The 72,089-nt window shown below is 35.4% G+C and overlaps 1 protein-coding gene across 1 annotated transcript; it reads left to right on the plus strand.

Annotated features, from left to right (window-relative positions):
* Positions 1–4,291: 4,291 nt before the first annotated feature.
* On the plus strand, positions 4,292–57,675 carry LOC143234166 (substance-P receptor-like). Its single transcript, XM_076471297.1, has 4 exons — positions 4,292–5,262; positions 37,434–37,534; positions 54,958–55,048; positions 56,837–57,675. The coding sequence occupies exons 1-4, from the start codon at positions 4,471–4,473 to the stop codon at positions 56,948–56,950; spliced, it is 1,098 nt and encodes a 365-aa protein (XP_076327412.1). The 5' UTR covers positions 4,292–4,470; the 3' UTR covers positions 56,951–57,675.
* The last annotated feature ends 14,414 nt before the right edge of the window (positions 57,676–72,089 follow it).

A 72,089-nucleotide genomic window follows, 5' to 3' on the forward strand; every position in this document is an offset into this window, starting at 1 on the left:
ATTGTACTAAGAAAATTAATTTCAAAGTTTATTTACACAGTAAAGTAGTTTCGGGACATAATTACTTATTGTGTGTATCTTATAAACGTATTTTTCTAAAGCAATTAGTTTAATATGAATCAGTTAGTTTTATTTTCATCTGCATAGTTTGGAATATTATACTGTTTATTTTAAATTTAAAACCACACAATGGGCTATCCACGCTGTGCCCACCGCAAGTATCAAACCCAAGTAATTCTTGATAACAACAAACCCATTTGCAGTAAAAATGTATTCTCTATATGGCTGGTATGGGTATTAGAACTTTTATTAAAATAAAGTCCAGAACAACGTTTCGACATGTTTAGGTCATCTCCAGGTTAACAAAGAGTTAAGATGAAACTAAGAAGGTTGAAACGTTGTTTTGCACTTTATTTTAATGAAAGTTCTAATACCTATACTAGCCATCTTGAGAATACATTTTTTATATCGAGCTCGAAGTTTTAAGAGTTATAAGCTGTCAAGCTCACTGCTGAGCCACAGTAGGTGGATGATTTCAAATTTTAAACCAAAAGCTAATAGTTGAACAAAAATATATCCTTCATTGAAACATTCCTCAAGTCTATCTTGTATTTTCCTATCTTATTTTTTATTGTTAAGCACAATGTTACACAAACGGCTGTCGGCTATCTGCTAATTACAGGGACCAAAACCCTGTTTCTAGCGTTATATGTTCGTAAATTTGCCGCTGTGTCAATGAGAGGCATCTTTCAATCTGAGATTTTCAAATGTATTGGTGACGTAGCTTTTCTATGCACAAGGAGCACATAGGAACCCTAAAGATAACATGAAACCAGATCCGCATGCCAACTTTCTATATTACTTAGAAGACCCTAAGGGAACAATCCAGGTTGGGTGAAAATCAGTCTCGCGATTCGCAAAATATAACCATAGACATATATAGGTAGTGATCAAATAGCGATTTAGATTATTACAATTTACTGATTTCATGAAATTGGAGTTTTTGTATTTATTTTAGACATTACAATATTGGTAAACGTGTTTTTTTTTCTATTAATAGCCTGCTTTAAATTTGTTTTTAATATTTTTGTTTTGACGCCATTTTTTGTATTTCTGATGGTTTATATTTTCTTAATTTACTTAAGAAGATTGATTTTTTTAATTTTACAATAATTTTAGTATTCAAGTTGGTTATTTAAAACTATCGTTTCAAGGAAACCTGTTACTTATTTGCTTATATGTAAAATTCCCAGACTTACTTTTAGGTGTGTGTGTTTTTATTATAATAAAACAGCATCGAGCTACCTGCTGAGTCCACCGAGGGGAAACGAACCCTTTAGTTAGCTTTGTAAATCCGTAGACTTATCGCTGTACCAGCAGGGGATAACTTTTAGAGGGCTGAGTGGTAAGTCTAAATACTTAAAACGACAAAATTTGGGTTTCGATACACGCGGTGGGCAGAACACAAATAATCCATTGATGTAGCTTTGTACTCGAGAACAAACAAAAAGAAGAGACAAGAACAAAAATATCAATTCAGTTTTTATCCATTTCTAGGCCAATGAATTAATTAGCCCTAACTTTCCAATTTCAATACACTAACACTTTCACATTTATTGGCCTGGCATGGCCAGGTGGCTAAGTCACACGACTCGTAATCTGAGGGTCACGAGTTCAAATTCCCATCACACCAAACATGCTCGCCCTTTCGGCAGCGGGGGCGTTATAACGTTACGGTCAATTCCACTATTCTTTGGTAAAAGAATAGCCCAAAAGTTGGCAGTGGGCAGTGATGACTAACTGCCTTCCCTCTGGTCTTACACTGCAAAATTAGGAACGGATAGCGCAGATAGCCCTCGAGTAGCTTTGCGCGATATTCAAAACAAACCAATTCACACTTATTAACTATTTCTGACTACTTAAAATTAAATACAAGGCTTAGTTTAGAACTGAAGCTAGTAGAGTGCAATCGAGATGTGTTCGAAAAATCATAAGAAGCAGTTTTGAGATCATACGTGATTATACAAGTAAATCACGGGATTTACTGGAACTTCACGGTAAACAGTTAATCAGTTTCAGCCCATGATGTATTCAACTGAAACCAAATTTCACACAAAAAAGGCGGCGCCAATATCGATCTCGGTTACTGTCATCAGAAAATCTTTGGCGACAAATCCTTTAGCTGATCCATTGCAGTATCTCATCTGAGATCTTTTCGACCTTGGTACACGTTCGAGTGGAAGTAAGACAATAGAATAACTCTGGCGTTTCGACTTTTTTTTAAGCTACATATACTTCATCTTATTTGAGAATTCGTTTTTTTTTCACCAACTTTCCCCCTCCCATTGTATCGGTTTCATAACTTCTAAAACGTAATTACTAAACAATCACTTATTCTTGGCCCGTAATTTGAGGGTCGCGGGTTCGAATCCCCGTCATACCAAACATGCTAGCCCTTTCAGCCGTGGGGGTATTATGAATCACGGTCAATGTCACTATTCGTTATTAAAAAAGTAGCCCAAGAATTGGCGATGGGTGGTGATGATTAGTTACCTTCCTTCTAGTCTTACCCTACTAAATTAGGGACGACTAGTGCAGATAGCCCTCGTGTAGCTTTGCGCAAAATCCAAAAAAGCAACAAGCAAACATTCATATTTTTAGGTGTTTCTATATTTATACTACTTTTATATAAATTCAGTTATTCTTCTTTCCAAAGCAATATTTTATGGCTTGAAACATCATGTTTCTAAAATGAGATACACTACAAGGGCAAAAGTATGTGGACACCCGATCATCACACCCATATGTGCTTGTTGAACATCTCATTCTAAAATCATGAACATTAATACGGAGTTGTCTCTTTCTTGGTGCTATAACAGCCTACACTCCTCTCGAAAGACTTTTCACTAGATTTTAGAACATGGCTGTAGAGATTCTCTCCTGTTCAGCCACAAGAGCATTGTTGATTTTGTTCTGAGTTTTAATTATTATTAATAAATGTGTCTGTTGCCAATACGCTTTGTTTCAAATTTTTCGCCACTATCTAATAACAGCAGATTGCTTAAATGTCCATTGTATCGGAAACTCATTACGAAAATACAATACTTTTGACGAGATAGTACGCGTATATTTCAAAACGTCTTTGTAAACAAGTAAGAAATAGAGCAACTTCTTACATAAACGGGTTAAGGTGTTCGACTCGTACTCTAAGGGTTGCTGGTTAGAATTTCTGTCGCCCCAAACAAGCTCGCCTCTTCAGCCGTGGGAGCGTTATAATGTTACGGTCAATCCCACTATTTGTTGGTAAAAGAGTAGCCCAAGAATTATCGGTGAGTGGTGATGACTAGTCTTACACTACTAAATTAGGGACGGTTAGCGCAGATAGCCCTTGTGTAGCTATGCGCGAAATTCAAAACAAACCAAACTTACATAAATTTACAATAATATAAGAGTAAAATTGTATTGTTGCTGGCGTACAAATAATAATGCAAGAACAAATTAGTGTGAAAATAATATTATCTTACACATTATTAATATTTTAAAAAATATACTTTTTATAAACAGCTAGCTCGAACAGTTTTTCGTCTCGGCACTACTATACAAAACATTAATACATACACGGTCAATACTTTTGTTTGTGTGTTACGCCTACTTCTAATTTATCTCTTATTGGAGTATCTACTTGTTAAATTTCATATAGTAACCTTATTTTAAAGACATGTAACCAGAATGGTTACTGCAATAAAGTCTTTTAACGAAGAAAAAATTGGACATTTAAATTAAAACCTTCAGACTGTGTATGATAACATGGTTTTAAATACTGTGTTGAGAAATTTATTATTCAGTCTTCCTGTGAATCAGATGATCATATGTTTTCTGCACCCGACTGCTTGACTTTAAGTTAATGCTAAGTATATCCTGATAATGATTTCTCACGATACAAGGCTTGAATGATAAGTCGTAATGCGGTATGTTCGATACTTTTATGTTCATCCAATAACTATTCAATATTTCTAATCGAGATAGCTATTCATTGGCGTATTTTTCAATTTGGAGATTGTAATTAAGCCGGATTTTTATTTACGAGCACCCCAATGCTTCTTACGCTGTTCGCCATAAACAGTTTCTCTATCGTACGCATGAACTTCGTATGCTTGTAGCTATAAAAAAATTGTTTATGGTTGCTGTAGATGGTGGAGTTTCTTTTCATGGTGACGTCAAGCTTCCATTGCCCCAACGCTGGTGCGCATTTGACTGTCTTTGTCAATACGGTGGTATACGTGGACCGCTGTTAACGGTACATTCGCGCATCCCCTCAGTCAGGCTTGACACAGCTGGTTACATCGTGCTTGCTAACGCCACAACGCTCTGTTGAAACGAAATTAAACCCATTCTTACGTCTTTGTAATCTCGAAGACTTTAGAACAGTTATCCAGGCCAAAGCATTATTCGACGTTTACGAAAATTAAGATGGAGAGGGGAATTTATTCAGAAGAACCTCAAGAGGACGAATTACTGAATGAAATGAGCAACAGAAGTGTTAGAAGGATTTCTGGAAACCTTACCCACCAGGAGGACAACTTGTATGAAGTTCCGGTTGGTATAATTGTACTTTTGTCTATATGCTACGGAACAATTTCTCTTGTAGCCATTGTGGGTAACGTCTGTGTTCTTTGGATCGTCGCTATGAGCCGAAGAATGCAAACAGTAACGAACTTTTTCATTGCCAATTTAGCCTGTGCTGACATCATCATTGGACTTTTCTCTATTCCTTTCCAGTTCCAAGCTGCCCTGCTCCAGCGATGGGTATTGCCCTACTTTATGTGCGCCTTTTGCCCATTCGTCCAGGTCCTGTCGGTTAACGTAAGCATCTTCACCCTTACTGCTATTGCCCTCGACCGCTACCGAGCAGTGATGTTCCCGTTACGAGCGCGAACCTCCAACCTTCGGGCAAAGCTAGTCGTGACGGGAATTTGGTGTTTTTCTGCAGGGCTTGGTATCCCCAATGCTGTAGCTCTCCGAGTGATTTTCAAATACGAACCTGCCACTGGGAACAATACAAAACCCTTCTGTCAAAATTCTGAAATCCCACAGTTGGCCTGGAGAACATACAATCATATTCTGGTATCACTTCAATACTTTGTTCCCTTATTTGTAATTAGCTACGCTTACATTCGAATGGGTATACGACTGAGACAAAATCAGACTCCAGGAAACGCCCAGGGACAGAGAGACGAAAATATTCTAAGAAATAAGAAAAAGGTAATTCATTTTCTCTATTGGTAAGTAAAATAGCTAAAAAAACATCATTTCATTTTACTAGAACAGTAAAATTAGGAGGTATGAGTTTATTCAACACTAAATAGTGAACCAAGTGATATGATTGTTCCTGAGCATTTATTTAAACAACTAGATCAAACATGATCAAAAAATGGGTTATTTTGTATATTAGGTCAAATTGTTTATATTTATTTTCATTTATCTGTTCGTATTTGATTATTGCTTTCTATTTAAACACAGAACTTTCGCTTTAGTTTGGTTACTGTATTTTATTCCATACAGAAAAACTTAAAACTCATCTGCATAAGTACTAACTGCTTGTCCTGTAAAAAACAAAACAAAATGTGAACAACGATAAAAGTTGTAAGAGATATTTCATGAAACTATAATATATACATTTTATATTTTGGTTTACTTTATTGACCATAATGTTGTAGCCTTTGTGTTAATGGTACATCGCTTGCCAACTTAAAATCCATGAAGTGCTTTAGGAAACAGTAGTAGAATTTGATTCTCATCCACGTGTACTTTACTTTCTACATCAATATTTAACAAAATTTATTACCACAATAAAGTTAAGTAGTTCAATACCAAGGAATGTACCTTACTTCGTGTGACTTTTGTAATTAACGCTTTTAAATTACAATTTTTTACAAAAGTTAAGAACTGATAATAACTCATACATCGAACATAATATCAAGACGAGAAAACAACATAAAATTAACCAATGATTGTAACTAATATGTGTATGGTTTCTTAGTGACTATAGCTAAAAAAAAATAGAAAAAAAACATTTTTATTTTGTCACTATTGATTTCACAATCTGAACATTTCCAACCGACAACAGCGTTTCTTTTTCCTATGAGAACACCGTTGCTTCATTTTCAGAAGGTAATGTAATATTCGCCTTTTATTTCTCTCTCGATCTTCAAGTAAGTACCTGTCTTCATTAGTGAAGCTGCTCACGTGGATCTGGGCTTTAAATGTTGAACTATCTAAAGGTTTAATACAGTTTCACTCAACATTGGAATTTTATTGGACAAAAAAAAAGTATAAAATATTTAATTGAAGTCAAATTACAGTCTTGTTTGTTTCTTGTTGCTGTAAAGACAAGTAATACATATCCGTCGATAAATTATTACGTTACAGAAGTGTCTTATATCAATAAACTCACTTATCAACTCCCTTGACTGTATTTATCTTCTTTATACCGTATAATTGTGTACCCAGTTATTTCCAAATATTATTTGATCGGTTAACTGTTAGTGTTTGTACGAAACTTCCTATGTCTCTTTGGAGTAGGTGTTTATAGAAAGCGATATCGGACAGCTAAATTAATTAAATTACTTTAATAATTTTGTAATTGACTATATGATAGGAATATTTATATCACAGTAGACCATAGGTGTAAATAAACCAGTTTTTTCTTAACACTAAAGGGAGATTCGACCACAGTTTAATGTTATTTATATTACAGCAGATCATGGGCCTAAATAAATCGGTTCTTGCTTAATATAAAAGAAATATTCAACCACATTTAATGTTATTTTAACACAAAAGGAAGATTCAACCACAGTTTAATGTTAAAGTGTGGTAGAAGGTCACGAATTTTGCTTATCGTTGTAATATGTTCACCTTAGTATAATCTTATTTGCGACAAGAGATAAAGCCCGGTTGATAATCGTCTTACGTTAAGCATCTGGCTTGATTACTTTCCTTGCTAACGCGCTCACTGTAATTTTCCGATCATGTTAAAATGGTTTAGACCGAAAATCTGTTGTCAAAATAATGACATTTGAGAATCAATGTGACCTCTGTACCCGTCAATAATCATTTCTTTCATTTAACAAAATACGGCTTAACTGTTAATTAAAAATGTACTTTAAGTTATTGAAATTATATAGGCATGGTGGCTGCCAAAATTATGGAAACAAAACTCTAATTTCAAATGACTACACAAAGATATTTTATTTGAATGATATATGGTGCATTGATGCTTTGTAGATTAAAATAAAATCGCACTCTCTTCTCTTCTACGTAGCTGAAGACTATTCTATTCACCGAAGCATACTGACACTTATACCATTATTATTACCCATGTCCTATAAACTAATACTCATACCATTATATTACCTTTGTTCTTTGTCTCTCTTTCTATATGTATATTTGTTCATTGTATGCCCAATACATTCTTTTGAGTGTAAAAAAAAAAAAAAATCTGCAAAAGATGGCAGGGTCAGTCTTAGGTCAAATTCTCCACAGATGCGATATCCTCACTATATAGGCCCGGCATGGCCAAGCGTGTTAAGGCGGGCGACTCGTAATCTAAGGGTCACGGGTTCGCATCCCCGTCGCGCCAAACATGCTCGCCCTTTCAGCCGTGGGAGCGTTATAATGTGACGGTCAATCCTACTATTCGTTGGTAAAAGAGTAGCCCAAGAGTTGGCAGTGGGTGGTGATGACTAACTGCCTTCCCTCTAATCTTACACTGCTAAATTAGGGACGGCTAGCACAGATAGCCCTCGAGTAGCTTTGTGCGAAATTCCAAAACAAACAAACCTCACTATATGCGAACGGTGGCGTCCCAGCTGACGTTTGAGTAGAATGGAAACACAAAAGTCTATTGGATATACACTGTTAAGAAATAAATATTATTATAGCTTCAGATTTTTTTGACCATCTCTTTCATGAAAACAGCTTTTCATTTAGAGGTTTAGTTGGAAGCTTATGAATCTCTGCCAACTATAAATATATTTTTATTATTTTGTTTAACGACACGATGAGTTAGGTATAGATTAAGGGCAATATTTATTTTTTTTTTTGGGGGGTTGAAAAGTTCTACTTCGTAACCTTAGCTTTCAGTTATTTTTCTCCAAATTGAGTTTGGGTGTGGTTCTGAACAAAACTACTGGCACAGGCTTTTAGCTCTGAGTTTTTCTCTTACTTGAAAATAATGAAGATCATTTATTCGAAATATTGTGTTATTTGACTTTGCATCCCATAATATTCCAACTGTATGAATATTCGGAAAGGTTATTAATGCGCCGCAGCCCTCAATTCAGCTGCGTGATATTGCGCTACTAAATAGTTGGAGAATTCGTCGCGAACCAGACATGTGTTCTAACTACATCGCGCTTGGCGTCATAGTTCGCTTGCGCGTCGATAGTTTCCCGATATAGTATTTAAAACAAAATAATTAACATTTCTTTTTGTATATTAATACGTTCAGATATAGAAACGACGCACAGTTTTAAGCCTTTTATTTATTTTTTCCCAAGATACAAATCATTCCCATCGCCATAAATTATAATATACATTCTTACAAGTTTTAGTAATTATGTGCCATATATTTACATATTTCATTATACTTACGTCCACACCTACAAATACATACATACATTAAGCTTGCAAGATGTGTGATCTGGGTATGCCTATTCCGATGTACAGATAGCCTGTGTTATTAGTAATTCAAAATTCCCTCGTGAATCAAAGATAAATTACTGTAGTTACAATGTTGAAATCTGGAGATTGATTTTCACGTGCGTGGACAAAGCTCACATACATAATCTGTTACGAAGTTTTGTGCCAAACAATGAACAGAGATTCAACACACCATGACTTTCAGCCTAATCTCTAATTCTACTATATTTGCTAATAGTGATTAACGATCCAAAACTATGAAATTTTCTTTTATATATTAACTATGTTTCCCTTTTTCCAGGTTTATGATTATTATCAGCTTAAAAATACTTTTTGAGACATTTCTTGATTTTAAGTTTAATATTTTTCCTTTCTTTAATATGCCGTTGATCCCATCGTTTACAGGAAAAACACTGATTGCTTGGACCTTACGGAAATCAGTCATAACATTACATTTAAATTTCATACGGCGCGGCATGGCCCAAATGGATAAGGCCCTTGACTCGTAATGTGAGGGTCGCAGGTTCGAATCCCTGTCATATCAAACGTGCTCGCCCTTTCACCCCTGCGGGCATTATAATGTGACGGTCAAGCCCACCATTCGCTGGTAAAAAAGTAGCCCAAGAGTTTTGCACTGCAAAAATATGTACGACTACCGCAGATAACCCTCGTGTGGCTTTGCGCGAAATTCAAAACAAACCAAACTAATCGCGAATCCGAATAGGATTAACAATTCAATTTTTTCAGTTTTCAAATATGTAATAAATAATACTGTTCTTCATACCTCGTCTTAATTTCTAAGTTTCAAAGTGACTTTTTCATCTTGTGTTTTATGTTAAACAGTGTCTTGAAACCGTACGTTTTTGCATGTCTCAAACAAAGCTATCACTAGACTAAAAATAAACGTTATCGGCATCTAAAACGATCTTTTAAATCATGTAAAGCTGTTTCAGAATACGTGAACTTACTATTGATGACATACAAGATAGGTTTTTTTTCATACACCATCTAATGCAGTGTTGTAGTTATTGTAGTTGGAATACGGTAAACGCAGTTTTATCGTTCGTTATGCGAAGACATTCTCCAATCTTTTAAAGCTATTTATTTGATTTTGCATGTTTCAGACATAACTTTACAGTAATACTTTGAACTTGACTATAGAATCCGTTTTAAATTTATAAACGATATAAAAAATTACCTTTCTCTCAACACAAAAATAAGCGACACTGATTTTTCTCTGGCCTGGCACGACCATGTGGTTTAAGCGCTCGACTCCTAATCCGAAAGTCGCAGGTTCGAATCCCTGCCGCACCAAACATGCTCGCCCTTTCAGGCGTGAGGGCGTGAAAATGTGACTGTCAATCACACTATTCGTTGGTAAAAGAGTAGCCCAAGAGTTATCGGTGAGTGGTGATGACAAGTCTTACACCGCTAAATTACGGGCGATTAGGGCAGATAGCCCTTGTGTAGCTTTGTGCGAAATTCAAAACAAACAAACACTGATTTTTACGCCTAGCCGATTAAGTAAGTAAAAAGAACAAGAAAAAAGTACATTTCACGCTTCCGAAACTGAGGATAAAAATGAATATTAGGCCGGTAATGTCAAGGGTATAGTTAGGATTTAGGCCCTTGATTCCAAGGGTAAAGATGGGATTACCAAAGTTAATATTTTAAACTGACAGACGTTGTATGAATGATCGATAAGCGTAAATAAATACATTTTAACTTAAATGTACTTTATACATTCCTTATTAACAGCTTATAAATAGTTGTATACAAACTTTTATTGAAACTATTTCGGCCTAAAAATATATCTCAGAACGGCTGGTATGGGTATTATCACTTTCACTAATGAAACAGAGAACAACGTTTTGGCCTTCCTAGGTCATCTTCAGGTTACAAGAATTTTGGCCTAAACATTTATTTAAGTTTTTGTCGTCAAGTATAATAAAAATAAAAAAGGATCATAGGAAATAGAGTATATTTCGCGTTATTTATTTAAAAAAGTAATTGTATTAACAACAGTTCACTGTATCATAATAAGCTTTTATAATTTAGTGTCTTCAGCGTTAACATATGTAACTACTGGAATTTGTATGAATATTTTTACCTAATTGTGGTTTTCGCGATTTTTTTTTTTGACTACACACTGAATATTTTTTATAGTTCTTTTAACGTTCACTTCATAAATTATTTTCCATTGCTATGCACTATATTTTGTAAGTAAAGAGATAAAAGAGAAACTTTTGTTATATATTCAACTTAAAATTTAACCGTTTTGGAGTTAATGGACACTTCGCGCTTTTGTTTACTTTTTCGTGGTTCACGAACACGATGTGGCGGGTAAGCGATTGATTAATGGCTTCGTGATTGGTACGCCACATGGTGTTGAATGTGAAAACTATCTAACGATGACTCGATTTTCTAGTAAGGAAATTTTTGATATTACCACGTGACCTGAATAAATTATTCAAGTTTAAAGATGAACGAAACACATCTCAAGTAAACAATTTAACATGTTCAAAGCTAAAAATGGTTTTTCTCTTTTCCACTCTCTAAACTATAAAGTTTATCGAGACGACCTTAACGTTTCTGAAGAATGGCGCTGAACGATCTTAAATACCCATATTATCATTATCAATTATAACTTGTATTTTTTCTCAAAGCTTAAAAGGATAGACATATCAAAAGTACTAATGTCATGCCTTTTACATACATTGATTCTCAACAAGCTTAATATAATAGCCATATAATCATCACTAATGTCATCTTGTGTTTGTTCTTTAAAAGCTTGATGTAATAACCATATTATAAACACTAATGTTAGCCTAAGGTGGTTCTTAGTGAACTAAAACGACTGACCACATTCCTAGCTGATTGCTATAAGTTGTTTCATTGGTTATGGCTTTGCTGGATATTGTATATATTTATAGAGACAGTAAGAATCTGCTAAAATCAATCATGCAATTACATTATTAATAAGGTACACGTCACACTTACAGTATATTTTTACTGATTTTATAGCATGTACTTACTTAAGTTTACAATATGCACACAGACCTTTCTGGTGCACGTCTATGACACTCACAGTAAGCACGTATGGTTCACCAACCGTTCTTGTTTAACCTAGCGTTAAATATATATGAATAATTCAATATTAGTACCTTTTATCCTGAAAACGCTATTTAAGTCTCTAGTGTTATTTCAAGCACAGTGTATGGCTTATATATGTTTCTTATCTGTGCTCTGGCCGTCGCATGTGTCGAAATCTGATGCGTAGAAAATAAATCAGCTCTGAATTACCTGCTCAGCTATCAGAGTGGGGGGATGCAAGATATGATGGCTTACTTTTAGGCTTAACTCTTCACTGCTTGATCATCTATTAGTTTAACACAAACTGAGGCTTAAAATCTACACAGCAACACATACGCATATAAATAAGTAACGTTTTTATCTAACGTTTGACGTACTTTTCTCCTGTTGTATAAAGTATAGTTAATATTTAAATTTCACTACTAGATCAAACAAGAGTACCTTCGAAGATAGCCATGCAACATTTCTGCCTGAAATTCCGAAACAAATGAAACAAATACATCTTTAATACAAACAAACTCATATAGAAGTAGAAGAACAGCTTGGTTATCTCAAGTCTTACATCAACACTGCTTTGGGTCGTTTATAAAGGATTACAAGAGCGTATATTAATATAAGTAGTATGATTGCTTTAAATATACCCCCCTCCCAGTAGTCTGTGGTCGTAAAATGCTAGAAAAGTGGTTTCGATACCGCTTAATTACCCTCAACAAACTTTAAATATGATAGTTTCAGTAAAAATGGAACTGTGTGATTTATGTCTCATAAAGAAGGTAAGTTATTCTGTTATTTTAATAAATTTACATTAAACTATTTATAACATCGTCCTTAAACAAGGAATAGTTATCTTCTTTAGGATAAATTTACAATGGTAATTTTTCTCCTAGGTATTCTTTCTCCTTCTTGTATTCGAGGTTTTGTTTGTTTTGAATTTTGCACAAAGCTACTCGAGGGCTATCTGCGCTAGCCGTCCCTAATTTAGCAGTGTAAGACTAGAGAGAAGGAAGCTAGTCATCACCACCCATCGCCAACTCTTGTGCTACTCTTTTACCAACGAATAGTGGGATTGACCGTCACATTATAACGCCCCCACGGCTGAAAGGGTGAACATTGATAACTTCTAAGAAACTCTGTGTTCTTTGGTCAGGCGTTTTCACCAGTTTCAATGTGTGAATATCTTTCTTTGGGAAGAGAGTTCACATAACCCTCCAGGCTTTGATCAAGTTTTATAAGTATTATTGACGCCTTATGTATGTAGTTTGCTTTTACACGCGAAACAGATGCTTGTTCGTTGTATAATACTCTAGTTCTAGAACTCGCAAGAGAACGGTTTGTTTGTTTTTCAATTACGCGCAAAGCTACACGAGGGCTATCTGCGCTAGCTGTCCCTAATTTAGTAATGTAAGAATAAAGGGAAGGCAGGTAGTCATCATCACCCACCGCTAACTCTTTGGCTACTCTTTTACAAATGAATAGTGAGATTGGCTATCACATTATAACGCCCCACGTCTAAAAGGGATTCGAACCCGCGTCACTTAGATCGCGAGTCGAGCACACTAACGCAAAGAAATGACACCTAATTTACTTGTGTTTCCATAAATGATCCCATTTTGATAACTAAAGGTGGATTTTTGTAAATTTCGAATACATCTAGATTAATTTTAATAAAATAGTTTATCAACTATATGCTGTTTCTTATAGAAAATAAATATTTAATGAATTATACTTTGGTACATATTTATTTATTAGTTTTAAAATTACTTGGTTGAATGTGGTAAAAAAAGTTATGTGAATCTCAAAACAATGCAAAATGACATTTGAACATTACAATATCATCTCTTATGCATCCTAACTTTTCTATCTATAGTAATTCTAATATATGGTGGTGCGCATTTAGAATATTTAAATGCGATAGGTGGCAGCATAGTAGCGACTACTTTGTTGGAATTTCTTACAAAACATTTTGAATGTTACATCCTTTCGAACAGATTTCTATCGTGTATGAATGTGGGTTAAGCTGGTTTCCAATGCCACAGTTTGAACCTTGTAGCATGTGTGTGTGTGTGTATAAGTTATTTGTTAGTTAATGGGTATGGACAACTGATTAGTGTACTGGATTGCGAATCCGAAGATCTATGTTTCACATCCTTTTGCCCTGCCCTTTGGGATCATTAACAGATTATAAAAGTGACATTCGAAGACCACTATTCGGTTATTGTCGCCTAATGTTGATGATGGTTTAAAATTAGGAATGGCTGGCACAGATTGTTCTTGTATGACTTTGTTGAAATTACTGAAACATGTTATTTGGAAACAACCCATACACTGTACAGGAATTCGCAGTTGCAGTGACACGGGTGTATAAATCTTCCTGAGGCCTAAATTACGGTCCCACACGTAAAATGATCATACGAAAGTTATATTTGTTACGTATTATAATTTATCCCACTCGAGTCTCCGATTAATTTTCACGATTTGTTTGTATGTTTAGAATTAAGCACAAAGCTACACAAGAGGTTATCTGTATTCTACCCGCTATGGGGTATGTGTTTGCAGACATACCGTTATGCCACTGGTGGGATAATTCTCACGGAATACGATTTGAAATGGCCTGAAATTTGAACTTGAATATACAAGTAAATTGAATGTTGATATGTTTTATATTAATTATATTCACCTACAACATCGATACACATAATTTTCCTTCTTAACACAGATATATTTTAATATACAAACAACAATACAGTTTATAATAACGGCTCTTATAAATAGTTATTACCAATAACAATTTATATGCGAGAGTTTTACAAACTTACAAATAATATTGAGTCTTCTCTCTGGTATGAAGCTCAATATTTTATCGTCGGGGCTCGGCATGGCCATGTGGATTAAGGCGTTCGACTCGTAATCTGAAGGTCGCAGGTTCGAATCCCAGTCGCACCAAACATGCTCGCCCTTTCAGCCGTGGGGGCGTTATAATGTAACGGTCAATCCCACTATTCGTTGGTAAAAGCGTAGCCCAAGAGGTAAAGGTAGGTGGTGATGACTAGCTGCTTTCCCTCTAGTCTTACATTGCTAAATTAGGGACGGCTAGCACAGATAATCCTCGAGTAGCTTTGTGTGAAATTCAAAACAAACAGACAATCAAACAAACAATTTTATCGACGGCTCACGAGGAGCTAATTGATTTCAAGTTGATATCGGTACAGTTCACTTAATTGGTAATTCTATTCTTGGATAGCCTCTCGTCGTTTACAAGATGATTTTTCATTGACAATATTATCCAATGTCCTCGTAGAAATACCAATATCCGAAGTTATTTCAGTGACGTTAAACAGTTTGTAATGTTCGATTGGTTTGTTTGTTTTGAATTTCGCGCAAAGCTACTCGAGGACTATCTGCGCTAGTCGTCCCTAATTTAGCAGTGTAAGACTAGAGAAAAGACAGCTATCATCACCACCCACCGCCAACTCTAGGGCTACTTTTTTACCAACGAACAGTACGATTGACCGTCACATTATAACGCCCCCACGGCTGAAAGGGTGAGCATGTTTGATGTGACGGGGATTCGAGCCCGCGAACCTCGGATTATGAGTCGAGTACCTTAACCACCTGGTCATGTCGGGCCTGTAATGTTCGACATTTTTAACGTTCTTGGTCAAGAATCTGTGGTGTCCTGTTTGATAAGCGTTAATAACTGTTATAGCTTCCGTGTCTTATAGTATAATAACTGTAGCAAACCAACAATAATATTAAACTGTTTCTTGGCGTGTCGATATGTAAACTTTTAAGGTGAGGTTCTCGAAAGTTAAGTTGTCAACAATATTCGAAGACACGTTAGCGTTTTCGTAAAACATATTGTTGAATCTTACACTCGAGAATGTTCAACAAATTTAGAAAATAAGCGGAACTTTCGCAATACACATTTAACAATATAAGTTAACACATTTCTGAATATATATTCAACTAAAATAAACATCAATATGAAAATATGTATCAGTGAATCCGTTACATATTGAATACGTGATTCACAATCAGTTGTTTCTTCCAACTATGTGTAGTGCACTGTTATAAGGTTTCGTGCTATTCGCTTCTCAAGAGAAAATTGAAACACAAAATTATTCTATAGTTACAAAATTTAAGTAATTATGATATATTGAATTTACTTAAATTAAACCATGTACTACGATAACTGCTTTTAAAGGTCCGGCATTGCCAGATGGGTAAGGCACTCGAATGGTAATCCGAGGGTCGCGGTTTCGAATCCATGTCCCACCAAACATGCTTGCCTTTCAAGCCGTGGGGGCATTATAATGTGATGGACAATCCCACTATTTGTTGGTAGAAGAGTAGCCCAAGAGCTGGTGGTAGATGGTGATGACTAGTTGCTTTTCCTTTAGTGTTACACTACTAAATTAGAAACGGCTAGCGCAGATAGCCCTCGTGTAACTTTGAGAGAAATTCAAAAACAAACGCACAAACTACCGTATTTGTCAATGTATAAGACACATCCCTGTTTTCAAGGCTATCTTCAGTGGAAAAATATTTTACACAGTTATTATTTATTCAACATCAGAATAATATTTTATTATTTCTCTTTAAAATACTACAAAACTAGAGTCCATAATAAAATAAAATATGGTTGCTTTATACATTTACATCAAAACATTGTTCATTCATTATGAAAACTTTCAAAATCTTCTTTTGCATCACTGAAAACAACTTCCGAAAGTTCACTCTCACTTGTCCTCAAACAATATCATCTTTGGTGTCATTAAGGCAATTGCTCGCATCATATTTTTTAACTACCTTTATTGTAGTTTCCACATTTTGGGGAAGAAAAAAAAAGGTTTGGTACTTTTAAACATCAAGGAAACAAAACTGCTTACTCGCCATAAACCCCTTCAAGGTACGGTATGCCCAGGGAGTCATAAAATATTTGACCTTCGGTATATAGGATGCAAGGGGTTTTGAGACCCCTTTTCTCGAAAAAAAAGTGCGGCTTAAACTACGAAAAATACAGTACTTTTGAGCTTAGATTATAGTTCAGCGCAGAAGATAAATAAACATTGACGTAACTGGAGAATAGAGTGATTAAAACTCATTTCATGAGGCCCAGTATGGCCAGGTAGTTAAGGCACTCGACCGATAATCTGAGGGTTGTGAGGGCAAATCGCCATCAAACCAAACATGGTCGTCCCCTCAGCCGTGAGGGCGTTATAATGTTTCGGTCAATCCCATTAGCCGTTGGTAAAAGAGTAGCCCAAGAATTGGCTGTGGATGGTGATCACTAGCTGCCTTCCCTCTAGTCTTACACTGCTAAATTATGGACGGCTAGAGCAGATAGCCCTCATGTAGCTTTGCGCTAAATTCAAAACAATTGTTTGTTGTTTTTGAATTTCGCACAAAGCTACTCGAGGGCTATCTGTGCTAGCCGTCCCTAATTTAGCAGTGTAAGACTAGAGGGAAGGCAGCTAGTCATCACCACCCACCGCCATCTCTTGGGCTACTCTTTTACCAACGAATAGTGGGATTGACCGTACCATTATAACGCCCCCACGGCTGGGAGGGCGAGAATGTTTGGCGCGACCCTCGGATTACGAGTCGTACGCCTTACGCGCTTGGCCATGCCAGGCCAAATTCAAAACAAACAAATAAAGAAACTCATTTCGTGTACGAATACCAAGAAAAACCAGATGGTTCCTCTCTGTATTAAACTTGAAAGTTTTACCTCAGATTATCAAAGTTCTGTAACAAAATCGAAATAATATTTAGATAGTTATTTCTGGTAATATCTATTGTTCAGCTGTTATAAGAACAACTTTAAGAGCTAGTTTTTTATTCTTTAAAATATGTTAATTTATTGTGAAAAACAATACGTGGAATATTTTGGTAATCAGCAACTGTTCCAGTTATAAGAAGAAAACGGCATTGAACATGTTAATGACACTCTCTTGTGCATAAAGCAAAATTGTACAAGTACAGTGTTCTCAGCCGAACAAGTTGTTTGGTGTGTAAATACACTACTTTGTATAATGTTAGCAAAATACTGTAACTCTAAAAATGTCTTCACTTTTCAGTTGCAATGCCAAAATCATTTGGATATAGTTAACTTTCAAGCTTCGACGCCTACAATATAATTCAAGCTCAAAAGTAGTTATATTGTCCAAGCAGAGTCAACTGTTTATGTATTATCAACATCTTGCACCGATGCTTACAAATTATGTTCGCTGTAAACATTTGCTCATGAATGTTTTTAAGAGTTTCTAGCTTTAAAATCACTTCTTAAGCAGAAAACATGAGAGGATGGTTAGACAACACCATCCACAGTTAACTCTAGAACCACTCTTCACTTACAAATGGTTAGATTGAGTGGACATTATAAAGCCCCCACGGCTGAAAGGATGAGCTATTTTAGTGACAGATTTAAATCCAGCAATCCGCAAATTGCGTATTAAGCATCCGGGACCACCAAATCACACTAAGTCAACTTACCCATGTCAAACATAAATATTCATCGTAGCAACAATATATAAATATGGTTAAGGACTAAAGTTACTGTTGAGGACCCTTTGTTTGATTTAGTCCTTAAGATAATGCTTGTACATGCCTATGCCATTACAAGTGTACTTCAAACTTTAGATTGTTTGTTCTGTTTATTTACAGTATAACGTATGCAGATGCCATAACAACGCTGGCTGTTTCATTCGCTTGGTGAATGAGATAGTTACAATAACATGTAGCTTCATGAGTAATAATAATAAATTTAGAACTCACATTAGAAGTATGATATCTTTATTAAGTTAAATATACATTCCATATCCTAGAAAGTAATTTTGGTCCCAAATCATATCCAAGTTTGCGATCGAACGAACAAGTGGTGTTCAGAAACTGCAATTTTTCTTCCCTCAACATGTTAAGAATGCATTATTTTGTTCATAAACTTACTTAACTGTCTAAGAAATATGCAGTCATTAATGACAACTTCAGAGTAAGTCAAAGTAGTGTGTAATAACATTTCAGTCATACTATGTCAACCAATTTATTTGGGCCGTTATGTTTTAAACATGATTTAGACTTCGGTTATTGATATTAATTAACACTAAACAATGTTCACTGTTGGAAAACTTTTGGTTAAAAATGTTTTTCAAAGAATTTGTGTAACTTAAAAATCACTACTGAATTAAAAAAAAACATTTTTGAGATAAAGGACAGAATTTATAAATTCGAACATTTTGTCGATATATTTGTTCTCGATGTGAACAATGTAATGTTGGAAGGTTGATTGTTTGTTTTAATTATGCGCAAGAGTACACCAGGGCTATCTGCGCTAGCCATCTGGACTTTAGCAATGAGAGGAAGACTCTAGTGAGACTAGAGGAAAAGCAGCTCATCGTCATCACTTACCTAGAGCCCTTGGACTACTCTTTTACCAACAAATAGTAGGATTGACTGTAACGCTATAACACCCCCTACGACTGAAAGGGTGATCATGTTTTGTTGTGACGGGGATTCGAACCTGTGACTCTCAGTTTACGAGTCAAGTGCCTTAACCACCTAGCCATGCCGGGCCACCATGTGGGATGAACCACGCGTTATTTACAGCGACGTATAAGATAGCACCTGAAGCCTATTTTTGGTAATTCTTCAGAGACACTTAGATCATGAAAGAGATAGAACTGTAAATGAAAACGGCTTTGAAATAATAGGTATTTTAAACATTGAACAAGATGTAACAATGGAGGAAGCGATAGAAATCGAAACCAAAATTGGTTACCACGGTTGGCATGGAATAGCTTAAGTTATCTGCTATTTGATATAAATGTTGGTTGTCGATTCGTTGGCTGTAAAACGGAACTTAAGCAAGTACAGTTATAACACGGCTACGATAGCGCATTTTAGTATTCGAACGTTTCTATATACACACATCCCATCACTTGCAATCTGTAACACATCAAAGATGTTACCACTTCATACATTGTTTTGTTTAGACACATAAACATGTCGAGTTTATATTTCGTTCACGTAATAAAATATAATATTTCAACAGATACAAGTAGCAGCTTAGCGCTTTACTCTCTATTGTATTTCTATCACCACAACTTACTATTAAACCTTACTGTTTCATTTAAAAATGTGTAAACAAGTATGAAACAAACTACTGTAATGTGAACTTTTATATTCAGTTCATCATCATAAGTCATCATTAACCAAGACAGGAAATCCTAATGTAAATAGCAATTTGGTTATGCGAAGCTTTTTAACGTATCTCGAAAATGTGAGTTATAAATAGAGATCCGAGTCGCGAAGAAGTTATGTTTATTGAACTGAAAACTTTTAAACCTTTGAATGCATTAAGGAAAATTACGTATAAAGTTTAAGAAATAACCGTATTAATATAAACGTGTTGAAGTATATGACGACAATTTTAACGAGTTCTGAGTACCTCAACAACGATTGATTACTTTAATTAGATTGATCTAGTTAAACTCTTAAAATAATATATTCTATATGTATAATACATTCGTTGTTCTAGCAAAAAACATTGCCTGACACGGATATAATGTTCAACGATACACTTAAAAGTAAACACTACATATTCGGTCCGTGTAAGCTATCAATCAACACAGAATCAGCGTCCATGATTGCCACGCCCATTTCCTCAGTCCAGGATTTCCATGTGCTCCAAAAACCTGTTATCCTAGTCATTGTGGAGAGAAATCCGCCATTTAAGTTATGAAAACGATTATCATTAAAATATTAACATGCGCGGTACCCTTCAACTCGAAGAACAATGAGGTTATCCCTCTTAACCGTTGTTTAATCCGGAACGAGTCCAAAGCCTTTGTTTATAATGTGATGTATTAAAAGTGTTTAATCTATTCAAAAATATACATAGGCATTTCTGTATTCGAAAAATATGTAATATCTTGTATTCGGTCATTCTTTCTGTTTCTGTATGAATTAGGGCAGTATTACTTCATCCTTCTCAGTTGGTTGGAACAGTTACCGTATATTTAGATGCGAAAATTTTTTAATGTCAATTTATCTTCACACAATTGGAACACATGCACCAGTTGCATACGTCTGAAAAGTAATTCTGAGGCTACAGACTTAATGCTGGGCACTAGTTAAGCAATATTTCAGTATCACCTATGCCAATGTGAAGGGTGGGGCACTTCTTTTAATTTTAGCCCTCGTACTAATGTCTAAGGAAGATGGTGTTGTAGCGAAATTACAAATCCTCCTGACCTGGCGAGTCACGGTAAGAACCTGTACCTTTATTAATATGTTCTGTAATTATTTCATGGTTTTCTTTTTCTTTTGGATTACCCCCCCCCCTCAGTAGCACAGCGGTATGGTCTGCGGACTTAAAAACCGGGTTTCGATACCAATGGTGGGCAGATCACAGATAGCCCACTGAGTAACCTTGTGCTTAATTGCAAACAAACAAACTTTTTGGTTTTCTCAAATGAAGCTGTGTATACAGTTCCCTTTCATGTGTTTGTTTTAAAGATTCTGTTACTTTATAAAGTTCATTCACTATTTCACTCATTTTACACCAAACTACTGTTTTTATTTCTTGAAGTATTACGTTTACGTGATTTAATGATTATAATAAACACACGTTTCTGTTTGGAAGTTCGGTTTCAGCTTCACAATTTGCCTCTTTAAACTTTCATTTTTTCCCCCCAATTTTCCCAACTAGTTCCACTGTTCTTCTCAGTGTTAATCTATATCACCATATGCATACAAGTGTCCAAACACTTAAATGGATAGAGAACTCCCAGCAGTCACAGAGTAAACGACTTAGCTACGTGCAAGCTGTCGTAGGATCGTTACGTTCTTAATGACTATCATATATAGTTATAAATTATGGCGTTTTATATACAATACATACAACGAACAGAATATTCAAACTTGTACACGAGAAACTTGTTTGTGTGTTTGTTTTTGAATTTCGCGCAAAGCTACACGAGGGCTATCTGCGCTAGCCTTTCCTAATTTAGCAGTGTAAGACTAGAGAGAAGGCAGCTAGTCATCACCCATCGTCAACTCTTGGCCTAGTTTTTTATCAACGAATAGTGGGATTAAGTGTCACATTATAACGCCCCCACGGGTGAAAGGGCGAGCATGTGTGGTGCGACGGGGATCGAATCCGCGCCTCAGAACCCTCAGATTACGAGTTGAATGCCTTAACCCACCTGGCCGTACCGGGCCAAGAAACATGTAAATATCACATTAATATTACAAAATAGACTGTATAAAGCTTCAGATTATTAATTTGCATGAAGCTTTAAGTTTTATTTGTTGTTCTTGTTTGTTTGTTTTTTAATTTCACGCAAAACTACACGAGGGTTATGTTCAATGTTTTTAGAATAGTTAACTGTTGACATAATTGGCCTGAACAGCTAATGTATTATATCTAGACTGTGCTAAGTAATTGCTCAGTTTTGACAACATAACAAAGAATATGTCAATGCATTCTCAAAGGTTATCAACGTATCCATTTTTCTTTATTTATAGGCTAGTGCTTTATCGTCCTTTCATAAAGTCTTCACATGATTGTAAAAAGAAAAAAAAATTGTGTTTATCCAGACTGAATGGATATTCAATACGCTGCTTAACAACTTGTGACAAGTAGGGAATTACCTGTTCTCCGTCACATGTCGTTACTATGTAGGACTTTGCACGCTGAAGCAAAACGGTTTTAGTTTCATTCTAAATGGCAAAGGTCAAAAAAGCAGAAACCTGAAAATAGAAATCCAAATCTTAATTTTCTCCTCATAATAATGTGGGCCTAGTACCACTGATTACAAATTTAGTGATCTCCGCAGAACGTGGCTTCGATTTTCCGAATTCTCCCTAGATCTAACATGTAACAAAGTAAATCGCGCAAAGATCGCCTTATGATGTACATAATAAATAGATACAATATCTAACCAGTTAGTAGTGAAATAAACATGGAATTGCAATTATATCTTTAGCAATTTTAATGTTCCTTGCTAAGTTTATTTGAAATGAATAATTCTACAATGAGAAGTTTTATTTCTAAACCTTGAAACCTGTGTGTGTCTTCTTATATAAGCGACATTGGGCTATCTACCGAGTCCACCAAAGGAAATCGAGCCCCTGATTTTAGTGTTGTAAATCCGTAGACTAGCGGGAGACCCTTGAAACGTACTCTTTCTTTAATTATTTATGGTGATACAAAAATGTTATAAGACAGGTTATAGGATTTATGAAATTTGGATTAATAGGTTATAAGAATTAGCATTGGTATTAAATCAGTTGTATTCATGTTTTGAGAACGCAATGATAATCACATTGAAGGGAAGTGATTCCAGGAATTACGTTTCATGTTCATTACAAACGTAATTTAATGTATTTTGTTATTTTCATTTATTTTAAACATAATTGTATACTAAAATAAGAGTGTAGTGTTCTAAAGCAAACTGCAGATATTTCAATCTTAAACAGACCTCGAAAGAACAAAGTTAGCACGAGACATTGTATTCACGTGGAAATTCACAAATTAATTTATTATTTAAATAATCGATTTAACCTAAACCCAATATTAATCAGACCTATAGTGGTGATTCAGAGTACGTAACAATATAATTCTGTAAAGTTTTATAAAAATTATACTGAATACGAAAGGACCCTTTCTACTTGAGTGCGTTTCAACACACTTTGCCCTTTTCTTTTCAGGTAGCCAAGTACAACAGTAAAATCCAGGTTTCGATTCTTTTCGGTGGAAAAAAGCAGGTTGCCAAATATGGATCTGCTCTAAAATAAACAAGCCTTTGACAAGTATTTTCCATTTTCTACCCAAATTTCAGTTTTTTTTTTCTTTTCTCTGCTATTTTCTGCTTTAAAGCTCAGAATACGCATTCAGAATACTATGTAAACATGAGAAGACGATTCTCTGTTTCCTAAAACTTGCAAATATAAGGTTTTCGAAGTTTCTGCCGATGTGAATGAAGCAACAATAAGAAACCTATTCAAAGAAAGTTACGAACTAATAAAAAAGGCCAAAGAGAATTTTCAAATAATATAAAGGAAACTAGAAGTGAAAGGAAGAGAACTTTTTAGAAACTACTATCTTTTGTCGTCTTGAAGCTTAAAAATAGTTGTTTAGGTGATGATGAAGCTTTTCTTAACAGTCATCCATTCTTCCCTTTGTCAATACATTTGTAAGTGTCATGTCGTGCACTTTATCAGTTTTTATATCTTGAGTTATTTTTTTGCCCTGAAGTTTGCAGTCATGTTTGCAGTGAAAATAGTAATGGATGCTGCTCGAAACAGGTAATTTTAGACAAATGGAACGAAGTTCAAAAAAAGCAGAAACCTGAAAATAGAAATCCAAATCTTAATTTTCTCCTCATAATAATGTGGGCCTAGTACCACTGATTACAAATTTAGTGATCTCCGCAGAACGTGGCTTCGATTTTCCGAATTCTCCCTAGATCTAACATGTAACAAAGTAAATCGCGCAAAGATCGCCTTATGATGTACATAATAAATAGATACAATATCTAACCAGTTAGTAGTGAAATAAACATGGAATTGCAATTATATCTTTAGCAATTTTAATGTTCCTTGCTAAGTTTATTTGAAATGAATAATTCTACAATGAGAAGTTTTATTTCTAAACCTTGAAACCTGTGTGTGTCTTCTTATATAAGCGACATTGGGCTATCTACCGAGTCCACCAAAGGAAATCGAGCCCCTGATTTTAGTGTTGTAAATCCGTAGACTAGCGGGAGACCCTTGAAACGTACTCTTTCTTTAATTATTTATGGTGATACAAAAATGTTATAAGACAGGTTATAGGATTTATGAAATTTGGATTAATAGGTTATAAGAATTAGCATTGGTATTAAATCAGTTGTATTCATGTCTTGAGAACGCAATGATAATCACATTGAAGGGAAGTGATTCTAGAAATTACGTTTCATGTTCATTACAAACGTAATTTAATGTATTTTGTTATTTTCATTTATTTTAAACATAATTGTATACCAAAATAAGAGTGTAGTGTTCTAAAGCAAACTGCAGATATTTCAATCTTAAACAGACCTCGAAAGAATAAAGTTAGCACGAGACATTGTATTCACGTGGAAATTCACAAATTAATTTATTATTTAAATAATCGATTTAACCTAAACCCAATATTAATCAGACCTATAGTGGTGATTAATTCAGAGTACGTAACAATATAATTCTGTAAAGTTTTATAAAAATTATACTGAAAACGAAAGGACCCTTTCTACTTGAGTGCGTTTCAACACACTTTGCCCTTTTCTTTTCAGGTAGCCAAGTACAACAGTAAAATCCGGGTTTCGATTCTTTTCGGTGGAAAAAAGCAGGTTGCCAAATATGGTTCTGCTCTAAAATAAACAAGCCTTTGACAAGTATTTTCCATTTTCTACCCAAATTTCAGTTTTTTTTCCTTTTCTCTGCTATTCTCTGCTTTAAAGCTCAGAATACGCATTCAGAATACTATGTAAACATGAGAAGACGATTCTCTGTTTCCTAAAACTTGCAAATATAAGGTTTTCCAAGTTTCTGCCGATGTGAATGAAGCAACAATAAGAAACCTATTCAAAGAAAGTTACGAACTAATAAAAAAGGCCAAAGAGAATTTTCAAATAATATAAAGGAAACTAGAAGTGAAAGGAAGAGAACTTTTTAGAAACTACTATCTTTTGTCGTCTTGAAGCTTAAAAATAGTTGTTTAGGTGATGATGAGGCTCTTCTTAACAGCCATCCATTCTTCCCTTCGTCAATACATTTGTAAGTGTCATGTCGTGCACTTTATCAGTTTCTATATCTTGAGTTATTTTTTTGCGCTGAAGTTTGCGGTCATGTTTGCAGTAAAAATAGTAATGGATGCTGCTCGAAACAGGTAATTTTAGACAAATGGAACGAAGTTGTGTCAAAATTGTTTCTATTTTATGCCGGTTTTGAGCTCTGTGGGTGGTGATGATTAGCTAGCTGCCTTACTTCTAGTTTTACACTGCTAAATTAGGGACGGCCAGCGCAGATAGCTCTCGTGTAGCTTGGCGCGAAATTCAAAAACCAAACCAAAATTAGAATATAAAAATACATTAGACTTATAATAGATTACGCATGTCCAGCCTGGATAAACATAACACAAAAACTACAAAAAATACAAAATTCAATCTTAACTTCAGCCTGTAAAGTGTAGAACTTCATGCACATTAATCCACAAACATAGAAACAATATCTGAAAGGCACATGCATAATGCACTAAACTATTATAATAAAAATTGGCATAAAAATGATTTATAGTGTGATCTCGACAGACACTACGTACATAATAAACAGTCCTAAATACCTCTCTCCTATGAATATACAGGGTGTTCGGAAAGTCACTGTGCACTTATATATTTATTAACAGACATGTTTCAATATAGAATACAGGAGGTAAATATGAATGACAATTATAAACAATGTTGAAAGTGACCCCCGTTGGCATCAATACAGGCTTAGATCCTGCTTATTTTATTTCTAAACACCGTTATCAGTTGCTGGCTTGAAACAGACTGAATGAATGCTGTTATCGCTGCTTTCAAAACTGCACAGTGACTTTCTGAACACCCTGTACATTTAAGAAATATAAATCAAACTGGCCACCATGCACTATATTCATACTTTTTTTGTATTACTATTATTAAAGTTTGCTTGTTTTTTTTTCATTCTTCTTTTCCGTTATATATATATACACACATATATATACAAATTTTTAAAAATAAAAGTAATAATGGAAAAAAAAAACCATAAATATAAAAGGGTAAATCAAGATAATACATGGACATTGCCCTGAAATAGGCCGGTTTGTTTTGTTTGTTTTTTATTTAATTTCGCTCAAAGCTACTCGAGGGCTATCTGCGCTAACCGTCCCTAATTTAGCAATGTAAGACTAGAGAGAAGGCAGCTAGTCATCATCACCCACCGCCAACTCTTGGGCTACTCTTTTACCAACGAATAGTAGGATTGACCGTTACATAATAACGCCCCCACGGCTGAAAGGGCGAGCATGTTTGGTGCGATCGGGATTCGAACCCGCGACCCTCGGAAAAGGGCCGGAGTACTGTGGGTTACTCTGGCCCAAAAGTACTACAACAATAACATAATGGTTGCTGACATGAAAGTTAGGGATGGAGGAAGAGGTCTTGTGCACCTGACCCTTCTGGGTATTTAAAAATTTAACATACCCAAATACCCACAAAGAAAAAGCGAGGAAAAAGAAATTAACTTTCTACATTTTACAGCCAAGTCTAAATGCCATGATAATGAAAAGAGAAGTTTGGTTTTGGAGTTAAACACAAAGCTATACAATGGGTTATCCACCACGGGTTCCGAAAACCGGTTTATAGCAATGCGAGTCCCCTAGAGGATGTCGAAAAATTTAAAAATCATTAGTTCTGTGTCTAATAACATGAATATTTGTCAGCACATTTTTAGAAATTTTGACGTGATGAAGTTCATGTGTAATTCAGGGATAAAAATCAATCTATGTATGAAAATATGCTTTATCCACATGGTCTAGGTTATTTTATCTCAAGATCAAATATTCTACTGTATATTGGCACAAGGATATAATTAACCAATTAAATTTATAAGGAATATTATTATTAATTGTTACAAGTGCCAAAGAAGAAATTAATCTTCTGAGATAAGTGATTACAGCTGCTATGGAATAATCTCAAGATTCGATAAATATGTGTACATTCTGCTATTAATATTATTATTTTATATAATATTCATATGTATACATATCTTTAAAATTAATATCAACACAACTTCTTTGTTAAAATCCGCTTTTCTCTCAAAGTCTAAACACAATTCTATACAAACGTCAAGTCTGGAACAAGTGACATAAACGGTTAGGGTAGATAATTTAACGTTAAAGAGTAAACATCTTTTGATTTAGATCTACTTAGCAAAGAGATCATCCGCCGTCTTAACCGAACGGTAGAACTATCAGTTATATAATTCCATTACGACGTGAAGTGTGAGGCATCTTTATTGGTTTTATTTGTATGTTTTGAACTTTGCGCAAACCTATTGTTGTTTGGAATTAAGCACAAAGCTACACAATGGGCTATCTGTGCTCTGCCCACCACGGGTATCGAAACCTGGATTTTAGCGTTTTAAGTCCGCAGACATACCGCTGAGCCACTGGGGGGCGCGCAAACCTACACGAGTGCTATCTGCGCTAGTTGTCCTTAATTTAGCAGTTTAAGACCAGAGGAAAGGCAGCAAGTTATCATCACCCATCGCCAACTCTTGGGCTACTCTTTTACCAATGACTAGTGGGATTTACCGTTACATTATAACGCCCCCACGGCTGAAAGGGCGAGCACGTTTTGTCCTGTTAGCTATTTTCTTCTCCGCTGATGTGTAATTAAGCGTGTCTCTACGCTAATGAACAACAATAACGGAAGTTCAGTCCACGTTCACGTAGGTACCGTTGAGGTAGAAAAACAAAATCCAACTTCTGCTTAATCATAAAATATGGTTTAATACACATTTCGCAATCTGTTAGTCGTGTAAAGTTTACATTTCTTGAAATTTTTAGTGGGTGCGTAAAAATAGACAAAATTACGATTTTTGAAGTTCAGAGCGTAGAAAATTCTGGAGGACGCCGATTTCCTAAACAACACATAGAACACTAATCTAAATAGCATAACGGAAATCTTAACCTAGTGTTTGTTTATTGCAAAACACAAAGCTGCACAATGGACTACAGCGGAGATCGACCGCGAGTTTTATCTGAGTTGTTGGAAGGGAGGGCATTGTGAAGTACTGACATTGTGTTTAAAACAGTAATGGCCAATTTTCAACATAGAATTGTAAACAGTATAATAATATAATGTAATAACAGTGGTTATTAAGTAATATTACTTAGCTCTTTTGATGTAGAATATAGTTTTAATTTTCATTACAAACTAAACATGCGAAAAGTTTTAAATACCTCGGTATGCCTTCTTTGATCGCTTGAAATATTTCAGCATACGTAAAACTAGCTTATTTACAAAAAATGCCTCGTCAATAAAATATTACAACTATTTCTTGAAAGTTTCAATGATCAAGTTGACTCTGAAATATTCATTATAATGAATGTCTTCCTATATACTGGACGAAGAAAACACATACCTAAGCACTTAAAGATAACACTATGTAACACAAATTTTGTTCCTGGATAGTATGTGTTATTTCTTAATTACTTATGTTGAAAGTACAGAAAATGGCCATTATTCCCTTCAAACATTGCATCTGTGACCCGGATAATGAAATTTAGAAATTAGCATATTTTCTATGTAAAAACGGGCAAATTTGCACATCTTCATTTCCATAAGGTCTGAATAGAACAATATATGAATCAATATTTACATGTATTTATAGGAATGTTATACAAAAATGTTTAGAAGTGAGTAATTTCTCGAGATTTGCGACTGTAATGCAAATCACCGTGGGTGCGTTATAATGTTGCGGTCAATCCCACTATTCGTTGGTAAAAGAGTAGCCCAAGAGTTGGCGGTGGGTGGTGATGACTAGCTGCCTTCCCTCTAGTCTTACACTGCTAAATTAGGGACTTTGCGCGAAATTCAAAAAATACCAATTGACAGGTTAAGATACAGAGGAATTATTAATGCAAATTAAGTGACTGGAATTAATAAAAGAAGTAAACAGACTACACAGTGACAAAGTGACAACAATTTTTATTCTACTAAAGGACAGAACATACTAGACTCAGGAATTGCTTAACCAGCTTTCTTCCTTCAATGTGTCTTCCTGCGAGCCAAATCATCTAAGATCCTGTGCAGTACTGTTTTAATCTAGTGTTTATTAATTGACGTGAAACGTCAGATTTACCCATAACAACTAGAGACACTGGTCTTTCTCATTTAACTTAGAGAAAGTCATAACCTTTGGGCTTCATCTGTCCTACCGGTGAAGGTCACTGCTGTTTTGCACAGTACGCAGCGTTGAAAATTTTCTTGGGGGGTCTGAAAAGGTATTATTTCTAGAGAGCAAAAAAAAACAAAGGCAGCTGAGACTAAGTCTACGGTTTTCTGAAATGCATGTTATGTCAAAATTGCACACATTTAGAATATAAAAGAATTGACAATTTCTACATTAAAACAAGGAGGAAGAAAACTCATGTTTTCATATCACAGTACTAACACTGTTATTTAATATCTGTATAATATTTATTCTTTGCTTCATGGTGAGCTGTGACTTCATGGCTAGTGTACTCGGATTGTGGGGCTTACGGTTCGCAGCTCGTTAATATTAAAATGTATTTCGCATGTTGCCACTATTAACTGTTCAGTCATATCACGATATACTCTGGTAGCTAAACCTGAATTTTTAATGTCGTAAGGTTTTAGATTTACTGTTGTACCAACATGGGCTCCTTTTTAATTATCAACTTTTGCAGAAGAAGCTACATGAAACATAAATGTGATAATATGTGAAATTAATAGACTATCTGGAATACATCACAGATGTTTTGGAAACGTTGTAGATGTAATTTAAAAGTATGGGAACATAGCTTCACTTTCTACTTTATAAGCCATTAAACTGAGATCCGATTTGTTCACGGTTATTTATAAGTAGAATTGTTTTTGAATGTATTTGAACTTAACTGAACATTCCACAATATTTATTTCACAAGCATTAGGCTTAATTACTAAGGTTTTCATTGTGTGACGCTATTTTGCATGATACAAAAAACAAAACAAGAAATACGAATTTCTATTTTAATGAGGACTCCTCCGGTCATCCTAAGATAAAATTCATCAACAAATCCACGCAAAAGTTTTGTCAATCCAAAATCATCATTACCGGTTATCTCTGCTATTAGTTATGACAGTGAATATTGTAATAAAACATTCGCATCTTGAAAACGTGAGGCGTCTTGTGTACATACCGCATATTTTGATAAACAAAGTAAAGAAATATTGCTTAAAAATTGGTGAAAAGAATACAAAGTAACTCAGTGGCGAAGACAAATAAGGAATACAAATTTAGATGTAAAATAAACGAAAAAAAACAACAACTATCATCCAATATCTTTGATCGATAATAAAGTCCAGTTTGGATATGTTTGAGTCAAAAGTTCTGTAGAGATCTTAAGAAGCAATACACTGGGTTTATATAAAAACCTCTTTTTTCACAGTCTAAGAACGTAGGTGGAAATAGCAAAGGAGTCAAGTGGTGGAAGATTACGCCATATTGTCCGTCGGTGAAAATGACAGCATACGTCTCAATCGGTTTGAGAAATGACTTGGGATTTATTCTCGCTTCACATAAAGCATCGTGAATGAACTGCTCTTTAGAAGCTTTCACGCCCTCATATCTTTTATTGACTCAACTCATCCGATCAAATCTAGCCCGATACGTCCGCTATGACAATATAAATATTAGTTTATGAAATCGAATTTTAAAAAAACCTTGAAATATTAAAATGAAATAACACAGAAATGGGGAATAAAAATGAAATGTGATTTTTTTAGATTAAAAGAAAAAGAGGAAACGCTTCAATACCTGATACTAATATGTTTGATTCAACTGTGTAAAAGTTTGTGTTTACTACGACCTCACACTCGCACAAATTTATTGACAAACTAATACATTTGAAAAGATTAAGAGAACATACTCTACGTCCCGGCCTGGCCAGGTAGTTAAGGCGCTCGACTCATAATCCAAGGGTCGCGGGTTCGAATCCCCAACACGCCAAACATGCTCGCTCTTTCAGCCTTGGGGCCGTTACAATGTGATGGTCAATCTCACTATTCGTTGCCAGAAGAGTAGCCGAAGAGTTGGTGGTGGGCGGTGATGACAAGCTACATTCCCTCTAGTCTTACACCGCTAAATTAGGGACGGCTTGCGCAGATAGTCTTCGTGTCGCTTTGCGCGAAATTCAAAAACAAACAAACAAACCTGCTCTATGCTTGTGATCCCCGCCCACCCACGGGTTTGCGACGCTAAAATAAAAATAGAGTTTCAACACTCGTGAAGGGAAGAGCTCAGATAACTCATTGTGCTTACCATCGACCAAATCTAAATTTGGCAAACCTCACGTTTATTGCACTTATAAGAACAATAATTCAGGTACGTACTGCGCTTGGAACTACTTCTTTCATCGTCTTTCGTGCTCAGTCTGATGGTATAAATGCGTAATAGACCTGACAATGTACTTTTTTTATAGCAAAACTTGTGCGAGGTTAATCTTAGGTCTTTGTAAGCAGGCCAAATCTATCAGAACAGGATCAAGAAGACTTGAAAGAAATGAGATCGAAGAGAACTTGCGTTTCTTCCTAATTTCTTTGAGTATTTTTTTTTCCTGGAAACAGATGTTTACTTCTAAAAGTTTGTAAAATCTTGGCTTCCGAGTCTTCGTTTAGTTCGTTTGAAATTTCGCTCAAAGCTAAACGAGGGCTATCTGCTAATGTAGCTGTGAAAGACTAGACTCCTTTTCTACCAACTAATAGTGGAATTGACCGTAATATTATAATGCCTTTACGACTGAAAGGGCTAGCATGTTTGATGGGACGAAGATTTGAAACCGCGACCTTCAGATACTAGATATACAATAAAAGGCAAAACTGCACACACACATAAAATCAAAATAATCATAACCAATGCACCATATCAGCATATTTCACACCAGAAATATTAATATACTATAAAACGACAAGATATCAAAGAACAAAGACAGCTAAAAGTAAAGCAACTTAACATCTCTGTTGGCCATGTTTTATTAAAAGTAGAGAATACATAGTATACTCTCATACCACATATATACAATGGAGTTGAATATAGAAGTTAACAGATTAAGTTGTTTTTCAGTTTATTCTCTATTTACGATTGTACATAACTATTAATTGTGGCTGATAACTTAATTCTGACTTTGGCAGTTTTAATTGAGGTTTTCTCTGAACTGAAGAAATTATTATTTTTTAGTCAATGGTTCTGGGAAATGTATCTTTCCCTTGGTATCATTTTATTGAGTAAGGGAATGTTCTTTACTTTTCAGAGAAAGAAGCTGGTTTAGTTGTGGTTTCAGAGCCTCTTCATTCTATAAATTGTGCTGTTCTAGTTTTCATACTCTCACGAACAAATGTTGTGCTCTTTAAACCTAAACAGTTTACCGATACCTTACTTTACACACAAATCTTTCAATTCAAGTTCTATTCATTATTAATGGTTTTTCAAAATGCTCCGAGAATATATTTTTTTTTTACTTTAAAATTTCAAATTAAAATAGATGCTCGCCCTTTCTGCAGCGGGGAGTTATTATATTACGATCAATCCTACTATTCGTTGGTAAAAGTGTAGCCCAAGAGTTGGCGGTGGGTGATGATGACTAGCTGCCTTCCCTCTAGTCTTACACTGCTAAATTAGGAACTACTAGCGCAGATAGCTCTCGTGTAGCTTTGCGCGAAATTCAGAAACAAACAAATAAACTGGGTATAAACAGATACGATTACTTCTGCATAATCACAATTCATGATCTATGGGTCACCATTTACAACATTTACAGAAATACGCTAGCAAGGTACTTTTATTGTATTATTTTCGTAAGAAATGTCACGTCATAGATCTGAATCCGAATATGAAAAGTGTTTTTGATTTATACACTTATGGATTTATTTCATTTAGACATCTTACTAGAAAACTTTAAGCGGGTTTTATCTGTTATTCGGACGACTTTCTTTGATAGACATCTGGAGGAGGGGTGTCCAGTATTTAAAAATATCTTAAGAAATAAAATGTATGTTATTCGCAAGTGTTAAACATTGCTGTTGTTCTTGGAACTGATCAAAAACATGTTGTTAAGAAAATGGAAACCTACAACGCTCTTAAAATTAAACTAATGATAGGTATTGTTCTCTCCTGGTGAAAAGTTTTTGGTTTGTTATAGTTAACAACGTGAATAATCTCTAATAACACTGAATATCTATTCTACTTACTATATAGCATTACCTCCAAGGAAATAAAAATAACATACATCGTTAAGTTCTCGTCTGATGTTTAAACGGGTGAAAATATATCAAGATACTGTGACATCTGCCGTCTGATTGGGCGTTCTTAACACAACATGTAATTTGGGGAGCTTATATAGCAGCCAAAGGTTAGGGCTAAAAATGTTCACATTAACACTTCAGGCTATGTCGATTAATGATTACACTTTTTTTTTAATTTGTTCATTTTAGACATACATAGCTATAGAAAGAATTTAATGGTTAGCTGTTGGCTAATACATGATTAAATTCCTTCAGGTGCACAATAGAATAGGAAAAAATATGTTGTAACTTATACGGTCGTTATCTCGTTTCGTACCAACTATGGCCTAATCTTTCCATAATTATTGCAAATAAAATTATTTTGGTTAAGTGTTTCACTTGAGGTGATTTCTTTCAAGTCAAGCAAAAAGTTACACAATGAGCTATCTATGCTTTGCCCACCACTGGTATTGAAACCCCGTTTATAGCGTTGTTACTCCGCAGGCATACTTCTGTGTCTGTGGGGAGCATTTCATAGCCGTGTGGCCAGAGTCATTACCTGTCGCAGGTTCGAATCCCATTAATAAAAATGCTCGCCATTTCAGCCGGGAAAAGTTATAATGTGACGATCATAGTAGCTCAAGAGTGTTAGTGAGTGGTGTTAACTAACTGACCTCTCTCTAGTCCATAGCTCCTAAATTAGGAACGACTAGTGCGGATAGCCATCGAGTAGCTTTTTGTGAAATTCGATCAAAGGAGCCAATAAATCTGTAACTTCGTACATAATAACAAACAATATGAACGTAATTTAAAATAAAAACGCATACTTCGTGCATACTTTACATTTCAAATCTAGAGTAAGAAAACATACTTTGAAAACACCAATATAAATATTAAATAAACAAAACGAGCAGGTTTTAAGCGGCACAGAATTAGTAGTCTACTCTTCTCTTCTAAGTTTACAAATTCTAAATGCAGTACAATTTTAGTTCTAATATGTCGCGTTTTAACGTGTATTTGTTGTATATTACATCCATATATTCGTGTTTAGTTCATTGAAACTTGATTACAGCAAATATGGACACTCATAACTGACATTTGCCTACTTAGGGGTACTTCTTTCAGGATACAAATACTTTAATTAGTGATGTCGATAAAACCCACTTGTAGAGAAATATATATGCAAAAACGGCTTGTTTGGGTTGAGAAAATATTTTACGTAGAAGAGCGAACCTGACGATGACCAAGAAGGTCGAAACGTTGTTCGCTCTTCTATGTAAAATATTTTCTCAACCCAAACGAGCCGTTTTTGCATATATAAATACTTTAATTATTTCAATATTTTGTTTTAGAACAAAGCTATTTTGGGCTACCTGCTTTGTCCATCAAGGGGAATCAAACCTCGGATTTTAGCATTATTCGTTAACTTTCCACTATGCCACCAGGGAACAATTCAAACACCTTTAATATTATTTATCTAACAGTTATTACTGAGACGGAGAAACTTGTAAAAATTTCTAGTTATACCTTTATTAACACTAAAAATGTTGAAACACTATTTCTGTTCGCTACATTTATTAACAGAGAGGAAGTTCTTCCATTTTTATGTCTACTTAGTAGAAAATGTATCAAGAACTTGCTACAATGTCCTCATAATGAGAACAGCAAATAAGTTCGCCGTTTCGTTATTTATTTTCCCCTCGGTGGACTGAGCAGATAGCCCTATGTGGCTTTGCTATAAGAAAAACATACACTCATTTTTTAGGTTTAAATGAACCACAGAGTTCACGAAAGGAGTCTTAACTATGCATTAATATAAACCTACAAAGTCTGAATATTTTATATTTCGATATAAAGTAAAGATTTTCTGAGTCCAAACGAATAATGAATAAATAACCAAAACTAACAATATGTGCTTTTCTACTTAACTGCTTTGATTTTGTTTACTCCAGACGTTAAAAGTGCGCAGGAGTCTGTGTTAATGAAACGATGTTTTCAGAGATGTCTCAATCAATCCTTCAGCGATGCTGAATATTTGTAAAGATAAAAAGCTCTGAAAATAGAAATAATGTGGCAGAGTTAGTGAATATATGCTTGAGTTACGTTATGACTAAAGGGTGCGTGTGTGTGCGCGCGCATGTGTTTTCTCATAGCAAAGCCACAGCGAGCTCTCTGTTTTGTTCGGCCTGGCATGGCCAAGCGCGTAAGGCGTGCGACTTGTAATCCGAGGGTCGCGAGTTCGCGCCCGCGTCGCGCTAAACATGCTCGCCCTCCCAGCCGTGGGGGTGTATAATGTGACGGTCAATCCCACTATTCGTTGGTAAAAGAGTAGCCCAAGAGTTGGCGGTGGGTGGTGATGACTAGCTGCCTTCCCTCTAGTTTTACACTGCTAAATTAGGGACGGCTAGCACAGATAGCCCTCGAGTAGCTTTGTGCGAAATTCAAAAACAACAAACAATTGTTTGTTTAAACAATTTAAATGAAACTGCCATTTAAATCCATTAATGAATGGATTAACGAGATTCCCACTGTCCCTATCTACTATCTAGCGAAACCACAGCCAGGGGAACGGGCTTGGAAAAATCAGGATTAGAAACGTCTTTTCGTAGGAGTGTTAAAGAAGAGCAATTTGTTTTCGTCTTGTTAGAATATCGAAATGTTCTTTTTGTTCTGCTATCAGTATATTCTATTTATTTGCCGTATTAAACTTTCATTATACGAACAATCAACATTCTGGTTACGAGCTTTTTTCATAACTAAGTGATAAAATTCATTTTAAAAAGTAAATGTTTTGATTTCATTTTCCTAATTACGCTATTAATAAATGTAAGTTTATTGACCTTGACGATACAATTACATTTACAAAGATAAAATAGTGCGAAATGCAATGAAAATCAGTGCACGTAAAATCACATCATTATTTAAATCGTGTGTTCACATTTTCACATTGTTCTTTCTTTTCAGAAGAACCAGAAACTTGTGGTTTTTGTTTACTCTCCAACCCTCGCTCAAATTAGAAAAAAAATCGCTTATACAATTTAGTTGTTTTTTTTTTTTTTTTTTTGCTAAAATCTCTGATTATGAGGTTTGTAATCACAGACTAGAAGTTTTATTTGGTTTTTGGTTAGTACAAAGTTACCGATTGGGCTATCTGTGTTAGGCCCTCCACGGCTTTCAAAACCCTGGTTTTTACTAGTGAGAAGACCTTCGTTGATTTCGTGAATTAATTTAGTCAGAGTGTAATTAGTTTTAAATTTCATAAACTGGAATCACAGTTAGAAACAATTTAAAACTGAATTACGCTTTTGAAACAAATGATAATAAAATATATTTAATTTTCATGAAACTAGTTTGATGTAATGAATTGCGTTTACTGTAGAGAGTTGTATCAAATGTTATTACCACTAATGCTTGATATAATAGGTATAAATAATGGCATTTGTTTTTGTTATAAGTCTAGCTTGTTGTTGTTTTTTTTTTGTACGATGTTCGACGACCTCTACGAACAAGTAATGGAGCTTACACTACACAATGATTAGTGACGTATGATTTTCGTCGTTAGTTCTAATCAGGTTGTTATTTTGGTTCTAGGTAATCAAGATGCTGTTCATCGTGGTGGCCGTTTTTACCATCTGCTGGTTACCTCTTCAAACGTACAATATCCTACAAGAGATATACCCAAAAATCAACACGTAAGAAGTAGACCTAGTTTATTCATTTTGTAAAATTAATAATGACAACAGTGAAGTTTTACGTGAAAAGAATAGTTTTTGAATTTTAATTCAAACAAAAAAATTGTCCTTTTTATTTGAATTTTCGCGCATAACTTTATGAAGAAATAGTTTAAGAATTCATTCCTTTATGAATATTTCCTTATGGAAAAGACCCGACATGTCCGGGTGGTTAGGGCGCTCGACTCGCAATCTGAGGGTTGCGGGTTCGAATCCCCGTCACCGTCACCCCAAACGTGTTAGCCTTCACAGCCGTGGGGGAGTTATTATGTGGCCGTTAGTCCCACTATTCGTTAGTAAAAAAGTAACCTACGAGTTGGAAGTGAGTGGTGATGACTAGTGCCTTCCTTCTAGACTTACACTGCTAAATTAGGAACGGTTATCGCACATAGCTTTAGGCGGATTTCCAAATGGGCACACAAACCTTCTGGAAAAAGTAGTTTTGATAGACAACACTAAATTCTGTTTCTACTGAAACAATATGCCCACTTGTTTCTCTTTAGATTTTGAAGGGGCCTGGCATGGCCAAGCGCGTAAGGCGTGCGACTCGTAATCCGAGGGTCGCGGGTTCGCGCCCGCGTCGCGCTAAACATGCTCGCCCTCCCAGCCGTGGGGGCGTTATAATGTGACGGTCAATCCCACTATTCGTTGGTAAAAGAGTAGCCCAAGAGTTGGCGGTGGGTGGTGATGACTAGCTGCCTTCCCTCTAGTCTTACACTGCTAAATTAGGGACGGCTAGCACAGATAGCCCTCAAGTAGCTTTGTGCGAAATTTCAAAACAAACAAACAAAAAAAGATTTTGAAGGGCGTTACCTTTTGACATGACGTATAAAGCCTATAATACCACATATTCGATTTTTTCACCACTCGTAAAATAAAATTGTTCTTACTAGACAAATAAAAATCCTCCCAAAATATTTTATTTTCAAGTAACAATTGACTTAACCTGAAATAATTATTTCGCTCGTTGACAGTTTTAGGAATTATTTTACAGATTTCTAAGACTACAATTCATCCAATTGACATAGAAAATGGCGTCTGAATAATAGACACACACACATATATATATATATACATGCATCAACTATATTTTTTAGATTTTTTACACAGTTTATTTTATTAAAGCCAAGTTAAAATACAAATTAGCTTTCGTTCGTTTAATAGCTGACAAGAAAAGTTTCTCTATAAATTACATAACTAAATTATTAAATTAATTTAAAAAATTCAAGGTTTCAGCTAAAAAGTTCTACAAGTATCTCCACGTAAAGTTTCCCGTGGATTTTGTGTCAGCTGCGCGCCTAAATGTCAAATAAATAACACATTCTCCTTTACTTTCTGTCACCAACAAGACACTTCTTAATATCGCGGCTTTGATGATTACGAGAATATTCCGTCACAAACAATAATTATTACAACTTGTGTTAAGATTGCCCAGCGTAACTAGGTGGTTAAGATGCTCGACTCGTAAGCCGAGGGTCGGAGCTTCGAATCCATGTACCACTAAACATGTTTGACCTTTCAGCTGTGGGGTCATTATAATGTGACGATCACTCCCACTATTCGTTGTTAAAAAAGTAGCCCAAGAGTTGGCGGTGGGTGGTGATCACTAGCTGTCTTCCCTCTAGTCTTACACTGCTAAATTAGGGGCGGCTAGCGCAGATAGCCCTTGTGTAGTTTTGCGCGAAATTCAAAACAGACCAATTTATCTTCATTAAAAAATTATAATAACAAAATGGATAGCGTCTAGTAACTTTCCATGAGTTGGAAAGTAACAGAAATATCCGTGTAAAATAAAACAAACACATACTTCTGATAAAAACTAGCATATAAAGTTTGTTGTTTACTTCTAAAAGCTCGAAATTATATTAATTACTTTTTGTCATATATTAAATATTTGCACTTATGCCATACGTGTAACATCTGACTCCTGAGATCTGTTTAGAATGTATCAAGTATATCTTACTGAATGCAACTTACATCTTTGTAACAATTATTTTTACAGAAACAGTCAACAGAATGTGATCCATGATGAATGAATAAAATTATCATTAATGCTCTGAGAACATTTTTTACATATACGATTTATAAGCCCCTCCGCTAGTACAGCGGTATGAATTCGCTTTCCCTCGGTGAGCTCAGCAGATAGCCCGATGTGGCTTTCCAATAAGAAAAAAACTCACACACACACATACAATCTATAACCCAGCTTATTTTAACTCGTTTTTTTTATTGAAATAGGAAATTCAGAAAATAAAAAAATATCGACTTGAAAAAATACTCAACGTGGGAATAATATGCAACATTTTAGAAAATATGGTTCAGTATTTCCTTTAATACGTTTATTGGCGATTTATACCATAGAACTTTTCCTTCCGTTGTTCTCATCTTTATAAATAATGTGCTTTTTTACTTGATTTGAAATCTAATAAAGTACACGCACCAGCTTGTCATATCATATTCTTTGTTTTATGTTTCTCAAACTACTGTTGATTAAACAGCTCATTCAATAGATTGGAAAATGACATAACGCCCTACGCTCACTTGTACGTATAAGGGCTCATACCGTTACAAATCGGTTTACGATACACGTGATGGGCACAGACAGCCTATTGTGTAGCTTAAGAGAAAACAAAAGCTAACATAACGAACTACACAATAACTGTATTTTTCGTGAACTTCATAAATCGTAAACTGAAAAAAAAAATCACTACATTTTTGAGAGTTTATACTCTTTGATAAAATCACGCTATCCAAAATTAATACGTGTTTTTATGAATACAACAACTTTTGTTGTGCGATGCGCTAATGAAAGCATGCCACATCCAACTATGTTGTTTAATTATAAAATTTATAATTAATTACTAAAATGTGAACTTCGTGTCTTGCATGATAAAAATAGAAATCAGACCCAATATCTGGCGTTAACTGATGGCTTTACTACATGATAAAATTTTACTCAGTGTTTGTTTGTTTCTTAATTCCGCGCAAAGTTACACGAGAGCTAGCCGTTCCTAGTGTGAGACTAGAGGGAAGACAGCTAGTCATCACCACCCACCGCTATCTCTTGAGCTACTCTTTTATCAACGAAAAGTGAGATTGACCATCACATAATAACGCTCCTACGGCTGAAAGGGTGAGCATGTTTGGTACGATTGAGAATTCGAACTCGCGACCCTCAGATTACGAGTCGAACGCCTTAACCTGCCTGGCCATACCGGGCCACTTTACTTAGTGTAATGTTGGTATGCGGTTTCTTTTATTTTTATTTTTCATGCGTTTACTTCAGCCAAAATTTTAAGAACATGAATATACACCAAGTAGGTTCTGTTTCATACCTGTACTTGACAAATTCACACCTTTAAAATGTTGTCTTTTAAACTACCGCAAACATTATGTTATCATATGCACAATAATACAATTTGTGTTCAACACAAAGATATGAGCGTTTCTATGTTTTTAACAACATAAATAACGTAGGGTTTCAATACAACTTGTATTTATTCAAATATATGAATGTGTTGAGGTGTCACATTTTTATTATATATGTAAATGTAAAAATTTAGCACAAAATTAGGCATCACTCAACAACATTTGGCTCTACTTTGCTAGTTCACGATAATTATTTTGTTTTTAACACTGTTTATAGGTATATCAGTATTCAATGTCATATCTAATTATACCGTCTTTAAAGTATTTGAATCGCTCCTTCACAGCATAGCATGGCCACGTGATTAGGATGCTTGACTCGCAATTTGCGGGTCACGGGTTCGAATCCTCTCCCCCACCAAATGTACCCTTTCAGCCATAAGGGCGTTATAATGTGTCAGTCAGTCCTATTATTCGTTGTTTAAAGAGCAGCCTAAGAATTGGTGGTAGATAGTGATAACTAACTGCCCTCCATACAGCTTTTCGATACAAATTTAGGAACGACTAATGCAAATAACCCTCGCGTAGCTTTGCGCGAAATTCAAATCTAGTAGGACTATTTTTGTCTCATAATATTTTATTTTACCGGCTGAGAATATATCTGAGAAAATGAAGTTTGAGGGAGTTAAATGTTTCTGATAAAAAATATTGCATCTATAAATACAGATAACATTTTGACGGCAGCGCAAAACCCGTGAAAAATGGGGCTTCAGGTCGTCTCACTGAAAATATGGGATGATTATAAAGGAAGCTCCATATTTAATACAACAATATATCAAACACTAATCTTCACTTGTTCTAAGGAAACAAACTTTCACGAGAAGCACATTGAGAATCGTAGACTTTGGGGAAATGAAGATGGTTCGCGGTGTTTTAAAACTTACGTCTGTTTTGTTTCTCTTCACCATTTTTCTCAAGAGTACAAGATTTGTGATTTGAATGAATTATTACGGTGACTAATGAACACTGACGGAAATAAATCACCTCTGCAGGAACTTTATTTAGGGTTAATTTTCGTACGCCAACTAAAGCTGTCAGAAAGCATATTAAGATATTTTGTGATGGTCTTTCAGTCACCTGTACCATATCCAAAGATATATTATATATATAGGCCTGGCATGGCCTAGCGCGTTAAGGCGTGCGCTTCGTAATCTGAGGGTCGCGGGTTCGCGCCCGAGTCGCGCCAAACATGCTCGCCCTCCCAGCCGTGGGGGCGTTATAATGTGACGGTCAATCTCACTTTTCGTTGGTAAAAGAGTAGCCCAAGAGTTGGCGGTGGGTGGTGATAACTAGCTGTCTTCCTTCTAATCTTACACTGCTAAATTAGAGACGGCTAGCACAGATAGCCCTCGAGTAGCTTTGTGCGAAATTCCAAAACAAACAAACAATATTATACATAAATAATATTATATATATTAATATTGTCCTGGACTCGTAGTATAAATGTGTTGTACGCAGTGGCAGCTCGCAGGTAATATTAAAGAGGATTTCTTTGTTTTTTGAATTTCGCGCAAAACTACACGAGGGCTATCTGCGCTAGCCAGTCCCACTATTCGTTGCATAAAGAGTAAGTAAGTAACCCAAGAGTGGGAGGTGGATGGTGCTGACTATCTGCTTTCCCTCTAACCTTCCACTGTTAAATTAAGGACGACTAGAACAAATATCCCTCGGGTAGCTTTGCACGAAATTTGAAAAAAAAAATCCATGATTATAAACACGTCGGTAACCACAAGCTACTATCATACCAGATAAGGCCTAACAATTCTTCGAAATGTAAAACTCCGAAATCACTAAAGAAAATCACTTTTAATTGTCTGTATCCTTGACATTACTGAACAAGCAGATAATCATTAAACTTGTACCAACCCTTAATCACTACAGCCATGTTAAACTTGTTTGCTTGTTTATTGCAAAGATTTGTTAAATTGAGTTCCACTAGTTGTTTTTAAACCTAGATTCTGATTGACTCCATTAACTATAAGGCAGGCCTCAAAACCATCGTTAAATTCAATAAGAAGACTAGGTAGGTACCTTTCGGCTGTTTCCGTCGCAAGAATATAAAGAAATATTTTGCTTGTTTGCTGCTAAGCGCAAAGCTACAGAATGAGCTATCTGTGCTCTGCCTACGTGTGTATAAAAACTGCTGCGTCATTGAGAGCGAGGGAAACTGTAGCAATAAAACTTTGAAGAGTCGAGAAACACAACTGTTCTGTACCTTACGGCACGAGATATCACCTCGATGAATGGAATAGTGTATGTTTGTGAGTACTTCATGCTTCAAACACATAAAATATAGTAGTCAATAAAAAATAATTTATGTGTTCCAAGTCTTTGAGAAGGCACGAACTTTTTTCTTCTTCTGTCAAGCCTCCAATGATTGTAAGATAGATAAGTCGGGGCCCGGCATGGCCAGGTGTGTTGAGGTGTTCAACTCGTAATCCGAGGGTCGCGGGTTTGAATCCCCGTCGCACCAAACATGCTCGCCTTTTCAGCCATGCGGGCGTTATAATGTGAAGGTCAATCCCACTATTCGTTGGTAAAAGAGTAGCCCAAGAGTTGGCGGTGGGTGGTGATGACTATCTGCCTTCCCTTAAGTCTTACACTGCAATATTAGGGACGGCTAGCGTAGATAGCCCTCGTTTAGCTTTGCGCGAGATTCAAATATCTGTAATATCTGTAGAAACACAATGAAAGCGTGTCACGTTGATGTAAATCAGTGCTGATATCGTAGGGAGTGTTAACAAAATATTAACTTGTGAAACTGGTTTGTGTTAGTTTTAGTTTCCTTTTTACGTTCGACTATTGCAGAGATCTAAGAAACTATAGTTAGTGCACAACACTTTTTATGAGAAAACGTAACTAAAATTATGAAAAATACAAGTAATTGAGAAAACCAGTTGAAAAATTCGAATTTGAGATCATGTTTGAACAGATCTCGTTGAGTGCGTTTTAAAACATAGTTTTACATATTTGTGTTACCTAGTAAAAGATATAACAAGTTAACAACATTTCCCGGGAGGAACACTTTTCCACCCGTATATATATAAACCACAGAAATATGTGTGTCTATTTATCCGTTATATAACCATTCCTAGGTCACTGGGTCGATCTCAATCAAACTTTGGGAGACTAAAGCTGTGGAGAAGGGATATGTTAAAGTGTGGTTCGTAACATTCATCCACCTACCATTATTGTTGTTATTGTTCATTTTTTATCTTTCACATATGTTAACGTTAACTATATTCATAGATAGTGCTACGCCCTTACACTAAAAATATATTTTAAAAATTTCTATAAAACATGAAATACATATTGTAGGGTGAAGGGCTTCCAAAAGCCTTGCATAGCGCAAAGAGTGCGCTAGTATTCTATATGTTCGCCACTCTTTCAATAAGACATGAACGCAGATGAAGTTTCTTCTCCAACAGACGTCATGAGGATGACACCAAGAGAGATGGGTTAAGGCATGCGACTCGTAATCTGAGGGTCGCGGGTTCGCGTCCCCGTCGCACCAAACATGCTCACCCTTTCAGCCGTGGGGGCGTTATAATGTGACAGTCAATCCCACTATTCGTTGGTAAAAGAGTAGCCCAAGAGTTGGCGGTGGGTGGTGATGCCTTCCCTCTAGTCGTACACTGCTAAATTAGGGACGGCTAGCGCAGATAGCCCTCGAGTAGCATTGCGCGAAATTTAAAAATAAACAAACAGACACCAAAAGCTTGTTCTTTGAGTTATACCCACTTCCTACTTTGACCTGCAACGTTTTAACTTTGTCCGCTACGATACGCGAAACACTGTAAAAGGATATTAAAGCTCGGTGTTCAAAGAAGGTAACACAAATATCCTTACCACCACTACCTGTATCGCTACCTCTTAATACAAAGTAACACCGATCATCGTACAATGTAACCCATGTTTTAAGTATGTACATATGTTGTTTTCTTAAAGTTTATACAATAGTAAGGTAATAATGAATACGGTAATACTTTCTTGTGTTATAAAATAATTGTGCGAGAGTTAGGATTTTTCTCTTATTTATCATAGCATCCATATCTACATTTTTTAAGTTATAACACGGACGAAGAAGGGGTATTTGAACACAGTTTTGAATAAAAAATGAGTGTCAAAATTAGCCACATATAACAAAAGTCATCTTGATCAGAAGCCCATCATTGACACAATGATATACGTGCGAACCTTTACCGCCAAAAATTGGTTTTCGACACCCGTTGTGAGAAGAGCACAGAGAGCTTTGTGTTAAACTACAAACAAGAAAACGTATTTAGAATTTTACTTAGCTCAAAATATAATTGACATTTTTTTTTAATTGGTAACACTTATCTCAACATTGAACTTCGAATATTTTGAATATCCGCTATCTGATTTCTGTATTGTGAATACCGTCACTACATTATCGTCAGTGTAGGGATTTTTTTTACTTTTATGGTATTATCGTTCAGTGTTGTAAGTTATTAATAATCGATTTGTTAAAAATGAAAAAAAGGAATTACTGACCGAGATTTGAAAATTTCATGCCCGGTAATAACTTTTGTGTGGGTTTTCTGATTACAAAGCCACATCGGGCTATCTGCTGAGCCAACCGAGGGGAATCGAACCCGTGATTTTAACGTTGTAAATCCATAGACCTAACGTTGTACTAGCGGGGGACCCGGGTAATAACATGGTAAAGAAAAGTGTGGTTCATTTCTGCCGATTTTTCTGTAATTTCAAGATACATGAATCCGAAAAGTAAAGCTAACCAAGAAAGGTTTCGTGTTTACTGCAACATATATTGAGCAACAACGCTCTTTATAAAACCTAAATTATAAAATCTCTTGTAAAGGGAAACATTTATCGTAAGCTATACTAGTGAAATTAAAAAAAAAAAAAATATTACGCACCATATACATGTTTTATGTTAGGAATTCATGGATATGTTTCACTAGGCGAAAAGTTGTTTTATGTTAGGAATTCATGGATATGTTTCAGTAGGCGAAAAGTTCTTGCTTTTATATCGACCCAAGTGGGATATAAATTCTGATAGTAACAGATTAGTTGATTAAATGTTCGAAAGTGACTACCGCTAAACATAGAACCAATATACCGTCTTCATGAAGTTTTGATTTCAAAATGTTATTTAACTTCATCTATCTCCAATTACTGTGAACAACTGTTCCTAAGAGAGAACATAAAGTAATTTTAGGGCAACTGACATACGCCACGATAAGTTTTATCATTGTTCCAAGTCCTTTTTTGGATGCGAAACTTACAAGAGAATGACACGCTCGTAAATTAAATATGTACTTGTAATAAAGAGTGCTCAAATTCTTGTCTCCAACCGACTCATAGTTACAAATAAGGGTTAATCAGTTTAAAACCCTCTAGATACGATAAGTAGGACAAAGCATATATTAAATCTCAAAATTGTATTTTTTAAACTATAAACTAAGAGAAATGTGTGTAAAATATCACTGCGAGTTTTCACGAAGCAGATAAAAATATTTATTTCCCGCCTTTTATTGATTGATTTCTCGATTTAGTCCATTTTGACTGTTATCTTCTCAATTCAGAATTGAATATGGCAGACAACCAATGTCTTATAAACAACTTTTCAAAACGTTTTAACTCTAGATTTTAAACTTACTTCAATTAAAATTCTGAATATTATTGTTTGTTTGTTTTCTTTAATTTCGCACAAAGCTACTCGAAGGCTATCTGTGCTAGCCGTCCCTAATCTAGCAGTATAAGATTAGAGGGAAGGCAACTAGTCATTACTACCCACCGCCAACTCTTGGGCTACTCTTTTATCAACGAATAGTGGGATTGACCGTCACATTATAACGCGCCCACGACTGAAAGGGCGAGCATGTTTGGCGCGGCGGGGATGCGAACCCGCGACCCTCAGATTACGAGTCGCACGCCTTAACACGTTTGGCACTGAATATTAAACGAATATGTGCAAGGTCTGATATTTTCAACCTTGTATTTTATTTACTTGTACCTCTTATTTAGTTAACGTACTGTTCCCCTGTATTAAGATCAACGGAATCAAATTACACATATACAGTCTAATTTTCTGCACTACACTTCTTTTAATTGTTGTAGTATTTTTTACTCGTATATTTTAATAACATAAATACAATAGCTTTGTAAAGCTGAAAGGTTGAGAGCTGGTGATATCTTTATGTATGAATATAATTCAATAGATAAAAAAGGCACGAATTCTCACTCATTTTAAAAATACGTTTGGTCCTTTTTCATGAATAGATGTGATATTTAAAATCACTTGTTGTTAACTTCGTTTGGTTTGTTTGGAATTTCGCGCAAAGCAACACGAGGGCTATCTGCGCTTGTCAAAATGAACCATCAAACGCAGGGGCATAGATTTTTTACACTCGATGGGGGGGATGATTTTTGCAGCCACTTACTTGGACTGTTCATATTGCAAATTGGTAATCTCTGATTACATGAACCTGAAAGCTGTAAACATGCAGTCACAGAGTAACCTTGTTGTCACGATACTTCAAGGTTTCCATGTAGGTTTGTATAAGTGAGGTGTTGTGAACAGTTTTCAAAATGTTAATAAAATAAAGACAAATGTGTCACAAATTAACTGCCACATGAATTTATTCCTGCACACTGCACAGTATAAAAGATGGCCATTATACTTGACAAGGTTACTAATAACTTTCATTGCATGAATTACGTTTTCAAATATTAATAAAATTAGTAATTACCCTTGATAAGTTTATATCTACTGAAAAACTGTTAATGTTGTTTGATAAAAATAATTAAAATGTCTTTGCGAACTCTTGAAAATTACACATCAATACAATGTAGCAAATAATTATTCATACTTTTCATTGAAGTAAGATTCATTTAGTCCTCTAGTCTACATGTTCCCAAACGTAGACCTCCTTTGTGATGATCTGTTCATGAATTCTTTCATAAGCTCTTCTATATTTATCTTGTCGACCTCATCTTTGTGAGTGTGACAAACTGCCACATGGTTGAGGCTGCACTGAGACATAGTTGACCTTAACCACGTCTTCAACCGTCTTAATACAGAAAAGCTGCGTTCACATTTGCATCTGGATACTGGACATACAAGCAAAATTTTCATGAGAAAAAACACTTCACTAAACATCTGCTGGCTTGTTTCATGCATTTTACAGTAACCACCCTTCGCACCTTTCAGAGATACTGCTTTTGTTGTTCCTTTGAACATGGGGAAATGAAACTCGAGTCGTTGTGCAGAGATTTCTGGATAGAAGTTTATAACCGAGTTGTCAATCTTGCCAGATGTGATCATGTTCTCAAGTGCCAGATATTACCTCAAGTCATTGTTGTCTGCATTGAATCTAATGTCCACAAATTCAAAATATTGGCTTCTGTAGTAATCTTTAGCTGTTGCAGAATGGTGTGCTGAGCCATCACCTGTGATCCTTCCGGAGGGTCTGCGAATGCGTGGTTGTTCAATAGGCACCAGATCCAGGGAAGTTACCTTTTTCTCAGCTTCATCAAATATCTTGTTGTAATTTTCCTCTGTTCGCAATACCCGCAATTGCTCAACTGTCATTGCAGATGCTTTAATCATGCCAGATACTGTCGCTGATTTTGCTTGGAATGCACGGTTTAGCTCCTCTAATACAGCTAATGGATGATGAACCATCAGCAATCCTAAAACTGTCTTTCCTTTGTCAAATCTGTCCAGCAGACCTCGTGCTTTCACTGCTACATCTGATTTTTCATTTGCTAATTCAGACAAAGAATCAACAATGTCACTGTAGTGATCATTAGCACATGTAATTGCAGATAGGCGGCACAACCAACGTGTTAGACACAGTGGGCGGATGTATTTAACTGGACCATTGTGACTGTCTGACGATACAATATTTTTAAAGATTGTCTTGTATTTGCCTGACCTCTGAAGCAAAACACCAAGTTCATGTACCCACTGAAGAGAATCTCGAACACATTCACAAGCTTCAACTGCATGTTGCATTATTAAATTAGCCTTGTGGGCTCTGCAGTGAAAAAATAAAGCTGACGGTTGCTTCTCTTTTATTTTTGCCTGGCATTCACTGTACGCACCACTCATGTTAGCGGCTCCATCATAAGTTTGTGCTCTTAATCCTGATAGTGGTAAATTGACTCTAGTCAGTACATCAAGTATAGTCCAGGATATTGTTTCACCAGTTGTATTGGAAACACTGTATAAACCAAGAAATGTCTCATGGACGTCAATGTTCTCATCTACATATCGTACACATATTGCTTCCTGTTTGGCACCTATAACATCTTGAGTGTCATCAACCATTAATGCAAAGATTTTACTTTGCTGCACTTCGTGTACTGTGTTTCTCAGTATTTGATGGCTGAACATCTCCATTATTTCATTCTGAGCCTGGGGCGATGTGAATGTGGTTTTCTTTGACAAGTAGGCCGTCAACTCAGGATCTTCCTCTTTCAGGAGCTTCATTAACTGCAGGAAGTTCCCCTCCGTATCAGTATGTCCACATAATGCTAAACCTTGACGCAGTAAGAAACGAATACTTCTGAATATTTTGGCTAGACTTCTTTTGCATTCTGCCTGCTGCTTCTTTTCTCCATCATGTAACTGGACAGTCGCTGGAATTACATCAAGTGAACCTTCTGGAGATATAACGAATCTGTGCTGAGAGGAGGATTGGTGTTCGTTAAATTTCTGTTTTGCCTTTTCCCAGTTGCAAAAACCGGTGAATATGAAGGTATACTCCAGTGGCCTCTCCAATTTCCCTGTAAAAAGACCTCTATTTTCCGCCTTGGCACAATGAAAGCATATGACTTTTTGAGTCTGACTGTCGAAGTGCAGCCATGGGAACTCATCGAACCACTTGCCCTGGAATTTGATATTTTGAGATCTTGCTTTCTGTTGTGGTATTAGTTGTGTGTCTGGATGATATGGCTTTCCACACTGTATCTGTGGAGTGTCAGATTTTTCATTACTGCACAAACTTGTTTCACAACTATCTGGTGGTTTATGATCTGCAATAGTTGCACAAGCATTTTCAAACTTGTCCTCTGATGAACATGGTATTTCCTCTGTATGGCAAGTTTCTATTCCTTTGCTTGAGGTTGTTGGATTATCTTCATCTGCATTGTCACTTGTAGTACCAGTAACTGGCTTGCAGAACTGTCTAATATCGAAAAGTTTCAGACGCTTGCTTGTCATAATTGGTATCCGTTTCCCAGATGACTCAACAGGCTAAAATACAGTCTTTAGTGAAAAACTCTAACGTACAACGAACGAAGATAGAACAGAATGGAAGTAGGACCTAACTGCACAATGTATTTAAGTCGAACGAGAGAACCTCACAGTGACTACCGAGCCGATTGACCGCCATTGCACTGCTGGGGCAATAATGTGTGCTAGTAATTGCAAGTTTCTCGAAAAATATTTAAATAATCACAAATATATTATATTCCTGTTAAAGCTCATCAAAAGGCAAATACGTTGTGATATGATGTTTATAAGCACGTCTGTTAAATAAAAAACATCTAAACAAATACTAGCAATACAATTCGAGTAGAGGCTTCAAGCCGTTGAAATCGCTCCTTTTGTGCTCTAATTGTACAAGAAAATACAATATTTTTACTATCTATGATAAGAGAATATATTGTTCTTTTACCATAAAGCACCAGCACTTTATTAGAGAGCGGTGATATTCTGAAATTTCATAGATTAATGAGGGCCACAAACAGGTCTGATGAGCCCTGTTGTAAAATATAGGCTCAGACTAAAGGGAGCGGAGGGGGGCGATGTAGGGTGCGTCTGGATCTGAGCGGCCCGAACCTGTCGTTAACTGTACACTAAATGTACACTACGGTCAGCGGTTTGGCAGGTAAGGAGAGTAAGGCGTTCGACAATAAAACCGGCTAGACATGCATAAGAACAAATGGCGTAGGAAAACCGCACAATATACACATAAGATTGATGCAGCTACAAGCTACAAATGGCCTGCCAGATCTAGATCACAGAAGTTTACGCTTGGGAGTAATATTCTCGAATTTCATGTTCTGTTCAGTCTGTTGTGATGAAAATTTTACTTAATCTTACACTACGTACAAGACCTAGGCAGATTCTATGATAGTGTTTGCAAGCCTTGCATGTATACTTAGGCCTACTGACTGATACTTACGAACTATCTCTTAGATCGAAAAGCTTAGAAGCACGCCTATATTAAAGATGTACATTTCGGCTAATGAAAAAGCCTATATCTAAGCCTAATTATGTAATTATATTGGTAATAACACGAGAATCAAAAGAACAAACATACAACTTGTACGCCTGTGATACAATAAAACAATTCAACAGACCAAACTGTAGGGGGGATGATTGTATGCACCATACCCCTCACCTAAAATGAAGGGGGATCTACGCCCCTGATCAAACGTTTTGTTACAAATATTAAGGTTGTCTTTTTTCTAAGTTTCATGATCAACTGGAAAGTATGAAAACAGTTAGTTGTATGGTGTCATGTCTAGAAGATTAATAAAGCCCAGCATGGCCATGTGGTTAAGGTACTCGAGACGTAATCTGATGGTCGATGGTCAAAATCAAACGTCAAGCCAAACATGATCGTCCTTTCAGACGTGATGGCGTTATAATATGTTGGTCAATCCCACTAGTCGTTGGTAAAAGAGTAGCCCAAGAGTTGGCGGTGGGTGGTGATTACTAGCTGTCTTCTCTCTAGTCTTACACTGATAAATTAAAGAGGCTAGCGCAGATAGTCCTCGTGTAGCTCTGCGCCAAGTTCAAAAACAAACTAAGATAAATAAATATCGTTAAATAAATGCAATAACTTTTTAAACGAGACATATTGAGGAAACACACTTTGATTACAAGTGTACTACTCGTTATCGTAAACGACAAACATACCAAACACACACGCTTACATATTCTTATATAGATACATAAAATGAAAGTAGAAAAACGTGAGAGAAATATGACAAAACAGATAAAGCTAGAGCCAGTTGGTTAAATGTATGTAAAACAAAATCGTCGAGTAAAGAAAATGACACTGAAAACTACAACACTGTAACATATTCTAAGTAAAGATAGACATTTTTCATCTCCCAATGAAACATTTTAACAACACCATGTCAGGTACAATCCAATCTGCATACTATTTTTACCGTTGTCCCCCGCTGGTATAGCGGTGAGCCTACGGATCTATACCACTAAAATCAGGGGTTCGATTCCTCTCAGTGGACTCAGCAGATAGCCGAATGTGGCTTTCCTATGAGAAAACACACACTTTTACCATTATCCATAAAGTTAGTGTTAATAAAAATATCAAAAGTACTTAAATCTACTGTCAAAGTTAAATTTGGACAAACCGCCTACATTAAGATACATTAAATAAGTAAAACATGCGTCATGTTAAATTTGGACTAATAACCTACATTAAGATACTTTAATACATGCGTCATGACATTCACATTTAGCTATTATGTTAGTGTTGAATGTTTGTATAAAACTGGGAGTGACAATATTACTAATTACGTAAATAATCAGGATTCACGATATTAAAAAAATAAGATATTAATTTGTAAAACTGCCCCAAAAGTGAATATAGCCTAACAAGTATTCAAATGAGGAAAATATTTGTAATTCCATAAAATAAAGTTATAATATTTTAGCATAATACTCTACAAATGGTTAAAGAATAAATAAAATATGAAACACAACTTGTTTCTATGGGCAAGATTTGGAATTTTCAAGAAAGCACGTGACCCTGTGCATAGTGTCATTCCGTCTCTTGACAAACTTGACAAAATCGTTGGATGTTAATTATTTAACAGCTTGTTAGATATAATGCAGTAACACGTAAGGTGGTCTGACTGAAAACAATAAAATTCCAACAAGTGTGTAATTTAAAATATTTCATTTCTATGTAGCTAGAAGTTTACTGTTTGTTATACTACTAGTTGCGCTCAAGGTCGTCTTTCTTAGTAATTAGATTTTAATGGCATATTTATGATAATTAGAACCATTGCCATGTAATCAAAAATTGCTAAATTAGGAACACATTCGCTTTTATCATTAAGCACGAAAAAGTGTCATTTTAAAATCGAATAAGAAGGCCTAAAATACATAGAGAAAGAGTTGATTTAACTCTGGATTTGACCGTAACTTTATAACGCCCCCATGGGTGAAAGGGCAAGCATGTTTGGTTTGACAGGAATTCGAACCAGTATCATTGTTACTGTTCTGGTAGGGAACGAAATACTAGCTTCAAGCTATATCAAGTTATTGATTTGTTTATGTTTCCTACATGTCACATGTCTTCTATGACTGGATTTTTACCACAGAAGAGTATGTTTAACATCAACAGAAAATCCAGTTGTTGTTCTTTCTCGATCATTCTTGACATTAATAAATTTGATCTTTTTTATGTACGAATTGAGCCCATACCTCGTTATTAAATAGCCCAAAATAATATGCATCCTGAACGATGTTATTAGCAAAACTAAACTGCTTTATAACACCAAACTGCTGTTTTGTTTTAATTGCACACTCAACGTTTCGCTTTATATCTTCTTCAGAAGCGTTCCGCTAAAACAAACCGTTTGAAGCTATGTATTGTCAGTTACAGTTTAAGTGACAAATTATAATCGAATCCATTGCATGACACATGTACTACAGAAATTAAATAATGCTAAAATATGGTCTGGAACTAAAAGTAATTATCATTGAACTCCTGCGATGCAGTGGAAACTTTAAAATATTTTATACATAACGTGTTGATTACTTGTATCTAATTTCTAGAACTAATCTGATATGATAGTACGGTCTGTTGTATGTTCATGTAACTATTTCGCAGGGTATGGATAGACCTTCCTCAAAATTGGTATGAAAATTCATTAGGTCCATAAGGGGGTCCATAATTTCATATTAAGGGAAAGAGCTTTTCATGTCCTAAAATAACCTTTCACTGATCATGAAATTACATAACTTTAGACGAATAAACTTGCACTCCAGCTGGTTTATAATATAGTTCTTTAATATTTTGAAAGTTTCTAACAGTATTTTAATAATAAATTTAAGTATTTTGTTCGACGCTTCTGAAAGTAGAATTACGCATTGTTGTAATTGTTCCTCGCATGTCGTTCCACTCTTCAAAAAGTAAAAACACGTTTTGTTGTCATTGTTCCTTGCATGTTATTCTACGTTTCTAAAAGTAGAATTATGCATTGTTGTAATTGTTCCTCACATGTCGTTCCACGCTTCTAAAAGTAGAAATACGCATTGTTGTAATTGTTCCTCGCTTCTGAAAGTAGAATTACGCATTGTGGTAATTGTTCCTCGCATATTGTTCCACGCTTCTAAAAGTACAATTACGCATTGTTGTAATTGTTCCTCGCATGTCGTTCCACTCTTCAAAAAGTAAAAACACGTTTTGTTGTAATTGTTCCTTGCATGTTATTCTACGTTTCTAAAAGTAGAATTATGCATTGTTGTAATTGTTCCTCACATGTCGTTCCACGCTTCTAAAAGTAGAAATACGCATTGTTGTAATTGTTCCTCGCTTCTGAAAGTAGAATTACGCATTGTGGTAATTGTTCCTCGCATATTGTTCCACGCTTCTAAAAGTACAATTACGCATTGTTGTAATTGTTCCTCGCATGTTGTTCCACGCTTCTAAAAGTAAAAATACGCATTGTTGTGATTGTTCCTCGCATGTTGTTCCACGCTTTTAAAAGTAGAATTACGCATTGTTCTAAGTAGTCTTTGCGTTTTTATTTTCTAAGTTTTATTCAAGAAATTAAGTAAAGCACGATATTAAATCCTTTCCAGAAGAGACTTGTAATCAAATAACTGTGTGTGTGTGTATAATATACGTGTGTATACATTTTGAAAGTTTTTGTTTTGTTTTGTTCTTTGTTGTTGTAAATGTATTTGACGTTTTCAGGTACAGATTTATTAACGTCATCTGGTTCTGCTGTCACTGGCTGGCAATGAGCAACTCATGCTATAATCCTTTCGTATACGCCATCTACAATGTAAGTAGTTTTTTGATAAATGAAAAAAAAAATTACATCTGAATAAAATAGAAGAAAGGAAGAGATTTTTTGGAGAGATATAAGACAAGGAAAGTAGTCTTTAAAAGTGCACGAGCGGTAATAATAAAACAACTTCTGCATATGCCGCCCAGTGATTTTAATTTCTTATTTTAAAAGTGAAATGAATCTGAAAAAATCTCCCAGCCACCTTTCCATACTGGCCCAGCATGGCCAAGTGGTTAAGACACTCGACTCGTAATCTGAGGGTCGTGGGTTCGAATCCCTGTTACACCAAACATACTCGCCCTTTCGGCCGTGGGGGCGTTATAATATGACGGTCAATCCCACTATTCGTTGGTAAAAGAATAGCCCAAAAGTTGGCAGTGGGTAGTGATGACTAACTGCCTTCCCTCTGGTCTTACACTGCAAAATTAGGAACGGATAGCGCAGATAGCCCTCGAGTAGCTTTGCGCGATATTCAAAACAAACCAATTCACACTTATTAACTATTTCTTGGGCCCTTCGAAGCACAACTGGACAAACTGAATAAATAAATGGAATCCAGTAATAAACACAGTTCAGCATTGTGCGTGTCGATAAGAAATTTAAGGTAACTGATAACATGTGGTTTTACTGCATTTAGATCTAAACATGCGATACGATGCGAAAGTACTTGCTCACAGGAAATAATAATGGTTCATAATCCAATAGTTCGAGGCTCGAGCCTCGCAGCGGGCACAGTACAGATGGCGTATTCTGCAGCTTTGCACCACAACAAACGAAATAATACAAAGACAGTATTTCAAAGGATTCAAAAATATAATTTGCTGAAAATTTAAACCGTATACCATACAAAATCCATTCAGTTGAGAAGAAGATAAATATAGAAGGTTACACAGTAAATATAGACATACAACAAAAACATATGTATTACATACGTGGCTTTATGCTTTAACATGAATAGGTTATGTACCTGAAAACTTCATTAACATAGTGGTCCGGCATGGCCAGGTGGTTAGGACATCAGCGATTCTAGTCTGAGGGTCGCGAGATCGAATCCCCGTCACATCAAACATGCTCACCCTTTCAGTCGTGGGGGCGTTATAATGTGATGGTCAATCTCACTATTCGTTGGTGAAATAGTAGCCCAAGAGTTGGCGGTGGGTGGTGATGACTATCTGCCTTCCCTCAAGTCTTACACTGCAATATTAGGGACGGCTAGCGCAGATAGCTTTCGTGTAAGTGTTCGCGAAATTCAAAACAGACAAACTTTCATTAACATAAACTACATAAATGTATATTTCTCGAACATACGCAGACACTTGTACAATAAAAAAAATATATACGTTCAAATATCTAACAAAATACTGTTCTTTACACTGATTATCTCATATGTAAAATTATTACGCAAATAGTGTATTTATTTTAGTTTAGTACTAGTGGCATATTTTTTTTATGATTATCCACCTGACTTATAATTTACTTCAAGTCCTTTATCCAACACTTTGAATAGTAGTGAAATGTCGTCCGAGTAAATTAACTCCAAAGGGACTCGACTACGTTAAGATATTTTGTTAAATTTTGAAACGTTCGCCATTTTATTTATCCAAATATACATATAGAAAATAACCTCAAATATAACATAATGAATGAAACACATTGGAATATCGTTATGAATATAATCATTATATTTGGGGACCGTTATGAAAGTTATTTTACGTTTTTTGTTTAACTTGATTTTATTAATACAGACGTGATATTTCACTATTATTTTTTTTCTCGTTGTAGGAGCGATTCAACACAGAGTTCAGGAGTCGCTTTGCTTGTTGTATGAGGTCATTTCGAAGACAACAGCAAGAGCAGAAGGACTTCGACCACTCTCTCTCCTCCAGATACGGATGACAATAAAAAGAATTTTATTTGGAGGTCGTAACGAATACATATGTGCGTGTGTATAAACAGCACATGAAATTTTTTTGTTGTCAAAAACAAGAATATTAAAGAATTAATTGCGAAAATCAGACGTCTGTTTGGCTCAGTGTTGAAGGAAATGTGTTACAATGTTGTAATTTCACTAGATGTCGCTTGTATTCGTGAATTATGTCTTTAACGAAACTTACTGTCTTATAAATATACATTCCACACTAAGAGAAGATGAAACGAAATGCTGAGAAGTGAAAGAAAGAGTGAAAATGTGTTTAATGTTTCACACAAAATTAAAGATCAAAAACACATTGTAACTTAAATACAAAGATAAGAAGAGCTAAATTTGAATTGGTTGTAGCTGCCTACCTTCCGTAGGATCGGAAAAAGTCTAGAGGTTTATAACGCTCAAAATCAACTTTCGATATCCACGGCTCACACAACACACATAATTTATTGCGTAGTTTTGAGCTAAATAAGAAGAAAAATCCTCGCAAGAAGAAACTTTGTTATCGTTTGAGAATGAAAATTTAAAAAATGTTTCTATTTAACGTTTTTATTAACAATTGTTTGTTTGTTTGTTTTGAATTTCGCGCAAAGCTATTCGAGGGCTATCTGCGCTAGCCGTCCCTAATTTAGCAGTGTAAAACTAGAGAGAAGGCAGCTAGTCATCACCACCCACCGCCAACGCTTGGGCTACTCTTTTACCAACGAATAGTGGGATTAACCGTCACATTATAACGCCTCCACGACTGAAAGGGCGGGCATGTTTGGTGCGACCGGGATTCGAACCCGCGACCCTCGGATTACGAATCGAACGCCTTAACACTTTTATCAACACATAGTTTCCTAATAAAAGCTGAAAGCTCATATTTTCTAGAGTCATTAGTAATTAAAGTATTACTGTTTTCGCAATTGCACAAAATTACTACTTTAGATAAAACTCACATGTTATCTAGTGACAACACATCGATCTTTTAAAGGGCAGTCTTCTTTGAATTAAAGGATAAGACGACGCTGTCGAAGAATTCATAATTAGTGGTCGTCATCATTCTTATTATTTGTATTCATGTCGGCCAACAAAAGTTATTACACGCTTTAACTGCTCCCTAAACATATCTACATTATGTTTATTAATCAGTAATAGCGCACTTGAAGTTAAACGAATAGAACATTTCCCAAACTTCTAAAACATAATTGCACTGAATGAAAACAATTTGTTTGTTTTTGTTAATTGCTGATAAGCTTAAAGCTATACAACTGGCTCTTTGTATTCTGCCAATCACGGGTATCGAAATCCGATTTTTAGTTTTTTAAGCCGACGGAATTACCACTGAGCCTATGGCGGAGAACACATTAAAATGTATTCTCACTTTACGTCATAATTAATTACATATCTTTGATAATAAATATTATTTCTCTTTTCCAACTATAATAAATTATTTGATTCAATATCTTTTTTTTTAATCTAGAAGAAAAAAATTATTTATACATTTTGATAAACACTCAAAGTTTTTAATACTAATTAATGTATTAAAATCTGTTATTCCTCTCTATTTATGTAGTACATCATTTTGAAAGAGATAAAATGTTTTAAAATTAACTCAAAAGCAATAAAAGCATTATCCTAAATAAACGGCCCGGCATGGTCAGGTGGTTAGGGAGCTCGTCTCGTAATCTGAGAGTCGTAAGTTCGATTCCCCTTCACACCGAACATCCTCACCCTTTCAGTCGTGGGGGCGTTATAATGTGACGGACAATCCCACTATTCGTTGGTGAAATACTAACCCAAAAGTTGGAGATGGATGGAGATGACTAGCTGCCTTCCCTCTAGTCTTAGGTTGCTAAATTAGGGACGGCTAGCGAAGATAGCCCTCGTGTAGCTTTGTGCGATATTCAAAAACAAACAAACGAATCTAATTAAACTCATTTTTCTTATTACACCTTATCTAATCTCGGAAGTAACTAAATAGTCATCTCACATGGACGATCTACTCTATTAAATACTCATGTTTCACTGAAATTTAGAGGAAATTATAACCGTTTGTTATTGAACTTTTGTAACTATATACCTTAAAACATTGTAGTCAGTGGTCAGATGGTCACTAATTCTTGTAATGAATATACGATAGCTAGTAAATGTTTATAGGATCTAACAATGAGTTATTGTAAATTTGGTGGTAACAATGTAAAATAAACTTTATGGAGAGGTAAGTAAAAATGTTCACCAAAGTTGTAATTATAGTTTATTCGAAACTTGTTATATATGTAAGTAATAACTAAAGGTGGCGTCCAGGTATTTCAAATTATTTTACTAAATACTTGTATTAGGATAGCCTCCCCCATCGTGGATCGACGGTTAGTCTGAATGCTTTTAAAAGTTAACCGATTTCGATGCCTGCGATGGGCACAAGTGCAGATAACTCATTATGTATCCTTGTGCTTAAAAACAAACAGAAACAAATATTGGTATAAATGACATTATTTTTATTGTATTCTCTGTGTTATTAAAGTGATTCGATCTTCATTTGTTGATCGGTTATTAATTATAAACAAAGGTTACAACATCGGAACTTCCAGTTGTCAATGACATTACACACATATTTTATTGGTCATATACGTCCAATGTTATTGTCTATGTCGGACGAACCTCTAATTTATTATATAACGTATTACGTAATGACTTGAACATGAATTAAATTGTAATTTGGATTTAGAAGTCAATTATTTGTACAGATTTATTCAATTTATGATATTTGCCAACGAGACTGATACACAATTTTCTGTTTTAACACAAATATACAAACAAATAATGCAATTTATATTAACGGTTATTAGAAATAATGATTCGTACATAAAAGTTTTACAAATGTACAAACAATATTGAGTCTTCTATCCGGTGTGGAAGTGAGTATTTTATCGACGATTCACAATGAACGAATTAGTTTCGAGTTAATAGCAGTACAATTCACAAAATGAATTGCTCTATTCTTGGCAGGTCTCGCGCCGTTTACAAGCTGATTTTTTTACTGACAAAGATATGTAATGTCCTCGTAGAAATACTAATGTCAGAAATTAATTCACTGAAGTTAAACAGTTTATAATGTTCGAAATCTATAAACGTTCCTGGTCAAGTATCTGTAGTTTCCCGATTGATAAATGTTTATCACAATTATAGCTTCTGAGATTTGCGCTGTACTCACTGCGGCAAACCAACAATATGAAATTGTCTCTAAGCGTTGCGTTGGTTACCTTTTCATAAGCGTGAGAAAAGTTTTTTTTAGAAGTTTAAGCTATGGCAGCAATACTGGTATTTACATACATACATATATATACATTGTTAATTCTTACGCTCAAGAATCTTCTACAAATTTAGTGAATAGGCGAGAATTTCGCAATACACATTTAATAGCAGAAGTTACGTGTTTCTTAAATGTATATTTAACTAAAACAAACATAGATATTGGCATAAACATATATTAGTAAATCTGTTACACCAGGCATGTGGCATGTAATTAAGAGGGGATTGTCATGATCACGATACTAATACCCTCCTGCAGTGCTCTTGACCTACCAACCTACTTCTGTTTCACAAGGCCTGCTCTCATCGAGGCTCGAAGAGAACTATTATGTATTTTTTATTCTTCTTTTTAAAAAGATTGGCCAGTTTATAACATTTGGAAAGTTCTGATCCAATTCTATGAACCATCCCATTTAGATGCCTCATTGGGATTTGGATTTGAACTCTGAGCGAGTTATTTCACCATACTGATATTACAACTTTGAAACGAGTCGTATACGTGCTTTAGGGTAGGTAGCTCATTCCGTTAAAACAAAAGTATAGAATGATTACCAAAATTTCGCCCAAGAGCCTTTAGAACATGTTTATTAAATTTCATTTTAAGTCCAAAACAGAATCATTGAAAGTAGTCTAAACCAAAATACCTTCAACAACATAATTCACGGTTGATAAAACACAGTCACATTTAGAATGCTCACCTGGTACCCTGTACAACTATTTTAACTCAAGAATGAGTTCGTTTTTAGAGTGGGTGAAATATACTCATGCGAACGTGATCAAAACTTTCCTAAAATAAACAGGTCTTTACTTTATTTATTTTTTTGCATTTTCAAAATATCGACTTCTTCATACACTTTGCTCTACAATGTAGAGTCTACATGGTTAACCTTTGGAACAAAGTGAAATTTATACGAAGTCAAATCGTTAATTAAAAACCGAATTCTAAATTAAACCTTTGTATTTTTAAAATATAACTCGATCTTTCAAATATAAAATAGATAAGTATCAATAGAAGGAAAATTTTGCTAAAATCATCAAAATTTAATTTCTTAGAACATCAGTGAAATAATATAAATTTTCTAATACAATTTATATTATTTCACTGATGTTCTAAGAAATTTTCTATCCGTCATAATATCATTGATATTACCTTCAGTTGTGAAAAAAACTAAAACGATGTGACTGTTTAACATTTTAGCTGAGAAATTTAAAGTTTTATATTTTACAAGATAATTGATCGTTTCTTTTCTTTTACCAAATTAAAATTCATAGAAAAAGAAAGGTAAATTCAGAGATCAGCAAATGAGAATTAGTATTTCGACTTTTACTTCATTTATTGAATTTTTTATTTAATTCAGCTATACGATTAAAGAAAGGAAAATTTAAATATTTCCAGACCATTTTGTTAAAATCAATAAAACTCTTAGAAAAATTTTTGTTAGAATAATTGATTTATTTTATCTCTCATTACTAGATGGTTTTTGTTGGCGCGAGGAATGCAAGACTGAAGTTGTGGAAGGGTTAGTATTTTTGATTGGATTTTTTTTATACGTATCTCTGTTGCTTGTTCAATTTTTTATGTTAAGAAAAAAAAAGGATCAGAAAAGGTTTTGCAAGAAAAACTAAGGTTAAAAACGTTTATGTCTCTGATTTAATAAATATTTCTGTACCTTTGAGCCTCCAGTGGCTCAGCGGAATGTCTGTGGACTTACAACGCTAAAAACCGCGTTTCGATACCCGTGGGGGGTAGAGCACCGATAGCCCATTGTGTAGCTTTGTGCTTAATTCAAAACAACAACTTTGAACCTTTATTACAAAAGAAATATAAAGATGAATGTAGTGGTACCTTTCCATAAGCTTCCAAATTCACAATCCATCCTCAACGTTTTCTGAGATATTGATTTTCTTATAACTTCGTAACCGTAATAATGCTTTTATTATATCATGGGACTTGAAAATTGCAAACATTCTAAGTTAAAAACATCAATTTCCTTTAATTACGTACTATAATACTAAGGATTAAGCTGTTTTTATGCTACAAAAAATTTCATGTTAACGTGGTAAAAACTTCCAAAATCATCTATTTCACACGGCCCGGCATGGCGTGTTAAGGCGTGCGACTCGTAATCTGAGGGTCGCGAGTTCGCATCCCGGTCGCGTCAAACATGCTCGCCCTTTCAGCCGTGGGGGCGTTATAATGTGACGGTCAATCCCACTATTTGTTGGTAAAAGAGTAGCCTAAGAGTTGGTAGTGGGTGGTGATGACTAGCTGCCTTCTCTCTAGTCTTACACTGCTAAATTAGGGACGGCTAGCACAGATAACCCTCGAGTAGCTTTGTGCGAAATTCCAAAACAAACAAACAAACAAAAATCTATTTCACAATTCTAAACACTTTGTTTTATTAAAGAAATAAATCGTCCGTCTTTGCTATCACCTTAATCGACATTATTATCATATTATTGTAGAAGAAATATAAAAGACCGAAACTCTTTTTGAAAGCATTTGTAACCCCCAGCTGCTCAGCGGTAATTCTGAGGTCGTGAAGCGCTAAAAATATGATTTATATACCATCAGTGGGCAGATCACACATTGCCCATTGTATAGCTTTACGATTAACAACAAAACAAACCTTTGCATTTAAAATGTAACAATGTTTTGTTACGTTGTTGTTGTTTTCTGTTAACCGCCAAATTCATATTTCTGGTATAAAATGTACATGATCTTGAATAACCAAACTTTGGTTTCGTTAGATTTAACCATAAGTCAAAATTTAGGAACATAACAAACTTATTAAAGATCTAACTTGCAAGGGTCTGTCATATCATAGAAGGATATCAAACAGTAACATAGAATAATATCAACAAAATGAGATATTAATTAAACCTTAAATAAATAAATGAAAAACATGCTCTCTACACTAACCCAATTTACGATACATCCAACCTAGCACCGAAGTTAGCGAAATCAGGATATCCCACCTGACAACAATTCATATCGTTTTTTGATTCACACTTCAACAGAATGAGAAACTGGTGAGTAAATAAGACGAGACCCAGATTCAATTCCAGTTCCTGACCACTGACTGCTCAAAGCCATTCTCAGATATCACATGAAAACAGGAATAAATTAAAAGCCGTAAGTGAATCGTAGGATGTAAAAATGTTTACACATAATAACAATAACCAGTAATTAATTACAAATTAATCATAACAAAGGTCAATATTTGTTCGTTATAATTCTACTTTAAGTATTTATAAGCTTTTATATATATCTATATCAAAGGTCTTTTGACATGGCTATATTAGAGCAGGCCCCGGCATAGCCAGGTGGTTAAGGCACTTGACTTGTAGTTCTGGGGAGCGTGGGTTCGAATCCCCGCCATACCGGATATGCTCGCTCTTTCAGCAGTGGTGACATTATAATGTGACGGACAAATCCACTATTCGTTGGTGAAAGAGTAGCCCAAGAGTTGGCAGTGGGTGGTGATGACTAGTTTCCCTCTCTTTAGTCTTACACTGTTAAATTAAGGACGGCTAGTGCAGATAGCCCTCGTGTAGCTTTGCGCGAAATTCAAAGACAAACAAACAATATTAGGGAATGTTTATATTGCAGACAGCACTATGACACATTCCCTTGTATGTGAACAGAATTTGTAAGACTAAAGCGAGGGCTGCTAGTCACCACAACCCACCGCCAACTCTTGGGGCTAATCTTTTATCAACGAATAGTGGAATTGACCGTCACTGTATAACGCCCCCACGGCTGAAAGGGTGAACATGTTTGGTGTGGCAGGGATTTGAGCCCGTGACCCTCGGATTACGAATTTGGTTTGATTTGTTTTGAATTTCGCGCGAAGCTACACGAGGGTTAATTACACTCGGATTACGAGTCGAGCGCCTTAACCACTTGGCCATGACGGGACGCAGCTTTATATTTAACGACAAATAAATAGAGAGAAAATAATTACTGATACGTCACAATTTCGTTAAAATTATCAAAGAATACAAAACAAAATTTACAGCTTTTCAATCTCTCGCTAAAAGCACTAACATTTTGTTTGTTTTGAATTTCGCGCAAAGCTACTCGAGGGCTATCAGCGCTAGCCGTCCCTAATTTTGCAGTGTAAGACTAGAGGGAAGGCAGCTAGTCATCACCACTCACCGCCAACTCTTGGGCTACTCTTTTACCAACGAATAGTGGAATTGATCGTCACATTATAACTCTCCCACGGCTGAAAGGGCGAGCATGTTTTGGTGTGACGGGGATTTGAACCAGCAACCCTTGGATTAGGAATGGTCAAAACTTTCACAATAATATTTTTCTGTTACAAATATTTAGGATTTTTCTTACGCCTTAACAAAATATATTAAAATTTGATTATATTTAAAACAAACAAGGATTAACCGTTAGAAAAGGGACTTTTTTTTTGGTATCTAGATTATCTGATGCTTCATAATTAAAATTAAACTCTGCGTCAAAACACATTAAACATTGATGTTGCGGATTGCTTAAAAAGCCTACAGTGAATCATTTATAAGTTGTTGTTGTTGTTTTAAATTAAGCACAAAGCCACACGATGGGCTATCTGTGCTCTGCCCACCACGGGTATCGAAAAACGGTTTTTAGCGTTGTAAGTCCTCAGACATACCGCTGAGCCACTGGGGGGCACATTTATGAGATATTATGTTACGTTTAACTCCATTACTACCTGCATTTCCTAATTTCCAAGCCCCCCGCTAATACAGCGGTATGTCTCTGGATTTACAACGCTAAAATCAGGGGTTCGATTCCCCTCGGTGGGCTGAGCAGATAGCCCAATGTGGCTTTGCTATACGAAAAAACACACAAACACACTAATTTGCAAATTAGGGGTATTCTTAATGACTTTGTATGTTGTTAAAACTAAGGCTGCACAATAAGCTATATTTGCAGCACCCACTAGAAGTATAGAAACCCGAATTTTAACAGTGTGAACGATCAGATTTGCTGTTGGGCCACTAGAACGCGTGTTATGACATTGAAAAAAAAAGGAATATTGATGACGTGAAAATACCAGAACCAACCAGAGAGATGCATGAAAAGTGACGCAAGTCACGATTAGCCTACTTTGTTTCACGTATTTGTGAGATAAACCAGAGTTCAAAATGAGTATGTAAGAATTAGAAAAATACAAATAACAGTCATTACCCTATAACTGAAAAGTAAATCTTATGATACCAGGATCATTCAACAGTCGTCTACCTTCATAGACTTCATAAAAATCATAGAAATCTGAAGGCGATTTGACCGGAATATCTCCGTACGAAATATCAGTAAAGTGTCCTCTTTCTGTTCGATCTGACAATTTAGACACTTGTCAAAAACCGTCATTTTCGTACACTAGATGAACTATGAAAGAATGCAAGAAAGAGGAGTGTGACGTAAGATTCATGCGACTCATCTTCTTGCAATAGAAGCTAAACTGCAGAGCTCCAAGATGAACGGATGTCAGTTAGCACATGACAAAATGTGTTCACATGAGTTGCTTTTTCACACTCAAAGCTACGTAATGGATCTTCTGCGCCAGTCTACCGAGGGTAATTAAACCCTGGTATGAAACCGTAAACGTCTTGCTTGCCAACCGAACAACGACACTATCTCCAACAACGTGATGAGGCTCCAAAATACATTTAGTAAATCTTACTAAATTTCTCTACTTATCACAACAACTTATTATTAAGCTATCAAAACGTATATATCACGTTTGTCTTTTATTCATTGACGTCACTTCTTTTTCTCGTTGTAAATGAAACATATTTTAAGTCCGTGTGATAAGTGTTACTTTTAAATACACTGCAAAACAAAAATATGAAAATACAAACATTCACATGTATATGTGTTTTTTACGGGTTTTTTTTATATCGCGCAAAGCTACACGAGGGCTATCTGCGCTAGCAGCACCTACTTTTGCAGTATAAGACTAGAGGAAAGGCAGTTAGTCATCACTACCCACCGCCAATTCTTGGGCTACTCTGTTACCAACGAATAGTGAGATTGATTGTCACACTACAATGATCCCATGGCTGAAAGGGCGAGCATGTTTGGTGCGACGGGGATTCGAACCCGCAACCCTCAGATTACGAGTCAAACACCTTAACACACCTGGCCCTGATTTATCTATCTTACAATCATTGGTGGCTTGACAAAAGAGGAAAAAGTCCGTACCTTCTCAAAGAATTGGAAACACATAAATTATTTTTTTTATTGACGAAGCATGAAGTACTCACAAACATACACTATTCCATTCATCGAGGTGATATCTCGTGCCGTAAGGTACAGAACAGTTGTGTTTCTCGTCTCTTCAAAGTTTTATTGCTTCAGTTTCTCTCGCTCTCAATGACGCAGCAGTTTTTATACACACGTAGGCAGAGCACAGATAGCTCATTCTGTAGCTTTGCGCTTAGCAGCAAACAAGCAAAATATTTCTTTATATTCTTGCGACGGAAACAGCCGAAAGGTACCTACCTAGTCTTCTTATTGGATTTAACGATGGTTTTGAGGCCTGCCTTATAGTTAATGGAGTCAATCAGAATCTAGGTTTAAAAACAACTAGTGGAACTCAATTTAACAAATCTTTGCAATAAACAAGCAAACAAGTTTAACATGGCTGTAGTGATTAAGGGTTGGTACAAGTTTAATGATTATCTGCTTGTTCAGTAATTTCAAGGATACAGACAATTAAAAGTAATTAAAAGTGATTTTCTTTAGTGATTTCGGAGTTTCACATTTCGAGCAATTGTTAGGCCTTATCTGGCATAAAAGTGGCTTGTGATTACCAACGTGTTTATAATTATGGATTTTTTTTTTCAAATTTCGGGGATTCGAACCAACGATCCTCGCATTACGAGTCGGGTTATTTAACAACCTGGTCCCACGTGTTTTTAAGAAAACGAAGCTTGTTTAATTAGACATTGCATTATTAGTTAACTTTTAAAACGAACAGTTATTACTTTTAAAATACGATACTATCTAAATTTCTACGAAAATTCCCCTAGTGGCACAGTACTACGTGCCCCCCGCTAGTACAGCGGTATGTCTCCGGATTTACAACGCTAAAATCAGGGGTTCGATTTCTCTTTGTGGGCTGAGCAGATAGCCCGATGTGGCTTGTTTACACACACAGTACTACGTAAAAAAGAATTTATATAGCTAGAAAAACAAATATAATAAAGATACTAAAATTTTCTCTCAGTGGCCAAGGGGGGAATTCTAGCTCTTATAACACTAGAATTCAGGGTTAAATCTCTATGTTCGACACATCATACAAAGCACATTGTTTAGGTTTGCATTTAAAACTATATCTTTAAGAGTCCTTTTTAGTAATTTAAATCTAGATAGAATTTTTACACGAGTAACATCATTTTGTATCTCTGTTGATTGAAACCTAAACATTCACATATATTAAAGTCTAAACATTCTCACATATTTAACAAAAAGTAATATATTATGGAATTTCAAGGAAGATTATGTCAAAAATACAAATAAAATTCACGCATTAGTAGGCTTGATGTATCAAAATATCGAATTTATCTTTCAAATAACCACATACTTTCTGGCATTAATGTGCACTTGTGGGAAATTGTTTGCTTTTTAGTTTTTGTCTGCTTTATTTCTTTCCACATGCTCAAACTATGTGTGCGCAGTAAAGTATGGCAAAAATGACTGGTAGAAAAATAATATTTAACAGCATGGCGTCGCATGCTTTCAGTAGTTTTTTTTGTATTAAATATTTACAAAGAAATTTCACTTTTATGATACACTAAGTATAAAACTACTGTCATGTAATATCGAGATATAACAGTTTGTATTCATAAGCACATACATGTTCCTACGTTAAAAATAGCGTATTTGAATTGAAAGACTAAATATTCTGATGGAAAAATTTCCTCTATGTTTGAAAACGTGAGAGAACCTAAGCAGTAAGGTAATAAAAGTCACATGAGATATAACCAAATTTCAGCTATAAGACCAAATCTTTCCACCTTGGCACAACTCAGGTTTTCGATTATGTTCGTGAGGTGATATTTTCGGGTAGTGCTTTATTACATAAATCTCCATTCGCCCTTTTTACCATGACCCAGATATAAACATACGATAGCACGTTTGAACGTGGGAGGCAGTCAGATGTGCACGTTGGACCAGAAGTGATAGAACTCAAGAAAATAAATAGAAGAAATGGATTTGTTGACACCAATCTTCATCCATATAACACTCTATAACCACAGACGTAATAATGTGCAAGTAGTCATTTTAAATAGATTTTTTTTTCAACGTGGAAATCTCTACTATCATTGTTTCTGTGCTGGTAGGTTGGAGGGGCGAGAAGAAGCGAGGAAACTTTACATTTATGATGTATCCTGCAAAGCCCTATTACTTATTATTTTGTAACTGAAATTGTATTCTATTGTTATACGATTATCTGTTTATTGTACTTGAAGAATAAACGATTTTATACTATTCATATAAAAGTTTAAATGCAAAGAAATGTGTTAAAATTACCTTAATAACTTCATTTCGAAGCAGTTAATCTTTGCATTGTCATTATGTCGTAACTGAGGATAATAGAACAAACTGTTCTAAGTAACTTTTTCGTTATTATTATTATTATTATTCTCGTAACTGAGGATAATAGAACAAACTGTTCTAAGTAACTTTTTCGTTATTATTTTCAGTTATTCACGCACGTCTATTGGTTACAAAAGTTTAGAACAATAAATCAGTAGACGCTGTAGAATTATTACAATTCTGGATAGCTATATATTACTCCTCATGTCATGTCCCAACTCTGTTTTAGTATTAACGTTTTTCTCTTATGATATCTGATACTAAAATTGGAACGTATAGTCTATCATGTAGTTCAACGATTTGTTTATTGTTAGTTTTCAAATTTCCTGTTAGAATGCTGTCAGCACTCGTTGTTATTTTAAAAATTGTGGTAAATATCAAGTATCAATATTTCAATTATTTCTAACATTACTGAATAATGTTCTCCAAATCCCATAAATTAAATGGCATTTTTAATGCCACTCTCACGTGCTGTTATTAATTTAAAAATAAAGTGTGGTGTGATTGTTTATCTCCGCATTGTTTGTTCCTTTCAACCAAATAATAATAATAATAACCGTATTATGTTATTTACATTAAAAATACAGTATTACAGGCTTAAATGTTTGTTTGTGTAGTGACATTAAATTTTAGGATCAGAAATATCACAAAATGTAATGTGCAAAAACATTTCGCAAAATTCTCAAAAGTTCAAACAGGAGGGGCCTGGCATGGCCTAGCGCGTAAGGCGTGCGACTCGTAATACGAGGGTCGCGGGTTCGCGCCCGCGTCGCGCCAAACATGCTCGCCCTCCCAGCCGTGGGGGCGTTATAATGTGACGGTCAATCCCACTATTCGTTGGTAAAAGAGTAGCCCAAGAGTTGGCGGTGGGTGGTGATGACTAGCTCCCTTCCCTCTAGTCTTACACTGCAAAATTAGGGACGGCTAGCACAGATAGCCCTCGAGTAGCTTAGTGCGAAATTCCAAAACAAACAAAAATCAAACAGGAGCGCCCCTAGTGGCTCAGCTGTTTGTCAGCGGACTTACAACGCTAAAAACCGTGTTTCAATATCCGTGGTAGGCAGAATAGAGATAGTCCATTGTGTAGCTTTGTGCTTAATTCAAAACAACACAAATGAACAAAAATGTCTTAATTAATAATTCCTAGAATTGACGTGTGATACTGGGTGAGGAATTATAAAGCGTGAAAACCTGTGTAGCTGAATAAATAAATTAAAAGTTCTTCCTTCGCTTCTTATGAAGGGAGTGACGTTAGAGATTTATTTGTTTTTGATGTAATATATCAACCTATTTCTATTCTACGTATTATCCATTGTTATAAATAAGTAAAAGATCGTTTGAGCCGTTATTAAAAACTGTCTTGGTTGCAATAAGCCTCTCGCGTTTACCTTTCTTGCGAACCTATAAAAACGCATGAAGACTGCTGTATGGGTGTCAAAAAGTTCCTGACCTAGTTGACGTAGTAAGTCAGAGTTTGCCCTCTATCAGCATGTCTTCGGACTTACAACGTTATAATCCGGATATTAATACCCTTGGTGGGCAGAGCACAGATAGTCCATTGTGTTGCTTCGGGCTTAACTTCAAACAAAAAGATAGGGTTTTTTATTATCACCGAGAAAGATGACACATCTTATAGTCACTAACTAATTCCACGTGATCACTCCCTCCAGAATAAAGTATTGTCTATGATACGCAGGAAAAGACCTACTATACAATGAAAATTAGAAACAAGGTTGTGACTCCAGCCAACTTAAAAGAAGAGATTAAGTACAGTGTTTCTACAGACAGTGGGGAACTATTGACCAAATATCGAGTATTGCCAAAGCTGTGCCAAACGATGGAATGCCACTGTTCTTACGTTTGTGGAAAGTTGTGTACACTTTTTCATGGTGTTCAAGGAAAGCAGTTTCTTCATATATATTTCGGAGTAAGAGAAATAATCCAAAAGTGTTTTGTGTTTTTTTTATCCTACCTTTGTTAAAAAAAAAGAATTAAAACATAATAAAGAAAGGAGAACTGGGACAAAGTGAAATTTCCATTAGTAAATATAACCTGAAATACGGAATGTTGATGGTTTGAAGATTGTTACGCGTGTGTTAATATTTTTATCATTATTTCTTTGATAATTTCAATGGTGAATTGTTCTCCAATATCACTAGGCTTAAACTACTAATTCAAGGGCCCAATGGCAGAAGGAATATTTAAAAGAAAAGAATAGTGTACCGGTCAAAAACGTTTCGTCTATGTTGAGCGCTTTGACAGCTAATGGTCGAAACTTAGTTTGGGCCAAAACCTATTTTCATTGATGTAATAAAATAAGAATCCAAACAAAAATTTGTGATATGTTATCGAAATATTATAAACGTTCCAAGAAAGCCAAGACATATACAAAGAGAAACCCTATAAAAGTGCGATATAAACATGGAAAAGTTAAACAAGAAAAAAGAAGCAGGGGACAATTTGGACTCTTAATGTTTTGACGTTGTTACTTCTTCCATCTGCAGTAACATAAAATAAAAAGGCCTAGCGAAACCTAGTGATTACCATGCCTGGTTTTGGATTGGATGGTTCGAAGTTCGAACGATGACATACCACTGAAAACGTTTTGCAGTTTCGGAAATTCTACGCCAGAACATCAGGTACTCTGAACTGGACATTTAGTCCTTGTGTTGCGTAGGGTGACTACCATGTTTAAAATAACGAATACCAGAAAACAACACTAATCGTGTATTATTCCATTCATTTTACTAAAATCTATTAACTTATTATTCTTTTAACTCTTTTAATACCGGCGGATAATCATATACGTGTACTTTGTATTGTTATCCATACGTATAGATCAGCATCCTTTCAAAATTTAAAAAAAAAAATGTTTTATTTTGTTGTTGATGTAACAGCATTCTATAAAGATGGAATAATGTTTATAATAATAGGTCAAGAAGGTCTTCTGGAACTTCTTGTTGTGACACCAATCTATAAAGATGGAATAATATCTATAATAATAGGTTAAGAAAGTCTTCTGGAACTTCTTGTTGTGACATCAATCTATAGAGATGAAATAATACGAGGGCTGTTCAAAAAATACGCGGATTGACATCATAAAACAAAATGTACTTTATTTAGAAGTTACAGGTCTGGGACCCCTTCAAAGTACTCTCCTCCCCAACGCACACACTTATCCCAACGGTGTTTCCACTTGTTGAAACAGTCCT

Source organism: Tachypleus tridentatus, chromosome 12, assembly GCF_004210375.1.
Source record: "Tachypleus tridentatus isolate NWPU-2018 chromosome 12, ASM421037v1, whole genome shotgun sequence".
NCBI classification, from domain to species: domain Eukaryota; kingdom Metazoa; phylum Arthropoda; class Merostomata; order Xiphosura; family Limulidae; genus Tachypleus; species Tachypleus tridentatus.

Coding starts and splice junctions, on each gene's coding strand:
- LOC143234166 (XM_076471297.1), top strand. CDS start 4,471: ATGGAGAGGGGAATTTATTCAGAAGAACCTCAAGAGGACGAATTACTG. Junction 37,535..54,957: donor ATATACCCAAAAATCAACAC/GTAAGAAGTAGA, acceptor TGACGTTTTCAG/GTACAGATTTATTAACGTCA. Junction 55,049..56,836: donor TCGTATACGCCATCTACAAT/GTAAGTAGTTTT, acceptor TTCTCGTTGTAG/GAGCGATTCAACACAGAGTT.